Source organism: Felis catus (genome assembly GCF_018350175.1).
Source record: "Felis catus isolate Fca126 chromosome X unlocalized genomic scaffold, F.catus_Fca126_mat1.0 chrX_random_Un_scaffold_71, whole genome shotgun sequence".
Taxonomy (NCBI): Eukaryota; Metazoa; Chordata; class Mammalia; order Carnivora; family Felidae; genus Felis; species Felis catus.
Genome location: NW_025408528.1, coordinates 15,957 through 88,045, shown reverse-complemented (window position 1 = coordinate 88,045; position 72,089 = coordinate 15,957). Strand labels below are relative to the sequence as shown.

Sequence of the window (72,089 nt, the reverse complement as noted above, 5' to 3'; positions counted from 1 at the left end):
TCATAATATTATCTTCTAATTGTATTTTTGTGGTGTTGACTGTCATTTCTCCTTTCTTATTTGTGATTTCATTTATTTGAGTCCTTTCTGTCTTCTTTGTGAAGAGTCTGCCTAGGAGGTTTTCAAGTTGATTACTGCTTTCAATGATCCAGCCCCTGGTTTCATTGATTTGGTCTAGTGTCTTTTTGGTTTCTATATTCCTTATTTCTGCCCTAAACTCTATTATTTCCTTCCTTCTGCTGCTCTTTTTCTCATTCCTTTAGGTGTAAGTTAGGATTCTTTGAGAGTTTTCTTGCTCTTTAAGGTAGGCTTGTATTGCTATATACTTCCATCATAGACTGCTTTTGCCGCATTCCAAAGGGTTTTACCAGTGTATTTTCATTTTCATTTGTTTCAGTGTATTTTCTCATTGATTTCCTGTTTGACCCATTCATTTAGTAGCATGTTACTTAACCTCCCTTTATTTGTGGCCTTCCCGCCCTCCCCCCCCCGCCCTCTTTTTGTGGTTGACTTCAAGTTTCCTAGCTTTGTGGTTAGAAAAGATGCTTGGTCTGATCTCTGTCGTTGGGTACCTCTTGAGGCCTGATTTGTGACCTAGAATGTGATCAATTCTGGAGAACGCCCCAGGTATGCTTGAAAAGAATGTGTACTCTGCCATTTTAGTATGGAGTGTTCTGAATATATCTGTTAAACCCTTCTGGTCCAGTGTGTCATTCAAAGCCATTGTTTCCTTGTTGACTTTCTGTTTATAGGTTCTGTCCATTGATGTGAGTGATGTGTTAAAGTCCTCTACTATCATCATATTATTATAAATGTGTTCCTTTACGGTTGTTGCTAAATGTTTTGTATACTTGGTGATCGCATGTTGGGTGCATCAATATTTACAATCATTGGATCTTCTTGTTTGGCTGTCCCCTTTAGTATGAGATCGTGTCTGTCTTCATCTCTTGTTATAGCTGTATGTATGTATGTATGTATGTATGTATGTATGTATTTTAATTTAAGTCTTAGTTGACATACAGTGCATTCTCGGGTTTAGGAGTAGAATTCGGTGATTCATCCTTTACATACAACACCCAGTGCTCATCACAACAAGTGCTCTCCTTAATACTCGTCCTCCATCTAGCCCAGCGCTGACCCATCTCCCTCCATCAACTTTCACTTTTTTTTTCTCTAACATTAAGAGACTCATGTGGTTTGTTACCACGCTTCTCTTTTCCTGGCTCCTTCCTTAGTTTTCATGTGTTTTGTTTCTTAACTTCCACATGAGTGAAATCATATATGTGTCTTTCTCTGATTGACATATTTCACGTAGCATAATACATTCGAGCTCCATCCACATCGTTGCAAATGGCAAGATTTCATTCTTCTTGAAGCTGAGTTATATTTCATTGTATATACGTATGTATGTATATATGAACATACACATATGTCCATATGCATATACATACGTATACATACACACACACACCACAACTTCTTTACACCTTCATCAGTTGATGGATACTTGGGCTTTCTCCATAGTTGGGCTACTGTTGATAATTCTGCTATAAATATTGGGTGCATGCAATGTCACTATTAGGTATTTACCCAAAGGGTACCAAAATAGAGTCTCGGTTTTAAAGTTTATTTTGCCTGATATAAGTATGGCTACTGGCTTTCTTTTGACATTATTGGCATGATAAATATTTCTTCATTCCCTCACTTCAAATCTGCAGGAGACTTGGGGCGCCTGGGTGGCTCAGTCGGTTAAGGGGCCGACTTCGGCTCAGGTCATGATCTCGCGGTCCCTGAGGTCGAGCCCCGCGTCGGGCTCTGTGCTGACAGCTCAGAGCCTGGAGCCTGTTTCAGATTCTGTGTCTCCCTCTCTCTGACCCTCCCCCGTTCATGCTCTGTCTCTCTCTGTCTCAAAAATAAATAAACATTAAAAAAAAATTAAAAAATAACAAATCTGCAGGAGACTTAAGTCCAAATAAGGCTTTGTAGGCAGCATCTAGATAGACATTGTTTTTTGTTTGCTTGTTTGTTTGTTTGTTTTGTCCATTCTGACGCCCTATCCAATGTCTTTGGATTGGAGCATTTAGTCCATTTATAGTCAGAGTGATTATTGATAGGTATATATTTAGTCCCATTCTACTAGTTGTTTTGTCATTGTTTCTTGATGTTTTCTCTGATCCTTTCTTGTCTGTAACACTTTTAGTCTTTGCTTTCCACTCAAGAGCCCGATTTAAATATTCTTTTCTTTTGACTGGTGGTACATTTCTTTACTTATTTTTAATATTTCTTCTTTTTAAAATTTAAGCCCAAGTTAGTTACCTTATAGAGGAATACAGTTTCAGCCGTAGAATTTAGTGATCCATCAAGTACAAAATATACCCAATACTCATCCCAAGGTCCACCCCTAATGCCCATCACCCATTTAGCCCATACCCCTATTCAGTAACCCTCCAGGAACCCTGAGATTCTTCCCTCTATTTAACAGTCTCTTATCATTTGACTCCCTCTCTGTGTGTATCTTATTTTTGCTTTCCTTGCACTATGTTCATCAGTTTCATTAAATTCGACAGATGAGAGAAATCATAGGATGTGTGTCGTTCTCTGACATATTTTGCTTAGCTTAATAAAGTCCGGTTCCATCCACGTTGTTGCAAAGAGCGAGATTTCATTCTTTTTGGTCGCCGAGTAATAGTCCATTGTATGAATATACCATATCTTCTTTATCCATTCATCTGTCAGTGGTCATTTGGGCTCTTTGCATAACTTAGCTATTGTTGAGAATGCTGCTATAACTATTGGAGTACACGTGCCACTTCGAGTCAGCGTTAGTGTATCTTTTGGATAAATACCTAGTAGTGCAATTGCTGGGTCCTAGTGTAGTTCTATTTTTTTTTTTTTTGTGACGAATCTCCATACTATTGTCCAGAATGGCTACACCACTTTGCATTCCCACCAGCATTGCAAAAGGGTTCCCTTTCCCTGCATCCTTGCCAACATCTGTCGTTTCCGGAGATGTTAATTTTAGCCATTCTGATAGGTGTGAGGGGATATCTCATTGTGGGTTTGATTTGTATTTCAGTGATGACCAGTGAGATTGAGCATCTTTTCATGTGTGACCGATCTGGATGTCATCTTTCTTAAAGTGTCTCTTCATGTCTTTTGCCCATTTCTTCACTGGATTATTTGGTTTCTGGGTGTTGAGTGTGATCAGTTTTTTATAGATTTTGGATACTAACCCTTTATCTGATATGTCACCTGCAAATATCTTCTCCCATTTCATTCAGTTGCCTTTTAGTTTGGCTGATTTTGTCCCCTGCTGTGCAGAAGCTTTTTATCTTCAGGACCCAATAGTTCATTGTGGTTTTTATTGCCCTTGCTTCTGGAGACATGACAAGCGAGAAGTTGCTGCGGCCAGGATCAAGGAGGTACATTGCCTGTTATCTCCTCTAGGATTTTGATGGTTCCTGACTTACATTTAGATACTTCATCCATTTTGAGGTGTGTGTGTGTGTGTGTGTGTGTGTGTGTGTGTGTGTGTGTGTGTATCGTTTAAGGACAGTGTCCAGGTTCATCATTCTCACTGTCCAGTATTCCTAGTACCATTTGCTGAAGAGACTCTGATTCCATTGGATATTCTTTCTGTGTTAACAAAGATTACTCACCATATGTTTGAGGGTATATTTCTGGGTTCCATATTCTGTTCCATTGACGTCTGTCTCCGTTTCTGTGCCTGTACATACTGTCTTGATGAATGCAGCTTTCTAATACACCATACATCCAAAATAGTCATGTTTCCACCTTTGTTTTCTTTTTCAACATGACTTTGGCTTTTGGTATCTTTTCTGGATCCTTACACATTTTAGGGTTGTTTGTTCTAGCTCTGTGGAGAAAGCTCGTGTTATTTTGATAGGGATTGCATTGAGTGTGTCGATTGCTTTGGTAGTATTGACATCTTAACAATGTTTGTTCTTCTAATACGTGAGCATGGAATGTTTTCCATTTCTTTGGGTTTCTTCAATTTTTCTCATAGACGATTTATAGTTGGTTGCTTACATCCCCATTGGGAGAGAGTCTGAGCTAGGGTTAGGGTTCGGTCCAGGACGTTGCCAGGGCCAAAGCAACTCCAGTCTCGTGATCTCCCTAGAGGAATGAAGTAAGGGACCAGGAGACAGCGGGGGTCAAGTGTTTGATTAGGTTTCAAGATCGGGTTAGGATTCGGTTGAGGTTTCCGGTTAGGGGTAGGGTTTGGGTTAGGACCCAAGAGGCTCCAGGTACTGAACCCACAGCAGGGCAGTGGTCACCCGAATGGGCTAAGTTGAGGGCACAGGGGACAGGGCCGGTAAGGTTCAGTCTTTGGCTTCCTGGCCACGCAAATCTATGGGCCACTGGTCGGGTAGGCCTCAGGAATTCTCTCAGACAACTGCAGCCGGGCCTGCAGAATGACATTGTGAGGTTCCAGGCACCATGCCGAGGGACACTGCCCCGCTTCTGGAACCCCAGGCACGTGGTGTTGCCAGACCATGGGATTGGGTCCACAAGGGGAGAGAGACTTAGCTACGGTTAGTGTTTGGACCAGGGACGTAGCCAGGATCGAAGTGACTCCAGTCTCGAGATCTCCCTCGAGAGATGAAGTGAGGGCTCATGTGAAGGTGAGGTTAAAATGAAGGGATAGGGTTCAAGGCCAGCTTAGGATTCGGAGGAGGGTCCGGTTAAGGGTAGGGTTGGGGTTACGTCCCAGGAGGCCCCAGGTGCTGAAGCCAGAACACTTCAGCGGTCTCCCCGAAGGACTGAGTTCAGGGCACAAGGGAGAGTGCCAGGCAGGATCAGACTCTGTTCTTCCAAGGCCACACAACTCTATGAGCGCCTGGTCGGGGAAGACTCAGGAATCCTCTCTGGCAGCTGCAACAGGCATGGGAAACGTATGGTGAGCTTCCAGATACCATACCAAGTGACCATGCAACCCTTCAGGTCCCAAGGCATGTGGTGTTGTCAGACGTAGGGATTGGGTCCCCACGGGGAGAGAGCCTTAGCTAGGATTAGGGTTTGGAACAGGGACGTTGCCAGGGCCGAATCTCTCAAGGCCTGAAATGAGGGCCCATGCAATGGGGCTGCTCAAGTAGAGGGTTAGGTTTCGAGGATTGCTGAGATTTCGGTGGAGGGTTTTGACACAGGGTAGGTTTAGGGTGAAGTTTAGATCCCAGGAGGCTGCGACTCCAGTCTTGTGATCTCCTTCGAGGGATGAAGTGAGGGCCCATGCCAGAAGGCGTCTCAATTGCAGGTTTAGGGATCGAGGCAGGCTTAGGTTTAAGTGGAGGGTCTCGGTTCAGGGAAGGGTTAGGGTTAGGGTAAGCTCCCAGGAGCTCCAGGCGCCGAACCCACAGCAAGGTCATGGTCTCCCCGAAGGACTGAGTTGAGGGCACAAGGGACGGTGCCGGTCAGGATCCGTCTTTGGCTGCCAAGGCCACACACGTCGATTGGGCCCCTGGTTGAGGAGGCCTCCAGAATCCTCTCGGGCAGCTGCAGCCGGGCCTGGGAAACGACATGGTGAGCTTCCAGGTTCCTTGCCGAGTCAGCCTGCACCTCTTCTGGACCCCAGGTGCGTGATGTTGTCAGATGTTGGAATTGGGTCCCCATGAGGAGAGAGCCTTAGCTAGGGTTAGGGTTCGGTCCAGGGACGTCACCAGGGCCGAAGCGACTCCAATCTCGTGATCTCCCTCGAGGGCTGAAGTGAGGGCCCATGCCAGAAGGCGGCTCAATTGCAGGGTTAGGGTTAGAGGCATGCTTAGGTTCGGTGGAGGGTCCCGGTTCGGGGTAGGGTTAGGGTTAGGGTTAGGATTAGCCCAGGATCTCCATGCGCCGAACCCACAGCAGGGTCATGGTCTCCGCGAAGGGCTGAGTTGAGGGCACAAGGGACGGTGCCGGTCAGGATCCGTCTTTGGCTGCCAAGGCCACACACGTCGATCGGCCCCTGGTCGAGGAGGCCTCCGGAATCCTCTCGGGAGCTGCAGCCAGGCCTGAGAAACGACATGGTGAGCTTCCAAGTTCCATACCACGTCAGCCTGCACCGCTTCTGGACCCCAGGCACGTGGTGTTGTCAGACGATGGAATTGGGTCCCCATGGGGAGAGAGCCTTAGCTAGGGTTAGAGTTCGGTCCAGGGACGTCGCCAGGGCCGAAGTGACTGCGGTCTCGTGATCTCCCTCGAGGTCTGAAGTGAGGGCCCATGCCAGAAGGTGGCTCAATTGCAGTGTTAGGGTTTGAGGCAGGCTTAGGTTTCGGTGGAGGGTCCCGGATCGGGGTAGGGTTAGAGTTAGGGTTAGGTCCCAGGAGGCTCCAGGTGCCGAACCCACAGCAGGGCAGTGGTCTCCCCAAAGGGCTGAGTTGAGGGCACAAGGGACGGTGCCGCTAACGATCCGTTTTTGGCTGCCAAGGCCACACACGTCGATCTGCCCCTGGTCGAGGAGGCCTCTGGAATCCTCTCGGGCAGCTGCAGCCGGGCCTGCAAAACGTCATGGTGAGCTTCCAGGTTCCATGCCGAGTCAGCCTGCACTGCTTCTGGACCCCAGGCGCGTGGTGTTGTCAGACATTGAAATTGGGTCCCCATGGGGAGAGAGCCTTAGCTAGTGTTAGGGTTCGGTCCAGGGACGTCGCCAGGGCCAAAGCGACTCCGGTCTTGTGATCGGCCTCGAGGGCTGAAGTGAGAGCCCATGCCAGAAGGCAGCTCAATTGCAGGGTTAGGGTTCGAGGCAGGCTTAGGTTTTGGTGGAGGGTCCCGGTTCAGGGTAGGGTTAGGGTTAGGGTTAGGTCCCAGGAGGCTCCAGGCGCCGATCCCACAGCAGGGCAGTGGTCTCCCTGAAGGGCTAAGTTGAGGGCACAAGGGACGGTGCTGGTCAGGATCCCCTTTTTGATGCCAAGGCCACACACGTCGATTGGCCCCTGGGGTCGAGGAGGCCTCCGGAATCCTCTTGGGCAGCTGCAGCCGGGCCTGGGAAACGACATGGTGAGCTTCCAGGTTCCTTGCCGAGTCAGACTGCACCGCTTCTGGTCCCCAGGCGCGTGGTGTTGTCAGACCTTGGAATTGGGTCCCCATGGGGTGAGAGCCTTAGCTAGGGTTAGGGTTCGGTCCAGGGACGTCGCCAGGGCCGACACGACTCCAGTCTCGTGATCGCCCTCGAGGGCTGAAGTGAGGGCCCATGCCAGAAGGCGGCTCAATTGCAGGATTAGGGATCGAGGCAGGCTTAGGTTTTCCTGGAGAGTCCCGGATCTGGGTAGGGTTAGGGTTAGGGTTGGGTACCAGGAGGCTCCAGGCGCCGAACCCACAGCAGGGCAGTGGTCTCCCCGAAGGGCTGAGTTGAGGGCACAAGGGACGGTGCCGTTCAGGATCCCTCTTTGGCTGCCAAGGCCACACACATAGATCAGCCCCTGGTCGAGGAGGCCTCCGGAATCCTCTTGGGCAAGCTGAAGCCGGGCCTGGGAAACGACATGGTGAGCTTCCAGGTTCCATGCCGAGTCAGCCTGCACCGCTTCTGGACCCCAGGCGCGTGATGCTGTCAGACGTTTGAATTGGGTCCCCAGGGGAGAGAGCCTTAGCTAGGGTTAGGGTTCGGTCCAGGGACGTCGCCAGGTCCGAAGCGACTCCGGTCTCGTGATGTCCCTCTAGGGCTGAAGTGAGGGCCCATGCCAGAAGGCGGCTCAATATGCAGGATTAGGGATCGAGGCAGGCTTAGGTTTCGGTGGAGGGTCCCACTTCGAGATAGGGATAGGGATAGGGTTAGGGTTAGGTCCCAGGAGGTTCCAGGCGCCGAACCCACAGCAGGGCAGTGGTCTCCCCGAAGGGCTGAGTTGAGGGCACAAGGGACGGTGCCGGTCAGTATCCCTCTTTGGCTGCCAAGGCCACACATGTCGTTCTTCCCGTGGTCGAGGAGGCCTCCGGTATCCGCTCGGGAGCTGCAGCCGGGCCTGGGAAACGACATGGTGAGCTTCCAGGTTCCATGCCGAGTCAGCCTGCACTGCTTCTGGACCCCAGGCGCTTGATGCTGTCAGACCTTGGAATTGGGTCCCCATGAGGAGAGAGCCTTAGCTAGGGTTGGGGTTCTCGTGATCTCCCTCGAGGGCTGAAGTGACGGCCCATGCCAAGAGGCGGCTCAATTGCAGGATTAGGGATCGAGGCAGGCTTAGGTTTCGGTGGAGGGTCCCGGATCGGGTAGGGTTAGGGTTAGGGTTAGGTCCCTGCAGGCTCCAGGCGCCCAACCCACAGCAGGGCAGTGGTCTCCCCGAAGGGCTGAGTTGAGGGGACAGGGGACGGTGCAGGTCAGGATCCGTCTTTGGCGGCCAAGGACACACACGTCGATAAGCCCCTGGTCGAAGAGGCCTCCGGAATCCTCTCGGGCAGCTGCAGCCGGGCCTGGGAAACGACATGGTGAGCTTTCAGGTTCCATGCCGAGTCAACCTGCACTGTTTCAGGACCCCAGGCGCGGGGTGTTGTCAGACGTTGGAATTGGGTCCCCATGGGGAGAGAGCCTTAGCTAGGTTTAGGGTTCGGTCCCGGGAGGTCGCCAGGGCCGAAACGACTCCGGTCTCGTGATATCCCTTGAGGACTGAAGTGAGGGCCATGCCAGAAGGCGGCTCAAATGCAGGGTTAGGGTTCGAGGCAGGCATAGGTTTCGGTGGAGGGTCCATATCCGGGGTATTGTTAGGGTTAGGTACCAGGAGGCTCCAGGCGCCGAACCCACAGCAGGGCAGTGGTCTCCCCGAAGGGCTGAGTTGAGGGCACAAGGGACTGTGCCGTTCAGGATCAGTTTTTGGCTGCCAAGTCCAGACACTTCGATTGGCCCCTCCTGGAGGAGGCGTCCAGAATCCTCTCGCGCAGTTGCAGCCGGGCCTGGGAAACGACATGGTGAGCTTCCAGGTTCCATGCTAGTCAGCCTGCACTGCTTCTGGACCCCAGGAGCGTGGTGTTGTCAGACGTTGGAATTGTGTCCCCACGGGGAGAGAGCCTTAGCTAGGGTTCGAGTTCGGTCCAGGGACGTCGCCAGGGCCGAAGCGACTCCGGTCTTGTGATCTCCCTCGAGGGCTGAGGTCAGGGCCCATGTGTGAAGGCGGCTCAAGTGCAAGGTTAGGTTTTGAAGCAGGGTTAGGTTTCAGTGGAGGGTCCCGGTTAGTTGTCTGGTTAGGGTTAGGGTTAGGTCCCTGGAAGCTCCTGACGCCAAACCCACAGCAGGGGAGTGGTCTCTACGAAGGGCTGATTTGAGGACAAAAGCAATGGTGAAGGTCAGGATCAGTCTTTTGCTGCCAAGGCCACACACGTCGATGGGCCCCTGGTCGAGGAAGCCTCTGGAATCCTCTCGGGCAGCTGCAGCCTGGCCTGTGAAACGACATGCTGAGCTTCCAGGTTCCATGCCAAGTGAACCTGCACCGCTTCTGTACCCCAGGCATGTGGTGTTGTCAGACGGTGGAATTGGGTCCCCATGGGGAGCATCCCTTACCTAGGGTTAGGGTTTTGTCCGTGTACGTCGCCTTGCCCTAAGCGACTATGGTCACGTGTTCTCCTTCGAGGGCTGAGGTGAGTGTCCATGCAACAAGGTGGCTCAAGTACAGGGTAGGTTTCGCGGCAGGGTTTGGTTTGGGTGGATGGTCCCGGTTAGGGGTTAGGTTACGGTTAGGGTAAGGTCCCAGGAGGCTCCAGGCACTGAACCCACAGCAGGGCAGTGATCTCCCGCAGGGATGAGTTGAGGGCACAAGGGACGGTGACGGTCAGGATCAGTATTTGGCTTCCATGGCCACACACGTCAATGGGCCCCTGGTCGAGGAGGCATCGGAAACCTCTGAGGCAGCTGCAGCCCAGCCTGGAAAATGACACGGTAGGCTTCCAGGTTCCAAGCCGGGTGTGCCGCACCTCTTTTGGACCCCAGGCACGTGGTCTTGTCAGACGGTGGAATTGGGTTCCCATGGGCAGAGTGCCTGAGCTAGGGTGAGGTTTTGGTCCAGGGACGTCGCCAGGGCTGAAGCGACTCTGGTCTCGTGATCTCCCTCCAGGGCTGAAGTGAGGGCCCACGGGACAAGGCCGCACAAGTACAGTGTTAGTTTTCGAGACAGCCTTATGTTTTGGTGGAGGGTCCCGGTTAGGGGTACGGTTAGGATTAGGGTTAGGACAGAAGAGGCTCCAGACGCCAAACCCACAGCAGGGCATGGTCTCCCCGCAGGGCTGAGATGAGGGGAGATGGGACGGCCACACACATCGATGTGCCCCTCATCGAGGAGGGCTCTGGAATCCTCTCAAGCAGCTTCAGCCCGCCATGGGAAATGACTAGCTGAGCGTCCAGGTTCCATGCCGAGTGAGCCTGCACCGCTTCTGCACCCCAGGGGCGTGGTGTTGTCAGATGGTGTAATTGGGTCCCCATGGGGAGAGAGCCTTAGCTAGGGTTAGGTTCGGTCCTGGGACGTTGCAAGGGCCAAAGCGAATCTGGTCTCATAATCTCCCATGAGGCCTGAAGTGAGGGCCCATGCGACAAGGCGGCTCAAGTGCAGGGTTAGGTTTCCAGGCAGGCTTAGGTTTTGGTGGAGGGTCCCGGTTTGGGCTAGGATTAGGGTTAGCGTTAGGCTCCAGAGGTCTCCAGGCACTGAACCGACAGCAGGGCAATGGTCTCCCCGAAGGGCTGAGTTGAGGGCACAAGGGACGGTGCCGTTCAGGATCAGTCTTTGGCTGCCAAGGCCACACACGTTGATGGGCCCCTGGTCGAGGAGGCCTCCGGGATCCTCTCCGGCAGATGCAGCCCGGCCTGTGAAACGGCATGGTGCGCTTCTAGGTTCCATGCCGTGTGAGCCTGTACCGCTTCTGGACCCCAGGCGTGTGCTGCTGTCAGACGTTGGAATTGGGTCCCCATGGGGAGAGAGCCTTAGCTAGGGTTAGGGTTCGGTCCAGGGACGTCGCCAGGGCCGAAGCGACTCAGGTCTCGTGATCTCCCTCCAGGGCTGAAGTGAGGGCCCATGCGACAAGGTGGCTCAATTGCAGGGTTAGGGTTCGAGGCAGGCTTAGGTTTCGGTGGATGGTTCCATTAGGGGTATGGTTAGGGGTAGGGTTAGGTCCCAGGAGGCTCCAGCCGCCGATCCCACAGCAGGGCAGTGGTCTCCCCGAAGGGCTGAGTTGAGCGCACAATGGACGGTGACGTTCAGGATCCGTCTTTGGCTGCCAAGTCCACACACGTTGATGGGCTTCTGTTTGAGGGGGCCTCTGAATCCTTTCTGGCAGCTGCCACCCATCCTGGGAAATGACATGTTGAGCTTCCAGGTTCCATGCAGTTTGAGCCTGCTCTGCTACTGTACCCCAGGTAAGTGGTGTTGTCAGATGGAAGAATTGGGTCCCCAGGAGAGATAGTCTTAGGTAAGGTTAGGATATGGTTCAGGGACGTCGCCAGGGCCGATGCGACTCAGGTCTCGTGATCTCCCTCCAGGGCTGAATTGAGGGACAATGGGACAAGGCGGCTCAAGTGCAGTGTTAGGATCGAGGCAGGCTTAGGTTTCGGTGGAGGGTCCCGGTTCGGGCTAGGATTAGGGTTAGGGTTAGGTCCCAGGAGTCTCCAGGCTCCGAACCCACAGGAGGGCATTGGTCTCCCCGAAGGGCATAATTGAGGTCACAAGGGATGGTGCCACTCAGATCAGTCTTTAGCTGCCAAGGCCCCACACGTCGATGGGCCCCTGGTTGAGGAGGCTTCCGGAATCCTCTGGGGCAGCTGCAGCCTGGCCTGGGAAATGACATGCTGCGCTTCCACGTTCCATGCCATGTGAGCCTGAACCGCTTCTGGACCCGAGACGCATGGTTTGTTCAGAGGTTGGAATTGGATCCCCATGGGGAGAGAGCCTTAGCTAGGATTAGGGTTCGGTCCAGGGACGTTTCCAGCGCCGAAGCGACTCAGGTCTCGTGGTCTCCCTCCAGGGCTGACGTGAAAGCCCATGCGAGAAGGCGGCTCAAGTGCAGGGTTAGGGTTCAGGGCAGCCTTAGGTTTTGGTGGAGGCTCCCAGTTAAGGGTCATGTTAGGGTTAGGGTTAGGTCCCAAGAGGCTCCAGGCGCCGAACCCACAGCAGGGCTGTGGTCTCCCCGAAGGGCTGAGTTGAGGGCACAAGTTAGTTTGCCGGTCAGGTTCAGTCGTTGCCTGTCACGGCCACACACGTCGATGGGCTCCTAGTCGAGGAGGCCTCCGGAATCCTCTCGGGCAGCTGCAGCCGGGCCTTGGAAAAGACATGGTGAGCTTCCAGGTTCCATGCTGAGTGAGCCTGCACCTCTTGTGTACCCTAGGCCCATGGTGTTTTTAGACTTTGGTATTGGGTCCACATGGGGAGAGTGCCTTAGCTAGGTTTAGGGTTCGGTCCAGGGACATCGCCAGTGCCGAAAGCACTCCATTCTCGTGACCTACCTCGAATGCTGAAGTGAGGGCCCATGCGACCAGGTGACACAAGTGTAGGGTTAGGGTTCGAGGAACGCTTAGGTTTCATTGGAGGTTCCCAGATCGAGGTAGTTTTAGGGTTAGGGATATGTCCCAGTAGGTTCCAGGCGCCAAACCCACAGCAGGGCAGTGGTCTCCCCGAAGGGCTGAGTTAAGGGCACAAGTGAGGGTGCCGGTCAGATTCAGTCTTTGGGTGACAAGGCCACACACATCGACAGGCCCTGGTTGGGGAGGCCTCCGGAATCATCTCGGGCAGCTTCAGCCGAGCCTGGGAAACTACATGGTGAACTTCCAGATTCCATGCCGAGTGAGTCTGCACCGCTTGTGTACCCCAGGCGCGTGGTGTTGTCAGACGTTGGTATTGGGTCCCCATGGGGAGAGATCCTCAGCTAGGGTTAGGGTTCAGGCCAGGGACATTGCCAGCCCAAAGCGACTACGCTCTTGTTATGTCCCTTGAGGGCTGAAGTGAGGGCCCATGCGACGGGGCATCTAAAGTTTAGGGTTTGGTTACAAGGCCGGCTTAGTTTTCGGTGGAGGCAACCGGTTTGAGGTAGGGTTAGGGTTAGGGTTAGTTTTCAGGAGGCTCCATGCGCTGAACCCATAACAGTCCAGTGGTCTCCCCGAAGGGCTGAGTTGAGGGCACACGGGAGACTACCGGTCAGGATCAGTCTTTGGCTGCCAAGGCCACACACGTCGATGGGCCCCTTGTTGGGGAGGCCTCAGGAATCCTCTCAGGCAGCTGCAGCCGGGCATGGGAAACGAAATGGACAGCTTCCAGGTTCCATGCCCAGTTAGCCTGTACCGCTTGTGGACCCCAGCCACGTGGTGTTGTCACATTTTGGTATTGGGTCCCCATGGGGAGAGTGCCTTAGCTAGGGTTAGGTTTCTTTCCAGGGACGTCACCAGGGTCGAAGTGACTCCGGTCTCATATTCTTCCTCGAGGCCTGAAGTGAGGGCCCATGCAATGGGGCGGCTCAAGTGTAGGGTTAGGGATCGAGGCCCGCTTAGTTTTCAGAGCAGGGTCCTGGTTTTGGGTAAGGTTAGGTTTAGGTCCCAGGAGACTCCAGGCGCTGAACCCACAGTAGGGCAGTGGTCTCCCCGAAGGGCTGAGTTGAGCACACAAGGGAGCATGCAGGTCAGTATCAGTCTTTGGCTGCCAAGGCCACACACGTCGATCAGCCCCTGGTCGAGGAGGCCTCCGGAATCCTCTGGGTCAGCTGCAGCCCGGCTTGGGAAACGACATGCTGAGCTTCCAGGTTCCATGCCTTGTGAGCCTGCACCGCTTCTGGACCCCAGGCATGTGGTGTTGTCAGACGTTGGAATTGGGTCCCCATGGGGAGAGTGCCTTAGCTAGGGTTAGGTTTCGGTCCAGGGATGTCGCCGGGGCCGAAGCGACTCAGGTCTCGTGATCTCCCTCGAGGGCTGAAGTGAGGGCCTATGACATGGAGTTGCTCAAGTGTAGGGTAGGGTTCTAGGCCCCCTTTAGTTTCGTTGGAGGGTCCCCTTTTGTGGTCGGGTTAGGGTCTGAGATGAGGGTACAGGGAGGGTGCTGATCAAGACCAGTCTTTGGCTTCCTATTTCACACAAATCTATGGCCCCCTGTAGGGTAAGCCTCAGGAATCCTCTCGGGCAGCTGCAGTCGGGCCTGGGAAATGACATGGTGAGGTTCCACATTCCTTTCCGAGTGACCCTTTACTGCTTCTGGACCCCAGCCACGTGGTGTTGTCAGAGGTTTATGGTTCGGTCCAGGGAAGTCGACAGGGTCGAAGTGACATCAGTGTTTTGAATTCCATGGAAGGCTGAAATGAGGGCACATGCTCCGACATGGATCTGTTGTAAAGTTAGTGTGATATATAGGGTTAGGTGTAGGGTGAGTGTTCTAGTTAGGGTTACCATTAGGTTTAGGGTTAGCTCCCTGGAGGCTCTGGGTTGTTACCCCAGAGCATAGCAGGTGTATCTCCAAAGGGCTGAGTGGAGTCACAAGGGTGTGTGCCGGTCAAGATTATTCTATTGGTTCCAAGGCTAGACATATGTATGTGCCACCCTTACTGTAGGCTTCAGGAATCCTCCCGTGCAGCTGCCGTCTTGCTTTGGAAATGACATGGTGATATTCCATGTTCCATGTCGAGTATTTCTTCATCAATTCTGGAACCCATGTGCATGCTGTTATTAGAAAATATACAAATGTGTATTTTCTGATGGAATGATATCTCCCTTGATGTCTTTGTGGTGTTAAAGTACCCTTCTATGATTGTATGAGTATCAATTCTTTACTTTAGGTTTTCAGTGTTTTGTGTATTGGATTCTCTCAGGTTGAGCACATATATGTTTACAATTGTTGTATCTTTCGTTGGATTATTCCTTTTATCATTATAATTTCCTTCTTTCTCTCTTCTTAGAGTTTTATTTTTAAATGTATTTGTTTGATATAGGTATGGCTACTGCTGTTTTCTTTTGATGATTTACTTCTGTAATTACTCTCTTGTAGGTAGAGAATAGATAGGTCCTATATTTCCTTCATTCTCTCACCCAGTGCCTTTTATTATGAGGAGAGAGAGCTAGGGTATGGGAGGGCTGGTTGGGGGAAATGGGGGTAGAGAGAGAGCAAGAGAGAGAATGAGACTCAGTATGTATCTTAAGTAAGTTCCATGCTCAGTGCAGAGCCCAATTAGGACTCAATCCGATGACCCTGGCATCATAGCCTGATCCAAAGTCAAGAGTCGAAATCTCAAGTGATTGAGCCATCCAGGCTCCCCTATCTGTCACCCTGTGCCTTTGATTGGAGCATTTATCCTGTTTCCTTTCAAAGTAATTGATAGACATATACTTGTCCTTTTATTACTTGATGATTGTTGTTTCTGAATCTTTCTGATCCTTTCTTCTCTTTCTCTTTTTTATGGTTTGCTGGGTTTCTTTAGTACCACAGTTGATATTGCTTGTCTTTATAGTCTGCATATGTATTGGTGGTGTTTGATTTGTGGTTATTATTAGGTTTGTACCTAACCACTTGTGCATATAGAAGTCTATATTTAGTTGATAGTTGTTTAAGTTTGAACCAGTTCTTTACTCCTCTCCTCCCCGTGTTGTAGATATGTAGTGTCATATTTCAAAACCTTTCATATCGCGAATACTTTGGCTGATGTTTTATAGATGTACTCATTTTTTATTGCTTTTGCGTTTCGCACGTTAATAGTGTCACTTTAGGTGTTTCTTTTCCACTTAAAGAGTCCGCTTTAACATTTCTTTCAGGGGTGGTTTGTTGGTTGTGAACTCGCTGAGTATTTATTTGGGAACCTCTTCATCTCTCCTTCCATCTGAATGATAGTGTTGTGGATAGACTCTCTGGCTGCAGATGTTATCCATTCAGCACCTTTACCATACCGTGCTGCTCACTTAAGGTTTCAAAGTTTCTTCTGAAAAACATCCAGTGATAACCTTATGGGGCTTCTCTTGTAGGTAATTTTCATCTTTTGGTTTTTCTGCTATTAAATTTTTTCTTTATCACGACATTTTGCATTTTAATTCCTATATGACTTGATGTGGATCTGCTTCTGTTGAATATTTTGGGGGTTCTTTGTGCCTCCTACTTCTGCATCTGTTTCATTCCCCACATTAAGGCAGTTTTCATCTATTGTGTCTTCAAATAAATTTTCTGGTTCCATTTCTCAGAGTTTGGAGAATGAGAAATAGGGCAGAAGAGCCCTATTGAAGGTTCTCTGATGAGTCACTGGTTTTGCATGCGTGGAGGGTAGATTTGGGATTCAAATGAACAACCTACCTTTAATTTAAAAGAACTAGAAAAAAACAACAATCTACCAATGTCCAATGTTCTCAAAAGGGAGGAAGTAATGCATATGAGAGTGGAAACCAATGAAACTGAGACCATGAAATCAATAGAAAATATGAAGAAGGCCAACAGTGGGTGTTCTGAAGAGTGAAACAAAAATTTCAAGATTATACGTATACTATGCTAAGACAGAGAGAGGACCCAACTCAAAATAATTATAAATAAAAGGGCAGACATTACACCTGATACCAAAGAAACATAAAGGAGACAAAGAGGCGACCATGGCTAAATTAGATGCCAGCAAACCGCCTACATAGAAGAAATGGATAGGTTCTTAGAAACACACAACCTACCAAGACTGTATCAGGAAGAAATAGAAGGTTTGCACAGACCCATTAAAGGAAGACTGCGTCAATACAAGAAGATAACCAAAGTAAGTAAATTGAATCAGTAATCGAAATTCTCTCAGGGAAGAAAAGCCCAGGACCAGGTAGATTCACTGGTGAATGTGACCAAACGTTTGTAGAAGAAATAACAGCAGTCCTCTCACTGATTCAAAAGGAATGAACACCATAAACTCATTTCATGCGACTGGAATTACCCTGGTAGGAAGCCAGAAAAGGATACTACCTGAACAGAAAACTATAGGCCAGTATTCCCATGATGAATATAGATGAATAATTCCCAGTGATATACAGGCAAACCAAATTAACCATCGCATAAAAAGGATCATTGACCGTGATGTAGGGTTTTTCCCTGTAAAGGAAGGATGTTTCAGAAATGAAAATCAATAAATATGACCCCTCACATAATTGAATGAAAGAAAAATCGTCCAAAAACCAGACTCAACTATAAATAGCAAACGGAGGATTACTAGAAGGGAGGTGGGCAGGGGGATGGGTTAAATGGGTGATCGGCTAAGGAGGGCGCTAGTAGTGAGGAACACTGGATGTTGTATGTAAGTGATGGATGACTACATTGTACTCCTGAAACTAACATTACACTGTATGTTAACCAACTAGAATTTAAATAAAAACTTGAAAAAATATATACTAAAGAAATACATAAATAAATTTAAAGTAAACAAAATAAATACATTTTTAAAATTTTTCTTAATGTTTATTTACTTTTGACAGAGACAGAGAGACAGAGAGAAAGAGAGAGACAGAGAGAGAGAGGGGGGGCATGATCAGGGGAGGGGTAGTGAGAGTGTGAGACACAGAATCCGAAGCAGGCTCCAGGCTCTGAGCTGTCAGCACAGAGCCTGATGCAGGGCTCAAACCCATAGACCGTGAGATCATGACGTGAATCAAGTCGGACGCTCAACCAACTGAGCCACCCAGGCGCCCCATACATTTTAAAAATTAAAAAGAAAACTGCTGTGACTATGTCAATAGATACACAAAAAATGTTCTGAGAAAATTTGGTATCCATTTATGCTAAAAAACTCTTTAAAAATTCCCCGTAGAGGGAACATATCTCAACATAAGAAAGGCCATGTATGTGAATCCCATATCTAACATCATACTCTATAGTGAAATTGTGAAAGATTGTCCTCTAAGATCAGGAACAAGACAAGGATGCCCTAGATATGTGAAGGGGATTGGGTAATGCAGGCTTCTGGTTATGGAATAATAAATTACAGATAGAGGATATAGCATAGGGAACATTGAGAATGGTACTGGAATAGTGATGCATGGTGACAGATTGTAGCTACACCTGTGTTAGCGTATCAGAATGTATACACTTGTCCAATCACTATGTTGTTCATCTGAAACTAATGTAACATACTGTATCAGCTATTCCCAAATAACATGATTTTTTAAAAAGGTAAAAGAATGAAATAAAGTTCAGTGTAAAAGAACTTGTTAATATCTAATCAAGAAATACATTAAAGTTCCAAACTAGAAAGTCACCTTGTCACATTCTGTAGCTTTCCTATACACTAACCAAATTATCTAAGAAGAAAAGAAAACAATCCATTTACAATAGCATCAAAAACAATAAACTGTATAGGAATAATTTAGCCAAGGAAGTGAAAGATCTCTCTACAGAAAACTATAACACCCATGTACTGAAATGGAAGAAATTCAATTTGGATGAAAGAAACAGGAGAACACACAAATCAGTGAAAAGCCATCTCACGTCTGTCTTTAAGAGGAATTAATATAGATACAATGTCCATATTACCCAAAGCCATCTAGAGATTCAGTGCAATCTTTATCAAGACTCCAATGCAATTTTTATGCAATTAGAAAAACATATCCTAAAATGTATTTGGAACCACAAAAAGACCCCAAGTAGCCAACGCAAGAAAGAACAAAATAGGAGGCATCACACTTCTCGATTTCTAGCTGCATTCTAACACAAAGAAATCAATTATGTCACTGGCATAAGCACACACACAAGACAATGGAACGGAAATTGAGAGCCCAAACTAAACCCTTGCATGAACAGTCAACTAGTATTTGACAAGGGAGTCAAGAATACATAGTGGAGAAGGGTATTCTCTTGAATAACTGGGGCTGGGAAAATTGGATATACACGTGCATAAGAATAAAGCTTAGCACCTTATGTTATACCACTCCAAGAATTAACTTGAAATGGATTAAAGATGTAAATGAATAGTACGGAAACCAAATTCTTCCTCATCGTTTCAGCTCTTACTATGCCAAGACGGAGCTGTTGAGGTGGTGAAGGGCTGGGTGGAGAGTAGTCCTGGACATAGAAGACTGTGTGTGTGGAACAGACTTTCTTTAGTAGTCTGGAATTATCCCTCTGATTCTTTAAGACTAGCCACTTCCTTCCCCACATTTGCAGACACAGCTAGTACCATGCTGCCAGCAATGCACTGCTTTGCCTCCTCCAACTCTTAGAAATTCTAGGTGGGACCCAGTGGGAAGGGTGGAGTTTAGAAGCACTGATGCTGCCCTGTTGACACCAGGTGGAGAGGAAGGAGACAGGTGCCATTCGGCTTCATTGGGGTTCAGGTATGTTAGTGTTGGTGTTGGTGTTGAATTTTTCACCTTTTACCCTAACACATCTCAAAAGTTTAATTTCTGTCCTGCAGGTCCACGTGGTTTCCAGGATATTTCCTCCTTTCCCAGAAGTGCCCTCCATGTCATACCCCGTGGGCTGACATTTATCACCACCCATGGGCTTTGGACCACCCCCACCTTCTCCAAACTGGGGTCCTCTGGGACCTCACCTTCCTCCTCCACCATGTGGAAAGATGATATGACTAGTATGAGTTGACTTATAAAACACGTTGTGTCTTTTACTTGTTATGTGTTTGGAGGAGATGCATTGATGGCACCACAGGGCTTTCAGGTCAGCCTGAGTGAGGACGTTGTAAGGTTCTTCAAGTTTCTCAGGACATGCATGAAATGGGCAGTCATTTCCACATAGTGAGCTGGGCAACACGTGTCTCTGATAGAGAAGGAAAGAGGCCTTATACGTGCTGAGAGACATAGCATTCCTTGGGATGTAGCTTGTACAGAGACCATGTGCTGGGCTCTCTGAGGGATGAAACACACCCCTAACATACTTTCTAGCGAGTTGAGACCTGAGCTGCTCACAGCTGCTTGTTTAGTTACAAAAACACCTGAACCAGGGCCCTGTGAACCTTCCTCAAGGGACAGGATCAGATCTCCCTCTTGTCCTCAAGGGTCACCCGAGGCACGTGGAAAACGCTCTGTCCCTGGTAAGGGACCCGAGAGTGTGAATGAGTTGAATATAATGAAACATGTTCAGGATGGTTTGTTTTTCTTCCACACAGTCTATGCAAGTCAGAATCAACCTCCATCCGCCTCCATCCTTTATGAGACCTAAGACGTGATGCAGCTCCAATGGGAAATATCAGTTGTGTCTCTACCAAGGATGCAGAAAAAGACAAGGTAAATTCTGTTGCCAGTTTCAGTTGCAATACTTTCTGGAAACTTTTATCTGGCCTTGTTTGTTTTTTGTTTTTTTGTGGTTTTTGTTGTTGTTGTTGTTGTTGTTGTTGTTTTTGGCCTTCTGGTGTCTTTACCGTTTGATTTATGTCCTCACAAGCCTCCAGGCTTCTCCAATGTAACATCATCATGTTAGCTAGTGCCTCTGGACGCCACAAGTGCATAGAGGCTGAGGACCACGTGGCTCTCACTTAGTGTTTGTGGAAATAACTTGAGGAGGATGACACTTCACTGCACCCTCAAGTCTTCTGGAGCGTCTGACTCCTTCCACACCTTCTTTACACGGGATTATCCTGATTATTTTCATTTTTTCCTATTTCAGTGTAGGCCATGAATGTGTTCAGAATGTCTGCTATGAGCCTCATGACTGGAATTGATAAAAACTCTTTCCAACATTATATTGTGTGCTTTGTGCAGTGCTGAGTGTTCTTAGAAAAATTTCAGAATTCATTACTGGTCCTTCTGTGTTGGCAAATGTACGATAGAGAATTTCTCCAGTTGTCCCCCAGGTGGAAATACTCTGAATTTTCAGAAGCGGCATGTGTAATAAAAAATGTACGTGGAACTGCAGAGAATCAGTGATTACTTGCAGGGCCAGTACCTCACAGAGTTCTCCAGTTGTGTTTATAGGAGTAGGTTCTCTTGTGTCCCGGGAGCAGTTGTAATTGGTACTTTGTCTCATGATTCCTTATGGGAGTTTTTCACCTGAAATTGAGACATGTTTGTGTTCATTCTTTTAGGTAGAATTTCTACCTCCCTTTTACAATGGCAAAAAATAGCTCTGCAACTCATGTTGTATTTAAAAGCTGAATTACCTGTGAATTAAGATAAACATACTTGAGACCAATGAATATGCACAGGTAATGTGTTTCCCTCAGAAAACTCATATCCAGGCCCCAATGCTGGACTCCAGGAATCCCCATCTCCTCAGAGGTCTTTGTGGCCTTGCACAGAAGATGTGTTTGTAAGGGAGGGAAGCAGAGTGAGGACAGGCATGGGATCGCAGGTAGAGCTTTGACCTTGGGGTGGCCCTGGATCTCTGTGTGGTTCTGGTCATTTCTTTCATTCCTTCATGTTCTGTCTGTTCTCAATGTGCAAAGAAAAAGTCTGCAGATCTAGTGGAAGAGGACACCAGAGAGATCCTGGACACAGATGCCTGCCTCTCTGGAATACTTTCCTTTATTAGACTGGCATTACTGCCATCAATCTTCTAGAACAGGACTCCTTGGCTTTCTGCATTTTTAAACATGGGCAGTGACGTGTGGTGACAGTCGTTTTTCCTTGTGGCATCTGGTGCTTTCAGGCTATAGGTGGGACCTCATGGAAGGGTAGAGTTTTCTGACACTGATGCTCTGTTCTACTAGAACCCATGAATGAGCAAGGGGCCAGGTGCTGACACCTGCTTCATTGTGTTTCAGCTACTGTGGGTGTTCTGCTTCTGTCTGTCACACCAACACACCTGTCACTTCTGTTCTGTAGGTCCCTATGGATGCAAGAGGACCTCCTTCTTTCCCAGGTCCACCCTGCACAGATACAATTTATCACTGTTCATGGGCTCTATGGGCTACCTCCAGCTCCTTGATGGTGGGACAGGACCCACCACCTCCACCTCGACTATTTGTGAGATGAACTGTGCCGTATTAGTTGACATGTTCAGCATGTTCAGCTTCTATGTTGTTGAGTCTTTGAGAAGACGTAGAGATGGCCTCACACGCTTTGTAATGCAAGGGTGCTGCTGGATGAGGACACTGTTAAGATTCCTCAAGTTTCTCAGGACATACATATGTTGGGCTGTGTCATTTCCATTACTGAGCTGGGCTGCATATATCCTTTGTGGAGAAGGAAAGAGTCTTTTAATAGAAAAGCAGGCATATCAGTTCTGCAGATGTGCCCAGCACACAGTCCATGTCCCTGGCTCTGTGAGAGATGAGGCAAACCCTTACCATCAGGGGCTTCAACTGTCCTAATGGGGAGAGAGTCACATGCGTTAAATTACATGGAGCTTCTGGTCTACAATAATGGCAGCTCCAGTAATGGGTCCTCAAGTACAAGAGACGGAGACATGAAACTCATGGAAATGAATTGGAGACTGTGCATGAGAAGGGAGAGCTGAGATGGTACAGAGAGGAGGGTGTTGGACTCAGTGAGATGGAGTTGGAGGCCATTTGTGGCAGGGCCCACAACCTGGGCAGGGATTGTGAGCGCAGAGTGGCATCCACACAGAGCTGCTGTATGGGTTCAAGGATAGTTCATGCAGGTATCATCTCTGAAATGTCATTGTGGCCAAAGTGCACCTAGTTCATTATCTAAATAAAGACTGTTGTTTCTCTTGGAGGTTCTCCTGAAGGTTCTGGATCCTTGTGAAAGAATGCCCTGGAGATTTGTAGTTTTCCTTGGTTCTTATGGGATGCTTGTCTGCCTAAGTTTGTGTGCCTCTGTGAGACTAAATGTGATGAAAGGTTGTAGATTAGCTGTGTGGCTTCCTTGGCCTTCAGCCTGAATCAGACTCTTAGCAGGGAAATCAGGGTTGACCAGGAAACGCCCCTGCTGGAATCTTGTCACCGCACCCCTGAACCTACTGTCATGACCCTGCATGAAGGTGTACATCTCTGAAACTTCCCTCACAATTTCCAGAGGCACTGCCTGTGATCCTGCTGTCTCAGCCCTAATGCCAGCTCTCAGTGGGGCCATCTCAGAGCCTCAGCATTGTAATCTGAGAAGCAGGAACAATGTTGGTCTCTGAGGTCAGTGCGATGAAGAGGTGGTTAAGCACATAAGGAATTTGTAAAATGTATGGGATGAGTGGGCATTCACCCTTCTCAGGGTGGAAATGAATGTATCTGCACACAGAAGATCATCAACAGATGTTCATTCAGTTTCATGAAACTAAGGGTATAATGCCTGAGGTTGGGAGATTGGCAATTCCTGTTTCAAAAGATACAACAAAGACCCCTGTGTTTTTTCTATTAAAATTCAGGTCCTACTTTACAAAGAAGGAAAAGATAAGTATGAGAATGTGTATATTCAGGCATCTACATCTAAGATCTGAGGTAGACATTCAAATGCAGCCACACAAATATGTGCTCATCCAAGGCCACAGATGTATTGTAGAAGACAAAATGCATAGAGGAGAACAGAAGATCCCTTTGCAATAAGTCAAAATCACTTTGACGTAGAGGACAATCCGTTTGAAATTTGGAGAGGACACTGAACCATTACAAACCAGCTATGGTTATTATATATTTAGAGATGGTGTCTAATCTGCCCCTTGGTCTGAATGCTTTCCCTGCCCACCCTGTCCACTCCACTTTGTCCTTCCTAATGTCCCCTAATACACTTGTCACAGTTGTGTTTCCGTGTCAGCGTCAGCTTCCAGGAAAATCAACACTCATTCCCCATCAAGCGTACACTTTGGGGTTCCTGTATATGCAGTCAGCCAACACATAGTATGTACAGGATTGGTGGAAGAAGACAGATCATTCTTTGGGGTTGTAATGCCTGGAAGGGACCTATAGTTCCATCTGAGGAGTTGGATACATCCTTTAGGGAGATCTGGTGGTGGTTGTTATATCTGTAGATAGATACTCATGAGCACATGGCGTGCGTGCTAGTTGATGGGGTTCGTGCTGATGAGGAGGGCAGGTATCTGTCTCCAGGAAAGGGTCTCTTCCGATGGTGAGGAATGGATTCAGGAGACCGGTAAGGAGGCCCTGCATTAACTCAGCTCTTGTGCCCTTGTGCACCTTACCAGCTTCCCCCAATAGCACCAATCTAGGTGGCCTCAAGGGGGCAAATGGCGCAGCTTTTGTGGTGAGTCCCACATGATGTCCCACAAAGTTTCCCCTGTTGCCTTATTGAGGAATCAGGAGGGCAGAGCTCCATGGTCTGAGATAGGTTCCTTGGACACCACCCAGGAGAGTTGTGGGTAAGCATATGGCTCCTTCTACATCGGCCAAGCCTATCCACTTTGCCCCAGGCACCCCAAAACCTCTGAGCCCCTTTTTCCTCCCAGCTTAGGGAAGCAGCCAGCCCTCCAGAAGCTTTTGGGTCATGGATTAGCCACCAAGGGTAAATGTCTGGCTGTCCACATGCTGCCAGCATTGCTCTAGCAAATGTCAACATGAGCAGCTGCTGTACAGGGGATTCTCCTCCATTGTGATCAGGGCCTGGGACAAAACAAGACATGAGAGAGGGAGAGACAGGAGTGCCCTGTGCTCCTGGACAGGGCTGCATGCACAAAGCAGATATCCTGAAGCCTGGGGAGAGGTGGAGAAAGAGACAGGCAGGGAGAGAGACATTGAATTTGTGATAGGGGAATTGGGCAAGTCCTAGAGAGTGAAAGGAAGAAATAGAGAGAGATGTGGTTAGAGATAAAGAGAGACAAAGAGGAAGTACAAGGAGAAAGTAGAGACCTGGTCCAGGAATGTGGATGGGGTGAGATGGGCCAGGGGAGAGGGGATGTATGAAGTGTCTCTGAGTGCTGGGGCAGAAATGGCAGGTATCATGGGCATCAGTGTTGTGTGACTCCAAGACTCCAACATCCCTGGGGCCAAGCTTTGCAGAGGCTATTGCATTTGAAAAGATGGGTATCCCTCATTTCTCCTGGAATTGTGGGGGCACAGCCTCATGTTCTGTCATGGAGAGGGATGTCTTGAGGGAGAGTGTGCTGCTCTTTGGCAGGTAAACACTAGAGCCGCCCTGTGGGGAGGGAACCCGGACCCATCTCCCTCACTGCCCCAGGCCCTGTTGGATTTCCCCGCCGCTCCCTACCAGCTGGTCTTCCTCATGTTCTGAACCCAGGCATCAGGCATTGTGTTGCCCCCAGGTCCGGCAGTCTGGACCTGGCAGAGTTGAACTGCTGATATTGATAAAAAGTATTTGACAAGAAGGTCCATATTCTCCCTCTGGAGCTAGCGGTGTGCATCAAGATCGTGGGTTTTTATCCTCCTGTCCACTGCCAAACTGAGGATGCCAGATGGTAGGTGAACTTTTTAAAACACCATAGTCTTCTCTTACATCAAATTCAAAGACATTTTCTTGTCCCAGCTTTCTTTTAATTTTGAAGAGATGGCAATTAGTAATTGAAGGCATAATGAATGGTCCTATAGGAATTTGACCTATATGACTGATGGACATTATTTCATACATCTGTATCCCTAAAGCACATTTCATTGGAAATATTAGCCAAGGATACATACAGTAAATTCATAACAGATGTGTAGCTCCCTGTAAGTTGCATTCTGACCCTGCCACATATGTGTCATCAAAGATATTATTAGTGACTATTCATATAAGCTCTCTACATCAAGATGGTGATGTTAGAGAATCTAGTATAAATGGAATTTCACAGATTCTAAATTAGGAATGATTTTTTTAAATTTATAATGTTTCTGTTTTTCTTTTCTGGAGAGAGCCTGAGGGAGGGAGGGAGGGGGGAGAGAGCAGGAGACATGGAATCTGGGGCAAGCTCCAGGCTCTGAGCTGTCAGGACAGAACCTGACGCAGGGCTCAATCCCATGGACTGCAAGGTCATGACCTGAGGGGAAGTCGGATGCTTAACTCACTAAGCCACCCAAGCGCCCCAGGAATGATAGTTCATTGGCAAAAAAAAAAAAAAAAAAAAAAAAAAAAAAGATAATAAAGATAGCGTAAAGGATGTCAACTTTTCATTGAAATATTCTTCACACATTTGTTGTATTAGTTTTAGGCATACATTGTAGTCATTCCATATGTCTATAAATTATGTTGTACTTCAGCACAAGTGTAGCTATCCTGTGAAAGCATGCAACAATATTATTACAGGATTGACTCTATTCCATTGGCTGTCTCTTGTATCCCTGGGACTCATTCGTTCCATAGCTGGAAGCAGTTATCTCTCTCTCAAAGGTGTCAATTCTTTATCTAACCTAAATACTCTGGTGGTAAACACAATTACTTGCTCAGCATGTGTAAATTGGCGGTCTATTTTGCTGTGGACATTGCTTAAAACATTACAAATGATGTCATTATGTTAATAAATTCTGTTTCATTCTTCACTCAAAAAAAAAGGAGAAGGAAAAGATTTCTTTGTGTCCCAGGCCCTGTCACTAAGACCCTTCCCATTGTGGAGAACAGGCGGAGTTGCCCAGAGCACCTTCAGTCCCTCAGCTGAGCGACCAGTGCCTTCAACATTGCAGGAATTCCCAGGGTAGCCAGCAGAGAGAGCTCAAGCACCACAGACCCGGAGGGGCGGGCTCCTCTGCCTAGGCAGTGATGGCCAGCAGAGGGCGCACCATCGGCTTTTCTGACCCAGGGCACTTCAGAGCAGGAAGGGCTGCTGCTGCTCCCAGAGGACACAGGGCCTCTACTGCTGTCTCAGGACAGAGAGCAGAGCTGTGTTTCCAGCGGGTTCTGCCACCCGCCCCAGGGGAGACCTTGGGAGCTTTGCAGCAACTTGGCATCTCCTGCAGTCGCCAGAGAGAAGCTGCCTTGTTGTACTGAGTGCTGAGGAGGGGGCCCTGGGTGGCTTCCCTGGGCATGATGGTTGCTAAACAGCATAGGCCCTTGCATTTTCTGGGTTGTTCCCGTGTTTCCTTCCTCAACTTCCTGGACAGTATTTGAACAAGTCGTATTTTACTAAAGGACTCGTGGATTGCGGGGTTCCACGACTTCACCTCATAGATGCAGTCAATGGTTTGTTCCAGATTCAGGCTTGTTTCCGGTAAGAAACGCTGACAGAAATTCAGAAGAACGGGAGCTGCATTCCATTAGGACTTGAATACACGAAATGTTCGTCTCAGGACCTTCTAGAAGAATGAGCTGGGACCCACTTTCCGAGTCCTGCTGGAACCAGTGACCGAGGTAAGGGCACAAACTGTCCCCCACATCATGCATGCTTTTTTTAAAAAAATTTATGGTTATTTTTCCAACCTAATGAAGTGATTGAAAACTACAGAAAACCTGGTAGGTAGGTGTCTTAACCTGATGTTATCTATTACTTTAAATTGCACTTAGGAAACCTACAGTGTAATATTAGTTTCAGGCGTACAATATAGAGCAACACTTCCATGCATCACCTGGTGCTCATCCCAGGTGCACTTCTTAATCCCCAGCAGCTGTTTCATCCATTCCCCCACCTCACTGTGGAACCCCTCAGTTTGTTTTCTAGTTAAGAGTGTTTGTCACTGTCTCCTCCCCCCCCCCCCTTGTTTTGTTTCATTTTCATGTGTTAGTGAAATCATCTGGTATTTGTGTTTCTCTGACAGGCTTATTTCACCCAGCATAACATTCTCTCACTCCATCCACCTCGTGGAAAATGACAAGATTTCATGTTTTTATGGCTGAATAATATTACATTCCATATACTACATCTCAGTTTATTCATCAGTTGATGGATGCTTGGTCAGTTTCCGTAATTTGGCTTTTGTAGAAAATGCTGCTGTAAACTCATGGTGCATGTATCCCTTTGAAGAATTGTTTTTGTATTCTTTCTGTAAATACCTCGTAGTGAAATTGCTGGATCGTAACATGGTTCTATTTCCATTTTTTTTTTTTTTTGACGAATCTCCATGATGTTTTCCAGAGTGGCTGCACCAATTTGCATTCCTTCCCACAATGCAAGAGGGCTTCTCTTTCCCCACATCCTTGCCAACACCTGCTGTTTCATCATTCATTGATTTTAGTCTATTCTCACAGATGTGACGTGTTATCTCATTGTACTTTTGAATTGTATTTCCCTGAAGATGAGTAATGCTGAGCATCTTTTCATGTGTCTCTTGGCTATGTTTATGTCACCTTGGGAAAATGTCCATTCATGTCATCTGCCCATTTTTCATTGGATTTCTCATTTTTTGAGTGCTGTATAACTTTATATATTTTGGACAGTAACCCTTTATCAGATGTCATTTACAAATATTATTCTGTAGGTGTTTTAGTTTTGTTGATTATTTCCTTTGTGACAGAAGCTTTTTATTTTTATAAAGTCCCATTATTTTTGCTTGTGTTTCCCTTACCTCAGGAGATATATCTACAAAGATGTTTGTACAGCCAATGTCAAATAAGATACTGCCTGTGTTAGGTATCCTCTGGGATTTTTATGGTTTCAGGTTTCACACATAGTTCTTTATTCATGTTGGATTTATTTTTGTGTATGTTGTAAGAAAGTGGTCCGTTTGTGTTTTTGTTTTGTTTTGCAGGTTGCTGTCTAGTTTTTCCAAAACCACATGTTGAGGAGACTTTTTTTAAGTTTATGTATTTATTTTTGAGAGAGAGAGAGAGACAGAGAGAGAGAGAGAGAGAACATGCAGAAGAGGGGCAGAGAGAAATGGAGAGAGAGAATCCCACGCATGCTCTGCACTGCCCTGAGATCATGATCGGAGCTGAATCCACAGTCACACGCTGTGGAGCCACACATGTATCCCAAGAGTATCTTTTTTTCCCCCATTGGATATCCTTTCCTGCTTTGTTGAGAATTAATTGACCATATATGTATGAGTTCATGCCTGGGTTTCCATTCTATTGGTCTCTGCGTCTGTGTTTTTGTTGTGGGTGGTGGTGGTTGCCAGTACCATACTGTTCTGTTCAGTACAGCTTTGTAATATAACCTAAAGTCTAGAAGCGTGATGTCTCCAGCTTTAGTTTTGGTCTTCAATTTCTTTTGGCTGTTTGGGGTCTTTGCCACTCCATACATATTTTGGGACTATTTGTTCTAGTTCTGTGACAAATGTTTTGTTTGTGTGATAGGGATTTCATTACATGTGTAGATTGTTTTGTGGAGTGTAGACCTTTTAACAGTATTTTGTTCTTCCTATCCGTGAACATGAAATGTATTTCCTTTTCTTTGTGTCCTCTTCCATTTCTTTCATCAGTGTTTCACAGCCTTTAGAGTACAGATCTTTTACCTCTTTGGTTAGGTTTATTCCAGGTATCTTGGGGTATTTGGTGCACCTGTCAATGGGATTGATCCCTTACTTTCTCTTTCTGTTAATTCATTATTTGTCTACAGAAATGCAATAGATTTATGTACATTGATTTCTGTATATTTTGATTTGTCGAATTCATATATCAATTCTAACAATTTTGGGGGGAGTCTTTCATGTTTTCTATAGAGAGCATCATGTCATTTCCAAATAGTGAAAGTTCTATTTCTTCCTTGCCAATTTGGATGCCTCTTATTTCTTTTTGTTGTCTTATTGCTGTGGCTAAAACTTACAGTACTATGTGGGATAACAGTGGTGAGAGGGATCATCCCTGTCTTGTCCCCGACCTTGGAAGAAAAACTTTCAATTTTTCCCCATTGAGGATGAGATGAGCTGTGGGTTTTTCATAGATGACCTTTATTATGTGCAGGTAGGTTGAGTACCAATATACTTGCTAGGGGTTTTTATCGTGAATGGATGTGACATTTTGTCAAATCGTTTTCCTGCATGTCTTGAAAGCATCATATTGTTCTTATCCTTTCTTCTATTACTGTGGTGCATCATGTTGATTGATCTGTGAATGTGGAACCACCCTTGCAGTCCGGGAATATATCCCACTTGATTATGGTAAATGATTCTATTAATGTATTATTGACTTCAATTTGAAGGTATTTTGATGTGAATTTATGCATACATATTCATCGGGATATTGGTCTGTAGTTTTATTTAAAATGTTTTTAACATATTTAAAGCATTTATTTACTTAGAGACATAGAGTCCATAAAAGTGAGGGAGGGGCAGAGAGACAGGGAGAGGGAGAATCCTGGCCATGCTCCACACTGTCAGCACAGGGTCCAACGTGGGACTCGAACCCATGCGCTGCAAGATAATGTCCTAATCCAAAATTAAGATTTGGACACTAAACCCACCGAGCCACACAGGAGCCCTGGCAGTTTTCATTTTTAGTGGAGGCTTTAACTGGTTTTGGTATCAGGGTAATGATGGCCTCATAAGATGAATTTGTAAGTTTTCCTTCTTTTTTTAATTTTTTGTAATAATTCGAGAAGAATACATATTATCTCTTCCTTAAATGGATGGTAGAATTCATTAGTGAAGCCATCTGGCCCTGAACTCTTGTGTTGGGGGGAAATTTTTTTATTACTGATTTGATTTCTTTCTGTTTTCAGAGTTTATGTATCTTCCCGTTTCAGTTTTGGTAGTTTGTGTGTTTCTAGGAATTGTTCCATTTTTCTCAGAGTGTCCAATTTGTTGCATATAGATTTTCATAATATTATCTTCTAACTGTATTTTTGTGGCGTTGACTGTTATTTCTCCTGTGTTATTTGTGATTTTATTTACTTGAGTCCTTTCCTTCTTCTTTGTGAAAACTCTGCCTAGGAGGTTTTCATGTTGATTACTGTTTTCAAGGAACCAGCCCCTGGTTTCATTGATTTGGTCTAGTGTCTTTTTGGTTTCTATATTCCTTATTTCTGCCTTAATCTCTATTATTTCCTTCCTTCGGCTGTTCTTCTCATTCCTTTAGTTATAAGTTAGGATTGTTTGGGATTTTTCTTGCTCTTTATGGTAGGCTTGTACTGCTATATACTTCCATCATAGACTGCTTCTGCCTCATTCCAAATATTTTTACCAGTGTATTTTCATTTTCATTAGTTTCAGTGTATTTTCTCATTGATTTCCTGTTTGACCCATTCATTTGGTAGCATGTTATTTAACCTCCCTTTATTTGTGGCCTTTCCCCCTTAGTGTGTGTGTGTGTGTGTGTGTGTGTGTGTGTGTGTGTGCGCGCACGTGCACGTGTGGTTAACTTCAAGTTTCTTAGCTTTGTGGTCAGAAAAAAATGCTTGGTCTGATCTCTGTCTTTGGGTACCTGTTGAGGCCTGCTTTGTGACCTAGAATGTGATCAATTATGGAGAATGCCCCATGTGCACTTGAAAAGAATGTGTACTCTGTCATTTTAGTATGGAGTGTTCTGAATATATCTGTTAAACCCATCTGGTCCAGTGTGTGATTCAAAGCCATTGTTTCCTTGTTGATTTTCTGTTTACAGGTTCTGTCCATCGATGTGAGTTATGTGTTAAAATCCTCTAATATCGTTATATTATTATAAATGAGTTCTTTTATGGTTGTTGTTAAATGTTTTATATACTTGGTGGTTGCATGTTGGGGGCATCAAAATTTACAATCATTGGATCTTCTTGTTTGGTTGTCCCCTTTAGTATGAGATAGTGTTCGTCTTCATCTCTTGTTACAGCTTTATTTATTTTTTAAATTTAAGTCTTAGTTGACATACAGTGCATTCTCGGATTCGTGAGTAGAATTCAGTGATTCATCCCTTACATACAACACCCAGTGCTCATCACAACAAGTGCTCTTCTTAATACAGGTCCCCCATCTAGCCCAGAGCTGACCCATCTCCCTCCATGAACCTTCACTTTTTTTTCTCTATCATTAAGAGACACATGTGGTTTGTTACCACTCTTCTCTTTTCCTGCCCCCTTCCCATGTTTTCATCTGTTTTGTTTCTTCAATTCCACATGAGTGAAATCATATATTTGTCTTTCTCTGATTGACATATTTCACTTAGCATAACACATTCTAGATCCATCCACATCGTTGCAAATGGCAGGATTTCATTCTTTTTGAAGCTGAGACATATTTGATTGTATATACATATGTATGTATGTATGTATGAATACACACACACACACACACACACACACACACACGCGTATACATGAATACACAGACACACACATACACAGACCCCACAACTTCTTTATACCTTCATCACTTGATGGATACTTGGGCTTTCTCCATAATTTAGCTACTGTTGATAAAGCTGCTATAAATATTGGGTGCATGCAATTTTACTACTAGGTATTGACCTAAAGGGTACCAAACTACAGTCTCGATTTTAAAGTTTTTTTGCCCGATATAAGTATTGGTACTGGGTTTCTTTTGATATTATTGGCATGATAAATGTTTTTTCATTCCCTCAATTCTCAATGTAAATCTGCAGGTGACTTAAGTCCAAATAAGGCTTTGTAGGCAGCACCTAGATAGGCCTTGTTTTTTTGTTTGTTTGTTTGTTTTATTTTTCTCTCTTTTTTTTTTTTTTTTGTCCATTCTGTCCCCCATCCAATGTCTTTTGATTGGAGCATTTAGTCGATTTACATTAGAGTAATTATTGATAGGTATATATTTAGTGCCCTACTAGTTGTTTTACCATTGTATCTTGATGTTTTCTCTGATCCTTTCTTGTCTGTAACAATTTTGGTCTTTCATTTCCACTAAAAGAGCCCGATTTATATATTCTTTTCTTTTGACTGGTAGTATATTTCTTTACTTATTTTTAATATTTTTTTCATTTTTAAAATTTAAACCCAAGTTAGTTACCTTATAGTGGAATACAGTTTCAGGATTAGAATTTAGTGATCTGTCAATTACAAAGATATATCCAGTACTCATCCCAAGTGCTGTCTCTAATGCCCATCACCCATTTAGCCCATACCCCTATTCAGTAACCCTCCAGGAACCCTGAGCTTCTTCCCTCTATTTAACGGTGTCTTATCGTTTGACTCCATCTCTGTTTGTATCTTATTTTTGCTTTCCTTTCACTACGTTTTTCAGTGTTATGAATTCTCTCCTCTGTGGAATTTAATATGATGTGTGTCTTTTTCTAGCAGTTATTGGGTGGACTCTTTAGGGTTTTCTATATACAGTGTCATGTAATCTGCAAATCGTTTCATTTCGTTTGTCTGCTGGCTGTGGCTAGGACTTCCAGTAATTTGTGTACTAGAAGTGGTAAGAGTAAACATCTTTGTCTTCTTCATGACCTTACAGGAAAAGCTCTCAGATTTTCCCCATTAAGGTTGATTATAACTGCAGGGTTTTCATAGACAACCTTTATGACGTTAATGTATGTTTCCTGTAAACCTACTTTAGGGGGTTACATGCATGAACGGATTTTGTACTTTGGCAAATGTTCCTTTCCGCATGTATTGAAATGACTGTATGCTTCTTTTCTTTTAACGTGTATTAATTTTGAGAGAGGCAGAGCGTGAGCAGGGGAGGGGCAGAGAGGGAGGGAGACATAGAATTCGAAGGAGGCTCTTGGATCTGAGCTTTCAGCACAGAGTCTGACGCGGGACATGAACTCAGGAATCATGAAGTCATGACCCGAGCTGATTTCAGACTGTTAAAGGATGAGCCACCCAGATGCCCCGATCATCTGGTTCTTATCCTTTCTCCTGTTGATGTATTGTATCACATTGATTGATTTGCGAATATTGAACCACCTTTGTGGCTTGGGAATAAATCCCACTTAATTGTGGGATATATTTACAGTTGTTATATCTTCTTTTTGGATTGTACCATTTACTGTTATAGACTGTCCTCCTCTGTCTCGTGTTATGTACTTTTCTCAAGTGTATTTTTTTCTGATACAAGTGTTGTTACTCCAGCTTTCTTTTGACATTCATTTGTATGATGTTTATCCTATCATTCTTGAGGTGTAAAGTGGGTCACTTGTAGGCATCTGAATCTGTTTTGTTTTTTCATCCATTCTTACTCCCTACATCTCTAGATTGGAGCATTCACTCCATTTCCCTCAAAAATGATTGATATGTATATATGTATTGTCATTTTATTGCCTGTTTTGTTGTGGTTTCTATTGATTTTCTCTGATCCTTTCCTGCCTTTCTTTCATGTATTGCTTATTTTCTTTAGTGATATATTTTTATTTCTTTATCTCTATTCTTAGCGTATTTATGACTGGTTTTAGGATATGGCTACTGTTAGGTGTTTATAGAACCTCTTCTGCATTTAGCAGTTTGTATTAAGTTGATGGTCATTTACCTTTGAACCCATTACTTTCTCCTCCCTAGGTTTTTGGCAGATGTTATTATATTTCAAATCCATTTCTCTGAGTACTTTAACTGATGTTTTTTTCCAGAAATGTTCATTTTTTACTTGAATTGTGTCTTCTACTTCTATACTGTCACTGTTTGTCTCCCCTTTCCACTCAAAGAATCCCTCTTAATATTTCTTGCAGGACTGGTTTAGTGGTACAAACTCCTTTAGTTTTTGTTTGGGGAAGTCTGTGTCTGCTTCATCCTGAAAGATAGCCTTGCTGAATAGAGTATTCTTGGCTGCTGATTTTTCCATTCAGCACTTTGAATATGTGATGTCACTCACTTCTGGCTTGCCAAGTTTCTGTTCAGAAATATGTAGCAAGCCTTATGGGTCTTCCCTTCTAAGTTAAGGACTGTTTTGCTGCTTTTACAAGTTTTTCTTCATTCTCACCCTAATTTGCAAGTTTGCTTACAATAGGTTTGTGTGTTGGCCTGATTTTGATGGGAGTTCTCTAGTCTCCTGGATGTGGATGTTTGTTTCCCTCCCCCAATTAGGGAAGTTTTCAGCTATTGTTTCCTCAAATAAATTTTCTTCCCCGTGTTCTCTTCCTTCTGGACACCTACAATATGAATATTATTATATTTCCTGTAGTCACTGAGTTCCCTTAGTCTCATCTCACGTTGCAGAATTCTGTTCTCTCTCTTTGGTTCAGTGTGACTAATTTCCATCACTCAGTCTTCGAGGTCACTAGTTTCTTCGGCTGCTTCTTCCATCCCTCTGTTGTTTCCAGCAAGCATGTTTCTCCTTGATTGTGTCCTCAGTGTCTAACTATGTTATATCTTACCTCTGTCAGGGGTCTCACTCTTCTACTCATTCCACAACTCCAGTGAGTATCCTTATGATCATTGCTTTAAATTCTGTATCAGGTATGTTACTTATATCTCTTTGGCTTAGATCTCTGGCTGTGGCTTTGACTAGGTCTTTCACTGTAGATAAACATCTCTGTGTATCCATTTTGTCTGGCTCTCTGGCTCTATTTCCCTGTGTTAAGAAAGTCAGCTGTGCCTTCTGATCTTGAAATTAATGCCGTTATGAAAAGGGGGTCCTGGAGTCCTCAGCAGTGCACGTCTCCGTTTATAGGCCCTGCACCTTCAGGAGGATATCGTATGGGTATTGCTCACTCCCTGCTGTTGTGTCTGGGTTACTTTTCCTTTCAGTACAGGGGTCTGCACTGATTGTGTGCCTATTGTGGGCTCTGCTTGCTCTCAGTGGTGTCAGTGGGACCCAGGCAGGCCAGCTGAGTCAAGAATCAGCAGGAATACATGTGTCTCCTGTGGCCTAAGCATTGTGTCGAATGCCATGTTTACGTTGCCTCTCTACACAAGCAGGGACCTGGCTATCACTCATCCTCCTGGATCACCCAGTGCTGGGTCAGCTGACCTCCAAATACCAGGATCTAAACTCAAGGGAATTCAGCCCCCCTGGGTTTTAATGCCCAAGGTTGTGGAGATTAGTCTTCCCTGTGTCGCTCCCTGGTGTGAGGGCTCACTTTTTCTGCCCCTTCTGCAGGCAGACAGCCTCCACCTTTCTAACCTTTCTGATGCAGCTTCTCTCTATTTAGGTGTGGAGTTTCTTCTGCCAGTCGTTGGATCCCTCTCTGGTTCATGGACTTGGATGTTCTGCAGTTGAGAACATGGGACTGGGTGAGCTCAGGGTCTGCTTACTCTGCTATTATTAATTTTTTAAATGTCTTATTATTTTGGATTTTTGAGACACGGGCTGACTCATATCACCAGTGCAGTTCAGGATTAGAAAGGAACGTTCCCACATTTGCTTCTAGTATTTTGTGCTTTGAAACTCTCTTTAATGAGGTATAATTTACATATAACAAAGAGCCTCAATTTAAAGGGTATAATTTGATGAGACTTGATCTCATGGATACAGCACCATGAAGTCCTATGGTTGCTCTCTAAACCTTAAATCATGATCCCTTTGTGTCTAGAGCTAATGTTGCTTTTGGAGTAAGGACTTTTTTTTTTTTTTTTAACGTTTTCAGATATGGGCCAGGTGTCTGAATGCCTGCACTAGGGTACCTACCTCCTTTTCGGATAGACTGTATTCCCGTAAGTATTGCCGTCGCTCTACCTTTGGACTTTATCCTGCCTTGTATCTTTCAGTCTGTTCACTTAATTTTGTTGGAGTACTTTAATGCTGAGGGATGCATAGTTGGATTGATTTTCACTAAATCGTACGAGCTGCAGTTCCAATCGTGACAGAAAGCACGTGTGTCCTGTGTTAGGTACTCAAGAGCAAGGCAGATACCCTGGGCACTTGAGCTGAGTATGTCACTCGGTGTTTTGCCAGCCCTCTTCCCTTCCGTGGGAGACAAGGGTCTCGTTTTGGTCACAGAGAAATGTAGGTGAAGTCAGCAGAGAAGGGTCCCTTCTCTTCTCTTCCGTTTGTCTCTCAAACTCCCTGTCACTACCTTCTGCCTGGCCCTTTCCCTGACTCAATCCCCCAGGCCCACTGGTCCATTCCAGCCAAGATAAGGGTGTCCTCCAGCTGCTGGCCTCGGCTCTGCCATCACTCAGTGAGGAAACTACAGGAGGATTATGTAGTTCATGGGTCTGATCAAGAAATCTCTGCTCCTTAGAGTCCTCCTACACGTGGTGCTGTTTGTGGAGACCTGGCATCCTGGGCGTGGGTCTGACCCTCACTCCTCTCTACAGTCTTCTCCACCATTAGCTCTCAGCCATTTCCTAAGGACAGATACTTGTCTGACCCCAAGGCACCATGGAGTCAGGGAATATTTCTAAAATAATTGAGCATAAGCACCCCATCCATCTAGATATAGGTAGTTCCCATCACCCCGGAAAACTCCCTCAGGTTCCCCTGAGCTGAGTTGTTAACAGTCTTAGTTTAATGAACTCCCGTGACCATCTGTTTTGGAGGATCATTGTGTGGAGATATCTTAATGGAAACTGTGAGAGGTGTGAGGGGACACTTCCCAGAGATTTTGCAGATGCTTTCTGCACTGAATGTCTTCTTTTTCTCTTGTTCTTGGAAACAAATGTTATCCCTGTTTTCACAGATACCACAGCTGAGGCTCTGTGTAGGTCCCACTGAGAACTGGTATTAGGGCTGAGACAGCAGGAACACAGGCAAAGCGTCATAATATTGTGAGAGAAGTTTGAGGAGATGCAAGGCTGCAGTCAGGGTGATGACAGGGGTCCAGTAGTGGTGGCATCTGGCCAGCCCTGAATTGTAGGATGACTCAGCTGATCTAGACTCTATCCACTTTTAGTCTCACTGAGGGATATGAACTTGGGCATACAGCATTTTCATTAGACCAAGTTAAACTCCCCATATCTCCAGGGCTCTTTTCCCCCCCACAAATACCAGAAGCTTCAGGAAAATCCAGGGAGACAACAATCTTTTTAGATGATTACCTGTGTGCACTTTGGCAACACACTGACATTTTGGAGACGAACGGTGCATTGTGCACCGAGAGCGATCCCACATAGCAGCTCCGTATGGACCTCACACTCCCTGCTCAGGCTGTGGCCAGGAATGACCTCCAACTGCATCTCACTGACCCCAACACCCTCCCCTCTGCACCTCCTCAAGCTCTGCTTACTGTGCTCAACTTCCCTTCTATTCCTGTATGATTCAAGGTTCCCCCGTTTTTGCCCTGGATCCTTCACTGGTGTTTCCATTTTGGTGATTACAAGGTCTGAACCATTTAATGAATGTCCCTCTTTCACACAGGACACTTGATGCTCTAAAAGTTAGAGAACCCAACACATTGTGTCTCCAACATACGCCCCAGTACTGCGGCTATGTCTGCTTTTGTGTAAAAAATCCTCTTTCATTTGACAAGAGAAACGTATAGCTCACTGTATTACATGGACATGACACTGCCCATTGTATGTATGTCCTGAGAAACTTGAGATATGCTACAGTGTCCTCAGGCAGTTTGTAGTTGGATTGCCAAGACTCACAACCGTCTCTACATCATTGCCACAAAGTCAATCATGAGGAAGATGAATATACACTCAGCCAGTTCAGGTCATCTTAACAAATAGAGTAGGTGGAGGAGGGGGATGTGGCCTATAGCCCATGACTGGTGGTGAAGGGTGGTCCACGGGGCACAGCCTGCAAGGCAATCCTGGGAAAGGACCAGGACTCTTGCATACAAAATAGCCTGTGGAAAAGAAATGAGAGGTATGTTCATAGGACAGAACAGAGCACCAACACCAGCAAAAAGCAGAAACCCAAAGCAGCAGTGCGCATATCCTACTAGCTTCCCCACCACCAGGCTCCAAGAGGGCAACATCAGCGCCAAAATCTCTACCCACACTTTGGGTTCGGGAATGGATGTGATTGGGATCAACTAGTGTCCCCACGTGTCTGGAAACATAGAAACAGCAAGGGCCCTTTTTCTCCAAGATTTATAGACTGAATACCAAATTAAAAAGGTAGCATATTCCAGCTAGGAAGACATCTGTGTCCAGGATCACTCTCCCCCCTTCATCCCCCTCACCACAAGGGCTGTTTATTGTGTATATGAAGAACTACAGAATGAGAAGGAATGACAATACCAGTGTCCACACATGGAATCATATCCCTCATGGCTCAAAGCTCTGCCTCTAAGCCCCTGCCTGTGCCCAATCTACTTCTGTCCCGACAATGGGGTCTCCTCCTCTCTGGAAGTGCTATCCATGGGCACAGAGACACATGGGGAGATGGGGATCCTGAGGACCTGCAGAGGACCTGGGAAAGTGTGCTCTTAGAGAAACAGGTAACCTATACCTGTTAGTTGGGTTCAGCTAAGTTATTTTACTTCGGAGGGACTTCTCAGCTTAAGTGCAGTACACTTTGCAGGGTAATTGTGTCCTCTGGAAAAATGAGCTGAAATTCTAAAAGACAAAATTAACACAAATGCACTTTGATGTCTGGTGTAAGTTTCCATGTTTTAGCTGTACCTGTGACACAGGACACGAGAGAATGTGCTCATGTGAACACAAGTGAAGGACACCGTGGGGACTTGCCACACAGGTAATTTTGGATTTTTTCTCTTCACAACTTAAGTTCCAGTGCATGTTTTCCATGACCGATATGCCACCTCTTATAGTTCAGAGATTTGTGCCCAGGGCACACCTGAAGGGACTCTGGACAGCATGTTTACCAAAATGCTGATGGGTATGAAATTTACATTCTAAAGGACACATACAAAAATATAAGTTGGAGTGAAGGCAGTTCGCATTTTCAAATTGTAACGATACCCACAGATTTTTCTGAGCACGTTAAAATCCTCAATAGAAGGAAACAGGAGAGGAAGACACAGCAAGAGCAAAGATTCCACATTGAGGAGATCCACAAAGAATGAGGCAAGGTAGGAGACTTCCAAGTGGAGTGTGGTGTCATCCTCCTTGATTTATTCCAGGAACACATTAGAAAAGCCCTATGGCCCCCACCTTTAGGCATGCTTAGCGGCTCAAGTTACCACAAACAGATGCCAGCTGGGAAACAGGGAAGCCCGTAGACTCGGCAGTAAATGTTTTGCATTTGGGGGGGAAAAAAACAGCAGACAGACCATACGACACACAAACCAGAGACAATGGCAGGAGAGTGTCCTGTACAGGCGGTCCGTAAAGACTTAGAACTGAAAATGGCCACAGCATTTACTTTGTGTTTCTCGGCAGTTTTGGCAGAGCCAGTGTCGATGTCACTCTTGGTTGTGACACCTACTTCTGGACCTGCAAAAAATCCTGGAAGGGATGGAGGTTTATTCTGATTTGAGTCCACTGTTTGGAGATCAAAAACAAAAGACCCTCCCCTGATACTTCCGACAACTTAAACTCTTTGCCCCAGTGAGATCCCAAATTACATGCACAGGGTGTCCCACATGCCTCCAGTGATCCCCAAGAAGAACTTGAAGAACCATCCCTTATAACTTAATGAAGACTCCTAAAAGCCCTGACTCAGATGTATTCATCACTCATCGAACAACTATGGATGGCTGGGGGCACAACTAAATGGACATACATTACGTTGTGCCTCATGCCTCACAGATCCCAGCACGTGGACTGTGTACAGGGCATTTCTGCTGAAGCGCTATGTCTGATTTTCTGCATACGGCCCCATTCCTTCTCTATAAGAGACACCTGTACCAACCCATGGTGGGGGAAAAGACGAAGATGAGATCCTGAGCAACTTGAGGATTGTGGTGACACATTCCCCTTGCATCACAATGGTCTGTGGTACCGCTTCTGCACCTTGGCCCAGGACCTAACAGCAACAAAATAAGGTGAGTGTGTTTTACAAGTCAACTCCTAGTGCTCAGATCATCTTACCAAGTGTTGCAGGTGGAGGGGTTCCGGGTGGCCTCAGGGCCACTAAGGTTCAGGAGGTGGACGTGCCTAATAGTCCATGGGGTGGGGCGTCTCCAGGGTAGGGCATGCAGAATCGTCCAGTTAACGGAGGAGGTCCCCAGGATCCAGACTGCCCTGCAGAACAGAAGTGACAGCTACATCCATATGCCAGACAAGAGAACCAATACCAAAAGCAGCTGTAACCCAGAGAAGAGTGTGTCAGCACCTGCCACCTTCTCTGCCACCAGGATCCAAGAGAGTAGCATCAGTACCTGAAAACTCTGTCCCTGCCACTGGATAGCACCTACAGCTTGGGGTAGTAGATGCAAGAGGTTAACCTACTGCCACCACACATCACTGCCCACGTCTGTGGAAGAAAATGGCAACGGTCCTGTCCTAACGGGTTAACAGAAGTAATTACAGATTAATGAAGTAGCATTCTCCAGACAGGCAGCCATCGATGTCCAGGTTCACCCTGCATCCCTCCTCTATGCCAACTCCAGATGCTCTGCTTTTGCTATATTAAGAACACAAAAAAATGAGTGGGAATAAATGGCTCATATTCTGCTCATGGAATCACAGCCACTCCTGGCAAAATATTCTGCAGCCGGACCCTCACTGTGCCTCCTCTGCTCCTCTCCCTGAGAAAGGAGTCTTCCCTCTTGAAGTGTTGTCAAAGGCCTCAGAGACCTCTGGGCAGTGGAGGATGCCTGGAATCTTGCAGGGGAAGGAGAGTCTTCTGTGAAGAACGAGTTACTTGTGGTGAATGTCTACAAAGCTCAGATGTGTTCATCTTAATTCATAGGGAATTCTGACTTTAAGCATACGACAGGACACAGAGTCATTATGTGCAATGGAAAAAAAGAGGGAGAATTTCACATAACAGATTTCATGCAAGTGTTTTGGTATAAACCTGGTATGTGTCATGAGACTATATCAGCTCTAACAGTGACTGGGGACACAACCAGCAACTGCTCATAGAAACACAATTGAAGGACACAGTGTTCAAATTGTTTTTACCTAAGGTATAGCTGGAGGATTCCAGACAAGTCATTTACCGACAAAGACGGTAAGGTGATGAGTGATGCTATTGGCTTTCTCTGTGACCACTCTAAATGGCACAGGGCACATAATAGAAAGTTGGAGTCATGATGTCGTTTCTAACAGGTTCATCTCCTAGCCAGAATCAAGAAAGGAAGACACAGCAGCCACACTGTTCCCACAGAGGTGAGGTCTGGAAAGGATCACCCAGGCCGGGAGACATCTGTTTGGAGTGTGCAGTCATCCTCCTCTCATTATTTCCTGAAACTCACGGAAAAACCTTAAGGTACTCAGTCTCTAAGCGCTTTTGGCTTCTAAACTTACCACAGAAAGCTGACAGACTAAAAATTGAGAAGCAACAAACAGACATATCACACAACACGCAAAACGAGACAAGGCCGGGAGAGCATACTGTACATAAAGATGAGGGTTTCCCAAAAGAGTTACAACTGAGCATGGCCCCGGCATTTACCTTGCCCTTGTCTGCATTCTTGGTACAGCCAGAGCCGCTGTAACTCACAGAGGTTTCAGCAGTTTCTTGATCTACTAAAGACCCTAGAAGGGACAGAGGTTTATTCTGCTTTCAGAGGACTGTGCATAATGAAAACAATCCCTCAACTCATTCCTCAAATATCTTAAACTTTTCCCTACAGTCAGGTCCCTCACCAGAGGCAGAGGGTATCCCAAATGCCTCAGGTGACCCCCAAGGTTAAGGGGGAGAACCATCCCCTCACCTTGATAAAGACCTCACGGTGCCCTAGTTCATGTTGTTTCATAATTAATCACATAACTGTGGACAGGTCAGGCGCAAATAGCAATTTAGAATTCACCAGTAAAACAGTTTTCTCAGTATACATCATGGGAAATCACGATTTCATTACAGATCAGGAATTAGTCTGAGGATGCTTGGATTCAGCATCCGACTCTTAATTTTGGCTCAGGTCACGATCTCACAACTTGTGAATTCAAGATCAGCGTTGGGTTCCTCACTGACAGTGTGACGCCTGCTTGGCATTCTGTCTATGCGTCTCTCAAAATAAATAAACTTAACAAAAAAGAATAACATTGAGAACACTGGTTTGGTGTATAGCCTCAATGAGTCCTCAAGAAGGGTGCATTTCTTCAGGCAAATTGTTCAATCTCCCAGCTTATCTACAAGCTGCCTTCCACATGAGAGCAGTTAGTATATAAGGAAAGACTAATTTGACACTATTGAGAAAAGGAAAACTGTCAGAAGTTAGCAGTGAAGCTGCAGAGTTGCACTGATACCATCAGAGGACTAAGCTAAGCTTTATGGAACTTGAGTGGACGGATGTAGGGCTACAGTTCCCAAAACAAACCAAAAGAAAGACTTTTCAAACTAGTGAATAAATGACCTTCTCCTCAAATAAACTAAAGTCTTCACATTGTGTCCGGGTGGGAAGAAAGTTTCCAGGCTCTTCAGACAGGGGGATGCTAGAGGAGGTGGGAGGGTCACCGTCAGAGGAGGGGCATGAGCTCCACCAGTCACAGGGACAAGTGCCTCATTGTCTGCGGCACCAGAGGAGAACACCCTTCTGTCACCCCTTCAGACCACCTGCCGTCCTTAGTGCGTGTGATTCTTTCCAGACCACACAGGAACAGGCTGCACAGCAGAAATTGGACTGCAGCACATCACAACGTGCTCCTTACCTTGCCTTGGAGGGTTCTTGCAGTGATTGGTTTCTGCCTCGTGTATCCCTCAGGCAGCCTCTTTGCTTCCATCCCTTCCAGTCTTGGATACAGAAAAATAATGGACTTCTATAAGAGTTGCAACACCACGTCGTCTACTAGACAACTAACAGTGCAGGCGTCATCCCTGGAAACACCCATAAAAACGCAAGTCAAATGACCACACCTGTATTTCAAGTAAGCGACCTCCCTGCCCTGCTCCGCCATCTCCCTGTCCCAGATCTGAGTCTTGATCTGGGGGAGAAAAAACACATCCACCTTCAGTCGGAAGGTGGTGCCACACTGTGCACCAAAGAAAGAGGAGGAAACAAGAAAACACTTACCTAGTTGTCCTGAGCATTCTTCTCGTGAACTGCAAGCGGAAAAAGCCAACAAGGAAAAGCCCGTGGTTAGGGATTCCAAGGGCCACTACACTCACCCGCGTGAGGTGCTAAGGGTTCAGTATGTCAGGCAGAACTCAGGTTACCTGGTATCTAAAGGTGAGCTCTGCCTGCTGCAGCTGTTCCCGTGTTTGTTCAATTTGTTGCCTGTGAGTTACAATTGCTCTTGTCAGATAAGGCCCAATATTGGGTATGATTTTAAATAAGCTGCCCACGTTCCCACCAACCTCATATCTGTCCCCTGATACAATTTATTCTTACACATGAAACACTTTGCCCATGATTATCAATGTACAGTAGGATCAAAGCTATTGTCACATCCTTTCCTTACTCATTATCCCATGCCTGTAGGGTTCAGAGTTCATAGAATTCCTTCCCATTTTCAATCTTTCTCTAACTCATCATGTGACAAGTGTCTTTTATCATAAAGATCTATTCTTCTATAACTTATATCCTCACCATGTTTCCCAGGGTTGCAAAGACGAGGGCCATGAAATGGCACTACCACGTTGATGGGTATGATTCATTGTACGACACACTGCTTTCCTACAGATGACGACAATTGACACCACCCCCGAGGAATGTTAGCATGGACAAAGTTTCCACACAGTCTGGTCACTACTTGAGATCTGCAAATGTTTAGAAACTTAATTATTTTATTCTTTCTAAAACTTACCTTTTTTATCTGTTAATACTCTATGCATATGTTGACTTTAAACTTTTCAAAAAGATTAAAAACCAAAAAAAAACAGCGGTTTCATGAGCTCCTGGTAATTACTAGCTGAACTCACTTGTACTTGTTTATTTCTTCTGTAGCTATTTTCTTTTTTTTCCCTAATGTCTATTTATTTTTGAGACAGAGAGAGAGAGAGCACATGCATGAGCGGGGGAGGGACAGAGAGAGATGTAACAGAATCTGAAACAGGCTCCAGGCTCTGGCCTGTCAGCACAGAGCCTGACACGGGGCTCGAACTCCCGGACTGTGAAATTATGACCTGAGCTGAAGTTGGACGCTTAAACGACTGAGCCACCCGGGCGCCCCTTCTGTAGCTACTTTCAAATTTTACCTGCAGCTGCTAGCTGATTCTTCTTTGCCGCCAGTTCACAGTGTCATTTTCAGCTTCCTAAGATGGGAAAGTTACATACACAGTCAGGACCAAGGTCCAGAGGTTCTCCCTTTTTACCTCCCAGCACTCTTGAAGGCCTATGCAAATATCCCTTCCCCCACTTCTCCCATAAATGCACACACTGACAACCCAATCAGAGAAATGAAGTGAACACCCCATTTAAGTTCAAGAAAATTCAACTTCTGTCTGCTGCCACGTCTCTACTATTGGAACTGTCTTTCTAGTTCTCGTTTCCTCTCCTTTATCATAAAGTCATCAAATAACATTGTACTTTGTGCCTTCCCAGAGTTGGTCTTTTGTTTGATATGGCGAAGACTCATTTCATCAGTGAGTGAAAAACCGTATCTGACCAACTGTACCCATTAGGATGAATCAAGGGATCATCACTAGTCTTACACCTCCATGGGGAGCCCTGATTCTCAGTCCAAAAGTTGTACCATGACACAGGCAATCACCTGAAAGACGACCTTCCAGAATATGGTTTCACTAACATTGCAGCTCACTCCCAGACATCGCTAGCGTTCAGGACTGCAACCCCTGCCTCCACCTTGAAAAGGCCAATCTTAGAACAACCTCATCTCCTGACGTACAACCTGATATGAACTGTCACACAGTCTGGGTTTACTTCCAGGAAAGAGATTTCAGGTGGAAAACTCTCAACTTCATGGAGCCAAATCTACTTTAACAAGACTCATTCCATTGATAGTGAAGGCAGCAGAAGGCAATGCTTGGCAAGGCTGGGTTGCTGTGTTGCCCTCAGACCATTTTCTTTGTGGTGTTGACTGAGATGGTTTCAACTTGACACTTGATGTACTCAAGAATCACATGCAAAATTGAAAATCTCTTAGCAAATGACACAAAAGCACTAGACAGAGAAAGGCACATGCATTTCCTTCTGGCCTCTCAGGCAGTCCTTGGGCAAATGCTTGCTGGAGTGGTTGTAATGTAGTGGCTCTGTTGTAAGGGGTTGAAGATAGAGAGGTGGTCAGGGTGCTGTACCCACTCACAGAAAGAGCTTACGAGTTAACAAAAACAAGATGCCAGTGAGACAGAGCAAGCCCTAACCCCAGCTGTGGGAAGGACGAACATAAAGGTGAGTCTCCAGGGAAGAGAAGACTTCCCTTTCCAACACGAGTGAGGGACTCTAAAGGCCCCCATCTCCTCCTGAGAACAAAAGGAAATACTGTACAAAGGAGGAAACATGTGACTGAATGCACCAAGTATCTGACAACCCCACAAAGACACACAAGACCAAGATGGAGAAGAAGGAAGCCCAGGACAAAGCCAGCCTGGCAGTTGGACCCAAACTCCCTAGGACTCATCATTGATGTGGGGTGCATACACTTGAATGGCAAAGAAGCTGAACAACTTTATGGGCACAGACTTAGAAGTAAAGAAGTGTACTTCAGGGGAGGCCAGCAAAGATGAGCCCTAGTGAAGCTGCGGGCTTTGGCCAAGACTCAGAAGAGTTACACTTGAAAAATCAGGGGACAGGAAACGACTTTCTTAGGGATTGGGCCTGCAGTGAGCAATCTCACTGGCAGAATGGATGCAGGGATCCAGTACTGCTGGTACCCCTACCCACTTTCCAGAAAGCAACTTCCATTGTTTCTGCAGCAAGAGAATTCAATTTTTTCCCCACACATTTTTGACCCATGTCTGGTCCTGAACAAAAATGACCTAATTGCTGGGTGACAAAACAGTGTGATGCGATTGAAACCTATAGGACAGTGTAGGTGGATCCAGAGTGGATCCAGGTATTAACGTTATTAATGATGGCACCTTCCCTCTGCCGCCCCCAAAACATGACACAATGTGTGGCAAGCACTTAGGAGAAAGGAAAATGCAGGTTACATTACAGAAAGCAAGGTAGGAAGGGAAGGTCCAATTCTACTGAATGCATTGGGCAAAAATACTCTGGACCCAGTTCCAAAAGAAATACAATTATCTCTACTGGCTGCCATGTTCTCCCATACAATACGGTCCTTGTGACAGTTCTCACATGAACATCTTACTTTTCTAAAATTTTTTTAACGTTTATTCATTTTTTGATAGAGACAGAGTGCGAGTTGGGTAGGGCCAGAGGAAGATATAGAATCCAAAACAAGCTCCAGGCTCTGAACTGTCAACACAGAGCCCGACATGGGGCTTGAACTCATGGACCGTGAGATCATGACCTGAGCCGAATTTGGACGTTCCACCGACTGAGCCACCCAAGCGCCCCCATCTTACTTTTTTGTAGGCACTTTTCTTTGTTCATAGAATTCTTCTAGGTTATGTGCTTTCTCCTTCAGCTGTTTGACTTTTGCTTCCTTTGTGGCTTTCACAGACCTCAATGCATTACACTTGTCTTCCAGGGCGTTTTTATTTTCTGGAAAAAAAAAAAAAGGTGTTTGCTTGATAAACATGCACATGACCTGAGTCTTGATTTTGGTGAGACACAAAAAGCGCAAGAACCATGAAGGCATGAAAGTATTCTTTCCCTTACCAATGCAAAGTCATTGCCATCATATGGGGATTTCTCCCCAACAGAAAATATAACTTCCAGTTGACAGTTATTGGACCTCAAGGCTCTTAGCTCTACATCCTCGAATTCAACATTGGCACCTTGTGGTTAAGACAGATATGAGGAAAGACTTTCACGGAAAACTGATCACACAACAATTTGTACCTCACACAGCAAGATCGTGCATTGCAATCAACAAACACTTTAGAGGCATGAATATAACTAGAAGACAAAGATGATGGAAAATAGTTCATGTCTAACAACTCATGGCTTTCTTAGTGGTGTATGTATGTATGTATGCATGCCTGTTTATCCCCCATTCACGTTGAAAATTTACTATTCAGCATTCAGAGAGAAAGAGACTATTGAGCACCTGGGTGGCTCAGTCAGTTGAGCATTAGATTCTTGATTTTGTGTCAGGTCATGATTGTAGGATCATGTGATCCAGACCTGTGTTGGGCTCCACACTGAGTGTGAATCCTGCTTAAGATTCTCTCTCTTTCCCTCTCCCCCACTTGCATGCCCCCTCACTAAAATTAAAAAAAAAATCATAAAGCATAATTTAAACATATTTTTTAAAGGGAAAGGATTATACACTTTGGCTATCACCCTTTCTCTCTCAACTATATTTGGGTATTTTCTACATATCTTGGAGGGCAGAGTTGAATGATGTGATAATTACCGAGTTGTGAAAATAAAAGATAACTGCTAGTCCTTGAAATAGCAAATCTCATCTTGGCAGTCCTAGTAAAATTCCAGCTCATTGGTCAGAAAGAGTTTTGGCTCCCAGAGGCCCACTGTCTACTGTGGTAAATGGCAGGCAAATATGCTGTGCTCACTTCACCCAATGAACAAAAACCCTCCAAAGCCAAATTACGGTAAAACTCAGCAGCCAACTCTTAACCACTTCCTGATTCTTCACATTTTCTTCTCTCTCTCTGAGTTTGCAAGGTAGCAAGTGCACTTTGAACGGTGTCATTTAAAATTTCACTAAAGTGGGTGCCTGCGAGGCTCATTCAGTTAAGCATCTGACTTCAGCTCAGGTCGTCATCTCATGGTTTGTGAGTTTGAGCCCTGTGTCGGACTGTGTGCTGACAGCTCAGAGCCTGAGGCCTGCTTTGGATTCTGTGTCTCCCTCTCTCTCTGCCCCTGTCTCTCTCTCTCTAAAATAAATAAACATAAATAATTTTATGTTTACTTGTACTCAACAAGTACAAAAAGATAGAGATCATACCGTGCACAGTTTCAGACCCCAATGCTATGAAACTCTAAATCAACCACAAGAAAAAATTTGGAAAGATAACAAATACTTGTAGACTGAAGAACATCCTATGGAACAATGAATAGTGGAATGCAAGCTGCTGCAGCCACTCTGGAAAACAGTACGGAGGCTCCTCAAAAAGCTAAAAAGAGAACTATCCTACGACACAGCAATTGCAATACAAGGCATTTATCTAAGGGATACAGGCGTGCTGTTTTGAAGGGACACATGCACCCCCATGATTATAGCACCACGATCAACAATAGCCAAAGTATGGAAAAAGCCCAAATGTCCATTGATGAATGAATGGATACAGAAGATGTGGGGTGTGTGTGTGTGTGTGTGTGTGTGTGTGTGTGTGATGGAGTATTACTCAGCAATCAAAAAGAATGAAATCTTGCCATTTGTAACTACATGGTTGGAACTAGAGGGTATTCTGCTAAGTGAAATTAGTAGTCAGAGAAAGACAAATATCATATGACTTCACTCATAGGAGGTCTTTGAGACACAAAACAGATGAACATATAATGGAAGGGAAACAAAAATAAAAACAGGGAGGTGTACAAAAGAAGAGCACACATAAATATGGAGAACAAACATGGGGTTACTGGAGGGGTTGTGGGGGGGGAATGGACTAAATGGGTAAGGGGCACTAAGGAATCTACTCATGAAATAACTGTTGCACTATACGGTAACTAATTTGGATGTAAATTGTAAATAATAAAAATGAAAATTAAAAAAAAAAAGAATGAATGGGTGAACCAAGAAGTTAAAGGGAAAATTAAAAAGTACATGGAAGCCAATAAAACTGATAACACCACAGTCCAAAACCTCTGGGATGCAGCAAAGGTAGTCGTAAGAGGAAGTTTAGCAATCCAGGCCTTCCTAAAGAGGGAAGAAAAGTCTCAGATACACAACGTAAGCATATACCTTAAAGTAATGGAAAAAAGATCATCAAATAAAATCCAAATCCAGCAGAAGACAAGAAATGATAAAGATTACAGCAAAAATCAATGCTTTCAAAACTGAAAACAAAAACAAAAACAACCCCCACACACACACACAAACAGGAGAAGAGATCAATGACACCAGAAGCTAGTTCTTTGAAATAATTAATAAAATTGATAAACCACCAGCCAGTTGGATCAAAAAGAATAAGGAAAGGACCCAAATAAATAAAATCAAGAATGAAAGAGGAGAGATCGCAACCAACACAGGAGAAATACAAACAAGAATAAGAGAATATTATCAGCAATTATATACCAATAAAATGGACAATCTGGAAGAAATGGACAAATTCCTAGAAATATACAAACTATGAAAACTGAAAGAGGAAGAAATAGAAAATTTGAACAGACCCATAACCAGTAAAGAATTGAATTAGTAATCAAAAATCTCCCAAAAAAACAAGAGCCCAGGGCCAGATGGCTCTCCAGGGGAATTCTACCAAACATTTAAGGAAGACTTAACACCTATTCTCTTGAAGCTGTCCCAAAAATAGAAATGGAAGGAAACATCCAAACTCTTCCTATGAGTCGGCATTACCTGGATTCCAAAACTAGACAAAGATCCCACTAAAAAGTAGAAGTATAGACCAATTTTCATGATGAACATGGATGCAAAAATCTTCCACAAGATATTAGCCAACCAGATCCAATGATACATTTAAACTTTATTCACCACGACCAAGTGGGATTTAACCTGGAATGCAAGGCTGGATGGATATCCACAAAATAATCAATGTAATTCATCACATCAATAAAAGAAGGGACAAGAACCACATGATGCACTCAATAGATGCAGAGAAAGCATTTGACAAAATACAGCATCCTTTCTTGATAAAAGGGTTCCACCAAAAAACTGTTAAATGATCCATGAATTCAGCAAAGTGGCAGGGTATAAAATTAATGCACAGAAATTAGTTTCATTCTTATACACAAACAAAGAAGCAACAGAAAGAGAAATCACAGAATCCATCCCGTTTACAATTGCACCAAAACCCATAAAATACCTAGGAATAAATCTAACCAAAGAGGTGAAAAATCTATACACTGAAATCTATAGAAAGATTATGAAAGAAATTTAAGATGACAAACACACAAAAACGAAAATCATTCCATGCACCTGGATAGGAAGAACAACTATTGTTAAAATGTCAATAGTACCCAAAGCAATCTACATATTCAACGCAATGCCTATCGAAATAACACCAGCATTCTCCACAGAGTTACAACAAACAATCCTTCAATTTGTATGGAACCAGAAAAGACCCCGAATAGCCAAAGCAATCTTGAAAAAGAAAACCTAAGTAGGAGGTATCACAACCCTGGACTTCCAGCTGTATTACAAAGCTGTAATCATCAAGACAGTACGGTCCTGGCACAAGAACAGACACTCAGATCAATGGAACAGAACAGGAACACAGAATTGGACCCACAGATGTATGGCCAACTAATTTTTGACCAAAAGAAAGAAGATCCAATGGAATAAAGACAGTCTCCTCAGCAAGTGTGCTGGGAAAACTGGACAGTGATATGCAGACGAATGAGCCTGGACCACTTTCTCACACAAAAAGACACTCAAAACGGATGTAAGACCTAAATGTAAGATAGGCAGCCATCAAAATCCTCAAGGGGAAAGCAGGCAAAAACCTCTTAATGTTGGCGTCCACATCTTCTTACCCAACACATCTCCAGAGGCAAGGAAAACAAAAGCAACACTGAAGTATTAGGACCTCATCAAAATAAAAAGCTTCTGCACAGAGAAGGAAACAATCAGCAAAACTAAAAGGCAACCAACAGAATGGGAGAAGATATTTGCAAACGACATATGAGATAAAGGATTAGTATTCAAAATCTATAAAGAACATACCAAACTCAACACCCAAAAAACAAGTAATCCAGTGAAGAAATGGGCAAAGACACGAGCAAACACTCCTCCAAGGAAGACATCCAGATGGCCAACCGACACATGAAAAAATGCTCAAAATCACTCATCATCAGGAAAATACAAATTAAAACCACAATCACCCCTGTGAGAATGGCTAACATTAACAACGCAGGCAACAACAGATGTTGGCGAGGAAATGGAGAAAGAGGAACTCTTGCACTGCTGGTGCACGGGCTTGCACTGCTGGTGAAGCCACTCTGGAAAACAGTATGTAGGTTCCTCAAAAAATGAAAAAGAAGACTGTTCAACAACCCAGCAGGTGCACTAGTAGGTATTTATGCAAGGGATACAGATATGCTACTTTGAAGGGACAAGTGAACCCCAAAGTTTATAGAAGTACTATCAATAGCTAAAGTATGGAAAAAGCCCAAATGTCCATCGATGGATGAATGGATAAAGACGTGGTATATATACATACATACATACATACATACATACATACATACATAGTATGTATATGTGTGTGTGTGCGTGTGTGTGTATACACTACATACATACACACACCATGGTATATTACTTAGCCATCAAAAAGTATAAAATCTTGCCATTTGAAACTACATGGATGGAGAGCCTCCTGGGACCTAACACTAACCGTAAACATAACCCTAAACATAACCCTCAACCTACCCTATCTAGCACATGAAAAGTAAACCAGATGCACAGCCGCACATGTGCCCTCACTTCAGCCCTCCATAGAATTAACAACATTGGTGTCGCTTCGGCCTTAGCAATTCCCTGTACAGAACTCTTACCCTAGCTAAGTGTCTATCCCCATGGGGACCCAATTCAAAAGTCTGACAACAGCACACACACGGGTTCGAGAATCGGTGCAACAATACTCGGCATGGAACATGGAACATCACCATATCTTTTGCAAAGTGTGATTGCAGCTGCACGACAGGATTCTAGAGGCCTATTCCAAGGGAGGCCCAAACATCTCTCTGGCCTTGGAACCTATGAAGTGATACTCACTGGCACGCTCCTTTATGTACTCCATTCATCCGTTCGGAGAGACAACTGCACTGTTGTGGGTTCAGTGCCTGGAGCCTCCTGGGACCTAAAACTAACCCTAACCGTAACCCTAAACATAACCTTCAACTTACACCTAACCCTATCTCTCATTGAACCCTATACTTGACCCCCACCTTTTCTAGGGCCCTCAACACAGCCCTCGATGGAGATCATGAGACTGGAGTCGCTTCAGCCCTGTCGACTTCCTTGGACTGAACCCTAATCCTACCTAAAGCTTTCTCCCCATGGGGACCCAATTCTAAAATCTGAAAACAGCACCCACAAGGGTTCGAGAATCGGTGGAAAATACTCAGCATGGAACGTGGAACATAACCATGTCATTTCAAAAGCACAGCTGCAGTTGCACAAGAGGATTCCTGAGGCCTAACCAAAGGGTGGCCCATACATTTTCCTGGCCTTGGAACCCAAAGACTAATCCTAACAGGCACCCTCCCTTGTATCCTACACTCAGCCCTTCGGGGAGACAATTGTTCTGTTGTGCGTTCAGTGCCTGGAGCTTGCTGGGTTAGGACCTAACCCTAACCCTAATCATAACCCTAATCGTAAACTTCAACCTACACCTAACCCTATCTCTAACCCAAACACTACACTTGACCCGCACACTCGCATGGGCACTCAATTCAGCCCTGCAGCGAGATCACGAGACTGGAGTCTCTTCGGCCATAGCCACACCGCTGGAATGAACTCTAACCCTAGCTATGGCTCTGTATGCATTGGGACCCAATTCCAATGTCTGACAACAGCTCTCACACTGGTTTAAGAATTGGTCCAGAAATAGTTGGCATGGAACTTGGAACATCACCATGTCACTTCCAAAGGGTGACTGCAGCTGCAGGGGAGGAATCCTGAGGCCTACCCAAAGGGTGGCCCATACATTTGTTTGGTCTTGGAACCCAAATACGAAGACTGACGGGCACCCTCCCTTGTGTACTACACTCAGCTCTTCAGGTTGACACCTGCTCTGTTTGGGGTCAGTGTCTGGAGTCTCATGGGACCTAAACCTAACAGTAACCCTAACCATAAATATCACCCTACACTGAACCCTATCTATCTCATTAAGTCTACACCAGACCCACAGCTGCGCATGTGCCCTGACTTCAGAGCTCCATGGAATTCACAACACTGGAGTTGCTTTGGCCCTGGTGACATTCCTGGACCAAACCCTAAACCTATCTAAGTGTCTCTCCCATGGGGAACCAAGTCCAAAATCTGACAATAGCACACACAAGGGTTCGAAAACAGGTGTAGAAATACTTGGCATGGAATATATATCATCACCATGTTATTTCCAAACCATAACCCTAACTGTACCCCTAACAATTACCCTCACCCTACACCTACCCCTATATCTAACCCTACCCTACATTGAACCACACCCTCGCATGTGCCCTCAATTCAGCCCTCGAGGGAGATCACAAAACCAGAGTTGCTTCGGGCCTGGCGACTTCCCTGGACCAAACCCTAACACTAGCTAAGGCTCGGGGACCCAATTCCAAAGTCTGACAACAGTACGCACGCGGGCTCGAGAATCAGTGAAGAAATACTTGGCATGGAACGTGGAACATCACCATGTCATTTCCAAAACGCGACTGCAGCTGCACGAGAGGCTTCCTGAGTCCTACACGAAGGGTGACACATACATTTCTCTGGCCTTGGAAGTCAAAGGCTAATCCTGACCGACACCCTCTCTTGGGTACTCCACTCAGCCCCTCCGGTTAACACCAGCTCTGCTGTGGGATCAGTGTCTGGAGTCTTCTGGGACCTAAACCTAACCCTAATCCTAAACATAATTCTTACCCTACACCTAACCCTATCAACCTCGATAAGCTACACCAGACCCATAGCCACGCACATACCCCCACTTCAGCCCCCCATGGAATTCACAACACTGCTATGGCTTCTGCCATGGTGACTCCCCTGGACCGAAACCTAACCCTAACTGAGGCTCTGTCCCCATGGGGACCCAATTGCAAAGTCTGACAAGAGCACGCACATGGGTTCGAGTATCGGTGCAGAAATACTCGACGGGGAACGTGGAACATCACTATGTCATTTTCAAAGAGGAACTGCAGCGGAACGAGAGGATTCCTGAGACCTATATGAAGCTTGCCCAATATTTGTTTGGCAATGGAAACCAAACACTAATCCTGACTGGCACCTTCCTTTGTGTTCTCCACTCAGCCCATCGGGGAGACAACTGCTCTGCGGTGGGGTCAGTGCCTAGAGACTCCTGGGACCTAACCCTAGCCCTAACGTAACCCTAAACATAACCCTCACCCTACACCTAACCCTAACATTAACCCAAATCCTACACTTGACCCGAACTGTCGCATGGGCCCTCAATTCAGTCCTCGAGGGAGATCACGAAACTGGAGTCGATTCGCTCCTGCTGACTTCCCTGGACCTAACACAAACCCTAGGTAAGGCTCTCTCCCCGTCGGGACCCAATTCCAAGTCTGACAACAGCATGCACACGGTTTCGAGAATCTGTACAGAAATACTCGACATGGAATGTGGAACATCACCATCTCATTTCAAAAGCGCGACTGCAGCTGCATGAGACGAATCCTGAGGCCTACCCAAAGGGTGACCCTTACATTTGTCTGGCCTTGGAACCCAAAGACTAGTCCTGATTGACACCCTCCCTTGGGGACACCACTCACCCCTTTGTTGAGATAACACCACTGTTGTGGGTTCAGTGCCTAGAGCCTCCTGAGACCTGACCCTAACCCTAATCATAACCCTAACCATAACCTTCACCCTACACCTAACCCTATCTAGTACACTAACTCTAAACCAGATTCACAGCCGCGCATGTGCCCTCAATTCAGCGCTCCATGGAATTCAAAACACTGGTGTCGCTTCGGACTTGGCGACTTCCCTATACTGAACCCTGACCCTAGCTAAGTGTCTATCCCCAGGGGGACTCATTTACAAAGTCTGACATCAGCACATACATGGGATCAAGAATCGGTGCATAAATACTAGGCATGAAACGTGGAACATCACCATGTCATATGCAAAGCACGACAGCAGCTGCACGAGAAGAATCCTGAGGCCTACCCAAAGGGTGGGCCATATGTTTGTCTGGCTTTGGTACCCAAAGATTAATGCGAACGAAAACCCTCCCTTCTGTACTGCACTCAGGCCTTCAGGAAGACAACTGCTTTGCTGTAGAGTCACTGCCTTCACTCACCTCGGACCTAACACTAACGGTGAACCGAAACATAACCCTCACCCTAAGCCTAACCGTATCTAGCACACTAACCCTATAGCAGACTCACAGCCACACATCAGCCCTCCATTGAATTCACAACAGTGGTGTTGTTTCAGCCTGGCGACAACCCTGGATGGAACCATACTCTAGCTAAGGCTCTTACCCATGGGCACCCAAAACCAAAGTCTGACAACACCACACACCTGGGGTCCAGAAGCAGTGCAGGATCATTCCAGATAGAACCTGGAACCTCAGCATGTCGTTTCTCAGGCCCGGCTGCAGCTTTCTGAAATGATTGCTGAGGCCTACACAACCAATGGCCCATACAGTTGTCTGGAAATGGAACGGAAATACTAAAAATGACCGGCATCCTCCCATGTGCCCTCAACTCAGCCCTTCAGGGAGACAACTGCACTGCTGTGGACTCAGAGCCAGGAGCATCCTGGGACCTAACCCTACCCCTAACCAGAACCCTCAACCGAAACCTAATGCTACACTTGACCCGCACCGTCACATGGGCCCTCACTTCCGCCCTCGAGGGAGATCACGAGACTTGAGTCACTTTGCATCTGGGGACATCCCTGGACCAAACCCTAACCCTAGCTAGGGCTCTCTCCCCATTGGGACCCACCAAAGTCTCGCAACGCCACGTGCTTGGGGTCCAGAAGCGATGTAGGATCATTCAGCATAGAAACTGGAACATCACCAAGTCATTTCCAAGGCCTGAGTACAGGTGCACAAGAGAATTCCTGAGTCCTAACTGACGAGTGATCCATAGAATTGTATGGCCTGGGACCCAAAGACTAATCCTGAGCGGCACCCTCCCTTGTGCCCTCAACTCAGCCTTGCAGGGAGACATCTGCACTGCTGTGGGTTCAGCGCAGGGAGAATCCTGGGACCTAACCCTAACCCTAACCAGAACCCTCAAGAGAAACCTAACGGTATCTCGAACCCAAACCCATGACTCACACCATTGCAAGGACCCTCAATTCAGCCCTCGAGGGAGATCACGAGACTGGAGTTGCTTCGGCCCTGGTGTTGTCTCTGGACCGAACCTTATCCCTAGATAAGGCTCTCTCCCCATAAGGACCCAATACCAAAGTGACAACACCACGCGCCTATGGTCCAGAAGCGGTGCAGGATCACTCAGCATAGAATCTGGAACATCACCATGTCATTTCCAAGGCCCGGTGGCAGCTGTTCAAGAGTATTCCTGAGGAATATCCGAACACTGTCCCACAGACGTTGTCTGGCCTTGGAATCCAAAGACTCATCCTAAGGGCACCCTCCCTTGTGCCCTCAATTCAGCCCTTTGGGGAGTCAACTGCACTGCTGTGGCTTCAGCTCCTGGAGCCTGTTGGGACCTAACGCTAACCAGAACTCTCAACCAAAACCTAATCCTATCTCGAAAACTAACCCTACAGTGGAGCTGCACCGTCGCATGGGCCCTCACTTCAGCCCTCGAGGGAGATCACAAGACTGGAGTTGCTTTGGCCCTGGCGATATCGCCAGACCGAAACCTATCACAAGCTAAGATTCTTTCCCAATGGGGACCCCATACCAAAGTCTGGCAACACCAAGCGCCTGGGGTGCAGAAATGGTGCAGGATCACTCAACAAATAATCTGGATCATCACCATGTCGTTTCCAAAACCCGACTGCAGCTATCTGAGAGGAATCCTGACGCCTACCCAACCAGTGGCCCATAGAGATATCTGGCATAGGAACCCAAAGACTAATCCTGACCAGCACCCTCACTTGAGCCCTCAACTCAGCCCGTTGGGTAGACAACCACACTGCTGTAGGTTCAGTGCCTGGAGCCTCTTGGGACCTAACCGTAACCCTAACCCCAACCAGAACCGCCAACCAAAACCTAACCCAGTCTCGAACCCTAACCATACACTTGACCCGTACCATCACCCAGGCCCTCACTTCAGCCCTCGAGGAAGATCACGAGACGGGAGTTGCTTCAGCTCTGGTGACGTCCCTGGACCAAACCCTAACCCTAGCTAAGGCTCTCTTTCCATGGGACCGAATACCAAAATCTGACAACACCATGCGCCTGGGGTCCAGAAGCGGTGCAGGATCACTCCACATAGAACCTGGAACATCACCATGTCATTTCCAAGGTTGGGCTTCAGGTACTCAAAAGTATTCCTGAGGCCTAACCGACCAGTGGCCCATAGAGTTGTCTGGCCTTGGAACCCAAAGACAAACCCTGACCGGCACCCTCCCTTGTGCCCTCAACTCAGCCCTTCGGGGAGACAAGTGCACTGCTATGTGTTTAGCGCCTTGAACCTCCTGGGAACAAAATCCGAACCCTACTTCTAACCCTCATCAGAAACCTCAACTGAAACCGAGCCTGAAACTCGAACCCAAACCCTACAATTGCTCCGTATCGTCATATTGGCCCTCACTTCAGACCTCGAGGGAGATGACGAGACTGGTTTCGCTTGGAGCTGGAAATGTCACTGGACAGAACCCTAACCTTAGATAAGGCTCTCTCGATATTAGACCCAATAACAACGTATGACAACACCACATGCCTGGGGAACAAAAGCGGTGCAGCATAACTCCGCATAGGACATGTAATATACTATGTTCTTTTGAAGGACCGGTTGAAGATCCAGAGAGATTTCCAGAGGCCTACCCGACTAGTGGCCCATACAGTTGTCTAGCCTTGGAACTCAAAGACTAATCCTAATCGGCACCATCCATTGTTCCTTCAAATTAGACTTTCGGGGAAACAACTGCACTGCTCTGTTTCAGCGCCTAGTGTCTCCTGGAACGTAACCCTAAACCTATGCCTAAACCTAAACAGAACCCTCAACCGAATCCTAACACTATCTCAACCCTAAACCTACAGTTGAAAAGCACCATCGCATGGGTCCTCAATTCAGTCCTAGAGGGAGATCATGAAACTAGAGTCGCTTATGCCCTGGCGACGTCCCTGTAACAAACCATAACCCTACTTAAGGCTCTCTACCCATGCGGACCCAATAACAAAGTCTGACAACACCACGCCCTGGGGTCCAGAAGTGGTGCAGGATCACTCGGCTTAGAACCTGGAACATACCCATGTCATTTCCAAAACGTGGCTGCAGCTGCCCGAGAATATTCCTGAGGCCTACCAGACCACTCTCCCATACAGTTGTCTAGATTGGAACCAAAAGACTAATCGTGACAGGCAACCGACCTTGGAATCTCACCTCAGCCCTTTGGGGAGACAATTGCAATGCCGTGGGTTCAGCCCCTGCAATGTCCTAGGGCCTAATCCTAACTACTAACCCTACCCCTAACCCAAACCCAAACCTTAATCCTAGCCCTAAATCCTATCCCTAACCCAAACCATGGCACTAATATACATTAACACCATCCGCAACAATAATACAAACACTAAACCGAAACGCTGAACCCTAAACCCCAAATCTGAAACCAAATCCTAACTGTAACCATAAACTTAAACTCTATACCTGAACACTAACCTCTAACCCTAATCCCCAAACCATAAATACTAAACACTAACCCTAACCAAACACTGACCCTGACCATAACCCTAAAACCTAACCACTAGCATGTAACCACGAAAACCTAACCCCTACCCCAAAACCTAAAACCTAAACTCTAAACAATAAAACCTAAATCCTAATCCCTATCCCCTGACCCTGACACTACCCTGACCGTGACCCTAACCCTGAAGCTAATGCTGATACTAACACCTAAGCCCTACCCTAACCCTAAGCTACACCCCAACCCTAGCCCCTAAACCCTAAATCTAACCTTCACCATAATCCTAACCCTTTAAATCTAACCATCTAATCTAACCCTAACCCTAACCCCGAACCGCTAACCCTAACCCCTAACCCTAACCCCATGGACAGTCCTTCATCACCAGTCATGGGCTATGAACCACCCCCCCCCCATCCTCCACCTCCTCTATTTGGGTAGATAAACTGAAGTGGTTAGGGATTTCTAAAGCATATTCATCTACTTCGTGAAACTTCACTTTGTGGGAAAAATGTAGAGAGGGATGTTAGGGCTTGGCAATTCAACTGCAAAACTGCCTGAGGACTTTGTAACATATCTCAAGTTTCTCAGGACATATGTTCAACGGACTGTATCATTTCCCCGTAATGAGGTCAGCTTTAGGTTTCTCCTGTCAACAGGAAAGAAGATTTTTACACAAAGACAGATGTATCGGGCGTACTGGTGCATATTTTATAGACACAATGTTTTGAGTTCTGTGAAGGATGAGATGCACCCCTAAGTGTAGGTGACTTAGGTGTCCTGTGTGAAATGGGGCACATGCATTAAATGACATAGACCTTGTGGTCACCATGTTGAAAGCACCAGTGGAGGAGTGGGGGAAACTTGAATCACACAGGAATAGAAATTTGAGAAATTAGAGGACAGTAAGCAGAGTTTGAGGAAGTGCAGAGGGGAGGGGACTGGGTTCAGTGAGATGCAGTTGCAGCCAATTCCTGACCACAGCCTGAGCAGGGAGCATGAGTTCCACACGGAGCTACTATGTGGGATCACTCTCAGTGCACAATGCAAGGTTCCTCTCCAAAATGTCATATTTGTCAAAGTGCACCCAGGTGATCATCTAAAAAGGTTGTTGTCTCCCTGCGTTGTCTGAAGGTTCTGGATATTTATGGGTGAAAAAAATGCCCTGGATATATAGAAAATTTAACTTGGTCTTAAGGAAATGCTTGTCTGCATAAGTTCATATCCTTCAGTGAGACTAAAAGTGAAGACAGGATCTAGATCAGCTGAGTGCCTGCATTGGCCTTTAGCCTGGGTAAACCTACAATTCAGGGATGCCCAGATGCCACCCCTGCTGGATCTCTGACATAACCTGACTACGACTTTGCATCTATCTCCTTAAACTTCTCTCACAATATCCCAAGGGTTTCCCTGTGTTCCTGCTATCTCAGCCAGAATACCAATTCTCAGTGGGACCTACACAGAGCCCGAGATGGGTTATCTGTGCAAGAGGGGTAATATTTGTTTCTAAGGACATAATGAAAAGAAGACATTGAATACAGAATGCATCTGCACAATGTCTGGGAAATATCCACTCACCCTTCTCCCAGTTTCAATTAAGATATCTCCAACAAATGATCATCAAAAAAAGATGGTCACAGAAGTTCATTAAACTAAGACGGTTAACGCCTCAGCCCAGGGATTGGGGATCGCCACTTTAAAGAAGACAACGGCACACTTATTGTATTAAGATTCAGGCCCTGCCAGACAAAGAAAGAAAAAGATAATTACGAGAATGTGTATATCAGAGTTCTACATCTGAGATCTGAAGACAATCATATTCCATTACATATAGACTCGCAGATGCATCCACACTAAAGTGTTCATCTGAGGCCACAGATTAAGTACCGAAGAGGGAATGCATGTAGGAAAACATAAGACCATAGGGAAATAACCCCAAATCTCGTAAATCTCACTGCCTTATACGACAACTATTTTGAAATTTGAAGAGGACTGTGTGAGGTGACAGAGTATGGTGATTATATATCTTAAAAATGTGTCAGATCTGCCTGCATGCTTTCTCTGCTAACCCTGCGCTCTCCACTTTGTTTTTCTTAGTATCCCTTAATAGTACTTTCACTGTTCTGTCTCTGTTTCAGTGTTTGCTTCTAGGAGGACCTACTCTCACCCCCCATCGACTATACACAGTGTGGTTCCTATACACACAGGTAACAAACTAGCAGAAATTGCAGTGATGTAGGATAGTAGCAAGATCGCCCTTTTTGCAGAGGAGCCCGAGAGAGTTTTCTGGGGTGATGGTAACTTCCTATATCTAGATGCATGGGGTGCTTCTGCTCATTTATTTTAGAAACATTCACTGACTCCTGGTGCTTGGGTCAGATAGACAGGTACCTGACCCTAGCATATGGCTGATTTCTAATGGTGGGTAAGGATCAGGGACCAGCAGTGACTGTGGGAGATGAGTGAGGAGGCCACACATGGAGTCAGATCCTCCCTCAGGATGCCATGTCTCCACGGACAGCAACCTTGTGCAGGAGGTCTCTGAGGATCACATATTTCTTGATCAGTCCTGTGAAATGCATAATCCTACTCCAGATTTCTCACTGAGGGATGGACAGGGCAGAGGCCAGCAGCTGGAGGACACCCTGATCATGGCTGGAGTGGAACCGTGGGCCTGGGAGATTGAGCCAGAGAAAGGGAAAGGCAGAAGATAGTGGCAAGGATTTTGAGAGATAAAGGGAAGAGGAGAGAAGGCAATGTTTTCTACTGACTTCACCCACATTTCTGTGTGAACAAAAGGAGATTCTTGTCTCGCAGGGAAGGGAAGAGGGCCGGCAAAAAGACAGGGTGACATTCTCAGCTCAAGTGCTCAGGATATCTGCCTTGCTCTTGAATACATATCATAGGAAGCCTGTGCATTCTGTCATAAGTGGAACTGCAGCTCATACCATTTAGTGAAAATTAAAGCGATGATGAAGACCTCATCATTAAAGTATTGCAACGAGAGTATGTGAACATACAGAGAGATACAATAGAAGCAAAAGTCCAAAGGTAAACCGATTGCAAAACTTATGGGAATATAGACTATCGGAAAAGGAGATACCTCAATGCCAGTTTTCAGACACTTGCGCAATATGTGAAAACGTGGGGGAAAAAAAGTAGTCCTTACTTCAAAAGCAACATTAGCATTAGACACAAAGGGATCATGATGGAAGGTTTAGGGAGAAACCATATGATTTCATGGTGCTGTACCCATGGTCCTGTACCCTCAATCTCATCAAAGTATACCCTTTAACTTGAGGTTTGTTATATGTAATTATACCTCATTAAAGAGAGTTTCAAAACATAAAATAATAGAAGCAAATGTGGGAAAGTTCCTTTCCAATCCTGAAGTACATGTGTGATATGAGTCTGTCTTCCCATGTCTCAAAAATCCAAACTAATAAGACATTTAAAAAATTAATAATAGCAAAGTAAGAGGACCCTGAGCTCACCCTGTCCCATGTTTTCAACTGCATAACATCCACATCCAAGTCCATGAACCAAAGAGCAATCCAAAGACTGGCAGAACAAACTCCACACCGAAGTAGAGAGAAGCTGCATCAGAAAGGTTAGGAATGTCAGAAAGGTGGAGGCTGTCTGCCTGCAGAAGGGGCAGAAAAAGTGAGCCCCACACCAGGGAGGTCATACAGGGAAGACTAATCTCCATAACATTGGGCATTAGAACTTAGAGGGGCTGAATGCCTTTGTGTTCATATACAGGAGCTTTGGAGGTCAAATGACCCAGCACTGGGAGATCCAGGAGGATTAGTGATAGCCAGATCCCTGCGTGTGTAGAGAGGCAATGTAAACATGGCATGTTGCACAATGCTGAGGGAACAGGAGACAGATGTATTCATGCTGATTCCGGAGTGTGTTGGAGGACTTCTCCAACAACGAGGGAGCTCACAGGCACCATTCTTCTCCCCCAGCCTCCCAGAATAAGCATAGAAGCACCCACAAGAGGGTGAGGCTGCACAGACACTTGCTAACTAACCCATTAGCAGTGTGCCAGTCCCAAGGGTTCACTAGGGGACTCACCAAACCAAGCCTGCTGGTCTCAGGCCAAACATTTTTCAAACCACAAGGGCACCCTGTCTGACAAGCTGCATGCATAGCTGCCACAACATGCTGTGCACATCTGCACCTCACCCAGCTGTACATATCCAGGCACCCTCATCTGTCTCACTAAGCCACATGTCCCCAGGCACAGACATGCTCTGTGCATATCCTCAAGCCCCTAGCTTCCACCGCTGGTCCACAGCCCCCAGCCAACAAAGGACATCGGGAAATCTGGCATAGGACTTGTAGCCCTGTGAAATTTTGCTAACACTCCTGCCCTGTGCCCAAGTTATCCAGCGGGCATACCACCCCACAGCTGGCCTGCCTGGGTCCCACTAAAACCAATGAGACGAAGCACAGCCCACAACAGCATGCAATCAGTGCAGACACCTGCACTAAAAGGAAAAGTAACCCAGACACAACAGCAGGCTGTGAACAGTACCCATACGATAGCCTCCTGAAGGTCCAGGTCCTATAAACGGAGACGTGCACTGCTGAGTTCTCCAGGACCTCTTCTTCATAACGTTATTAGTTTCAAGAGCAGAAGGTACAGCTGACTTTTTTAACACAGAGAAACAGAGACAGAGAGACAGACAAAATGGACACACAGAGATGTTTTTCCACAATGAAAGACCTAGTGAAAGTCACAGCCAGAGATCTAAGCCAAAGAGATGTAGGTAACATACCTGATACAGATTTGAAAGCAATGATCGTAAGGATACTCATTAGAGTTGTGAAATGAGTAGAAGAGTGAGACCCCTGACTAGAGATAAGAAATAGTACAGTAGACATTGAGGACACAATAAAGGAGAGACACGCTTGCTGGAACTAACAAAGGGACGGAAGAAGCAGAGGAGCAAACCAGTGACCTCGAAGACTGAGTAATGGAAATGAATCACATTGAACCAAAGAGAGAGAACAGAATTCTGCAACGTGAGATGAGACTAAGGGAACTCAGTGACTACAGCAAAGATAACAATATTGATATTGTAGGAGTCGCAGAAGAAAGAGAAAAGGGGGCAGAAAATTTATTTGTGGAAACAATAGCTGAAAAATGCCCTAATTGGGGGAGGAAACAAACGTCCACATCCGGGAGGCTAGAGAATTCACATCGAAATGAAGAAAATCAGGCCAACATCCAGACATATTGTAAGCAAACTTGCAAATTACAGTGACAATAAAGAAAAACTCTTAAATGCAGCAACACAAAGAGACCTTCACTTAGAAGGGAAGACCCATAAGGCTAGCTACCAGATTTCTGAACAGATACTTGGCAAGCGAGAAGCAAGTGACATCACATATTCAAAGTGCTGAATGGAAAAATTAGCAGCCAAGAATACTCTATCCAACAAGTCTATCATTCAGAATGGAAGGAGACACAGACTTTCCCAAACAAAAACTAAAGGTGTTTGTACCACTAAACCAGTCCTGCAAGAAATATGAAGAGGGACTCTTTGAGTGGAAAAGGGAGACCAACAGTGACAGTATGGAGGTAGAAGACACAAATCAAGTAAAACATGAATATTTTTGTAAAAAATAGTTAAGGAACTCAGAGATATGGATTTGAAATATAATAACATCTACCAAAAACCTAGGGAGGAGAAAATAATGGGTTCCAAGGTAAATGACCATCAGCTTAATACAAACTGCTAAACGCAGAAGAGGTTATATACATAACCCAGCAGTAACCATATATCAGAAACCAGTCACAAATATGCTAAGAATAAAGATAAATAAATTAAAATACTTCACTAAAGAAAATAAGCAAAACATGAAAGACAGACAAGAAAGGATCGGAGAAAATCATTAGAAACCACAAGAAAACAGGTAATATAATGGCAATACATACATACATACATACATACATACATACATACATACATAGCAATCATTTCTTTGAAGGTAAATGGAATGAACGCTCCAATCTAGAGACATAGGGTGTAAGAACAGATGAAAAAAAAAAAAACTAGAGTAACAATACTTGTATCAGAAAAAATACGCTTAAAGTACATAACAAGAGACAGAGGAGGACGTTATATAACAGTAAAGGGTACAGTCCAAAAGGAGATATAACAACTATAAATATATCCCACAATTAAGTGGGATTTATTCCCAAGTTGCAAGGGTGGTTCAGTATTTGCAAATCAATCAATGTGATACAATATATCAACAGGAGAAAGGACAAGAACCATATGATCGGGGCACCTGGGTGGCTCAATCCTTTAGCAGTCCGACATCAGCTCAGGTCATGACCCCATGCTTCGTGAGTTCAAGTCCCACATCGGACTCTGTGCTGAAAGCTCAGAGCCAAGAGCCTCCATCGAACTCTGTGTCTCCCACTCTCTTTCTGCCCCTTCCCTGCTCACACTCTGTCTCTCTCAAAATTAATAAACTTTAAAAGAAAAGAACCATACGGTCATTTCAATACATGAAGAAAAAGCATTTGACATACTACAACATCCATTCATGATTATAACCCCCTAAAGTAGGTTTACAGGGAACATACATCAATGCAATAAATGTTTTCTATGAAAACCCTGCAGCTATAATCAACCTTAATGGAGAAAATCTGAGAGCTTTTCCTATAAGGTCAGGGAAAACACAAGGATGTTTACTCTTACCACTTTTAATAAACATAGCATTGGAAGTCCAAGGTACAGCCAGCAGATAAATCAAACAAAACAAAACGAAACAAAACAACATAAAGTAAATTAAAGTAAAAGAAAAGAAAAGAAAAGAAAAGAAAAGAGAAAAGAAAAGAAAAGAAAAGAAAAGAAAAGAAAAGAAAAGAAAAGAAAAGAAAAGAAAAACTAATCCAAATCTGGAAGAAGTGAATCTTTCACACTTTGCAGATTACATGACACTATATATATGGAAAACCCTAAAGAGTCCACCCAATAACTGCTAGAAGTGATAAATGAATACAGCAATGTCACCGGATACAAAATCATTGTACAGAAATCTGTTGCATTTCTAGACAATAACGAAGCAGTAGAGAGAGAAATTAAGAAAACAGTCCCATTTACAGTTGTACACCAAATAATAAGGTATCTATGAATAAATCTATCCAAGCTGGTGAGCGACCTATACTCTGAAAATTATAAAACAGTGATGAAAGAAATACAAGATGACACAAAAAAATGGAAGGATATTCCATACTCATGGATCGGACGTACAAATTTCATGGAAATGTCTATACTTCTCACAGCAACTGACACAACTAATGCCATCGCCATCAAAATAGCAACAACATTTTTCATAGAACTAGAACGGTCCTAAAATTTGTACAGAACCACAAAAGACCCAAATCTTCAGAGTAAACAAACTTTATGTGAAGTGATAATTATGGATGGAACTATGCCTCTGGATCTTCTGCTCCAAAACACAGTAGTCAGCCTAAGCATTTGAACAAACGTTAGACATATCCCAACCAAGGATCATTCTACAAAATACATTCTACAAACGTACCCTCAAAACTTTGCAGATTATGAAAAATATGGAAAAATCTAAAAATCGCCATGGCCAAGTGAAGCCGAAGGAGACAGGATGACTGTCATGTGCCAGCTGGGATGAGTCTGGGACAGAAGAGTTTAAAACCGAAGCATTCTGAATACAAATACAAAGTTAGTTAATAGTACCATATCTCTTTGGGATATTGATTGTGATCATGTATCAACTTAGAGGACATCAATAGTCAGAAAACACTCTGATGTATGTGGAGACTCAATAATATCTTCCCAATTTTTCTGGTAACTAGAAACCCACCACGATTGAAAAGATTATTAGTAATCATGGTTTTATGTTTTCAACACCTAATATTATATGACTAGTTCTAGTCTTAGTTACTAGTGATGGCCATGTACCTATTCTTGTTGTTCTTACTATTGTGTAATTTAAATAATAGCATTCATGGTACAGAAAACTCAATGCATGATATACACTTCATAGAAACATCCACTTTACATATTTTAAGGTAATAACATATGTAGACACCACTGTATTATGTGGTATGTAAATTAAGTGTTTTTCGGATCTGGAATGAACATGTCATTAAATGGCTTTCCATAAAGGCGGTTATCCTAGATAATGAATGATACTCAGATTTTACAGGATGTACTTCACATCATGCCTGAACAGTGTCCAAAAAAGAAAACATACGTACACACGGCCAGATGGATCATTGTGACTGGCTCACTTATTGTAAAGAACCCTTGCTTTAATATTTTCACACATATTTTTTAGCATGAATACAAGAGAATGAAATATTTTCAAATCGAAGAGATGTTCAAAGGCTGGAAGAATGATAGGGTGTTCAAGGGGTTTCAGAAGGAAAAGATGTGACCATAAAGTGGCAGTCACAGGCAAGCAGGTTTCTCTCGTCCACCTTGACAGGTTTTCATGAGGGGATGTCCATCACAGCATGTGATCTGCAAAAGGGTAAGACCCAGAAGTACCAGAGGGAAAGACACGCTTTAGGAAGAGGTGACTTGGAAAGGGTGCTTCTGTGCCTAAGTGATGGCTCAGAAACCTGGCTGGGTGTCCCTCGGTCAAAGATTTCAGGGGGCCAGCAGTAACCTAGACTCACAAAGACCTTAGTAACATACATCAATATAATTTAGAGTCACAAAAATCTTAGAGCCACAGAGTTGATCTCCATCTATGATTAGGAGATGGTCACAGATTTACAGGATATGATCATCGGGCCAGCATACTTAGGGTTATATTTTTAATAAAAAAAATTGATGTGCAAAAATATGGGTTTGGAATGTAAAGAAAACTCACAGGACCATCATGGAGTTACTTACGTTAAGGCCTCATGTCACTAACCCTAAATTCATTCCTGTAGGAATGTAACCTTTAACCAGTCAGCAATGAAATTCCTAGTCATTGCTGGAAATTTACCTGATAGACCCCTGCCATTCCCTCAAGGAGGAAATCTCGCCTAAATAAGGTATTCCATGCCACTAAATTTGTTTTAAGTTTATTTATTTTGAGAGAGGGAGAGAGAAAGAGAGCACATGCAAGGGAGGGGCAGGAATAGAGGGAGAGAGAGAAGCCCATGACCACGAGGTCATGATCTGAGCCAGGATCAAGACTTGGACACTTAACCAAGCGATCCAGACCCCGAGAATGTGGAGTTTCAAAGGTTAGCAGGCTTGGCTGGGATACAGCCCTGAGGGCACTGGTCTAATCCTTGAGAGAAGGCAGCAAACTACTTACAGGCAGATGGTATGGAAACAGTGACCTGTACATCGCCTGGTGCAAACAGTGGGGCAATTATACACTCATCATGGAGAGCACCCCTGAGAGGCAGTGTTCACAACAAGGGGACAAAGGAGGTAGGACAGAGGAGGTGTGTGGGACCATTTTCCTCCTCTTCCCCACAGCATAAACACAGAGCCATCTGCTGGAAACAATGTCATCCCCACACTGGCTGCCTAAGATGCTTACACCAACCCCACATTCCTGTGCTCTGGTGAGACTGGACTTCTAGGTCAATCAGGCTTGCCTAAGTCCCAATGGAGGTGTCCCCTTCCCCAGAAGACCAGCGGAAGCTCATGACCACACCACCTCTCTTGACCAGACAGTTCTGCAGAGCTTCACTTCGAGTGGCAGTCATTTCAAGTCTCATTTAAGAAGCAGATCGGAGCTGACCTAGATAAAACTCAGCACATTCTGGCCAAAGACCATACATTGTCCATACAACTGGCCTGAAGGAAAGTGCAGCCAGAACACAAAACAGTGTACGCAACACACACCACAGACACTCCCTGATGTGTCAGGCCCTGGACACTAGATGACCTCCATTTCATAAAGCCATTCATCTCACAGGCAGCTAACATAATGAGCTTTTGTAACACAGAGAAGGCAAATACTCAGCCAAAATGCCAAGACAAGAAGAATGCATCCCAAATGAAAGAACAAGATAAGGTCATGGCTAGAGACATGGAAGGAACACTTCCAAACTCATTCTATGAGGCCAGCTTGGCCTTGAGTCCAAACTGGACAAAGACCCCACCAGAAAGGAAACTACAGACCAATTTCCCTGATGAACCTGGATGCAAAAATTCTCAACACAAAGTAGCGAACCGGATCCAACAATACATACAAATAATTATTCACCACAATGAATTGGATTTATTTCTGGGATGCACCACCAATTCAATATCTGCAAATCAACTGATGTGATACATCACATTGAGAAAAGAAAGGATAACAACCATATGATCCTCTCAATAGATGCAGAAAGAGCATTTGACACAATGCAGCATCCTTTCTTGATGAAAAAAAAGCACACATGAAAGGAAGGATAGAAAGATCTTGTCTGAATATCAGTATGTCCAGATACGAAAGTCCCACAACTAATACCTTCTTCAATGAGGAAAAACTGAGAGCTTTCCCCCTAAGGTCAGGAACACGACTGGGATGTCCACTTTCACCACTGTTATTCCACAAATTGTTGGAAGTCCTAACCTCAGCAAGCAGACAACAAAAAGAAATACAAGGCGTCCAAATTGGCAAGGAGGGTCAAACTTTCCCTCTTCGCAGACATGATGCTTTCCAAGGAAATCCAAAAGACTCCATGGAAAAACTGTTAGGACTGATACTGGAATTCAGGAAAGTCTCAGGATATAAAATCAATATACAGAAGTTGACTGCATTTCTATACACCAATAATGAGTCAGCAGAGAGAAATCAAGGATTGATGTACTTTACAACTGCACTGAAAACCATCAAACACCCAGGGTAAACATAACCAAAGAGGTAAAAGATCATTACACTTAAAACAATAGAGGGGCGCCTGGGTGGCTCAGTCGGTTAAGTGCCGACTTCAGTTCAGGACATGATCCCGCATTTGTGGGTCTGAGTCCCGTGATGGGCACTGTGCTGACAGCTCGGAGCCTGGAGCCTGCTTCAGAGTCTGTGTCTCCCTCTCTTTCTCTTTCTTCCCCTCCCCTGCTCATGTGCTCTCTCTTTCTCTCCCTCTCTCTCTCAAAAGTAAACAAAGATTAAAAAAAAAAATAAAGGAACAAACCATACAACATCTATGAAAGAAATGGAAGAAACACAAAGAAACGGAAAAACATTCCATGCTCATGGATGAGAAGAACAAATATTATTAAAATGTCAATACTACCCAAAGCAATCGACACATTCAATGCAATCCCTATCAAAATCACACCAGCATTCCTCACAGAACTAGAACAAACAACCCTCAAATTTGTAGGGAGCCAGAAAAGACCCCAAATCGCCAAAGTCATGTTGAAAAAGAAAACAAAGCTGGAGACATTAAAATCTGGACTTTATGGTGTATTAGAAAACCGCAATCATCAAGACAGTATGGTACGGGCACAAAAACGGACACAGACATCAATGGAACGGAATGGGGAACCCATAAATGGACCCTCAAACATATGGCCGAGTAATCTTTGATAACACTGGAAAGAATACCCAATGGAAAAACAAAAGTCTCTTCAGCAAATGGTACCGGGAAAACTGGACAGTGAGAAGTTTGGACCTGGACTGTGTTCTTAAACCACACACACATACACACACACACACCTCAAAATGGATGAAAGATATAAATGTAAGAAAGGGACCATCAAAATCCTAGAGGAGAAAACAAGCAATCTACCTCCTTGATCCTGGCCACAACAACTTCTTGCTTGCCATGTCTCCAAAGCAAGGGCAATAAAAACCAAAAAGAACTATTGGGACCTCAAGATAAAAAGCTTCTGCACAGCAGAGGACACAATCAGCAAAACTGAAAGGCCACTGAATGAAATGGGAGAAGATATTTGCAGGTGACATATCAGATAAAGGCTTAGTATCCAAAATCTATAAACAATTATCACACTCAACACCCAAAAACCAAATAATCCGGTGAAGAAATGGGCAAAAGACGTGAACAGACACTTTAAGAAAGATGACATCCAGATTGGTCACACATGAAAAGATGCTCAATCTCACTTGTCATCACTGAAATACAAATCGAAACCACAATGAGATATCCCCTCACACCTGTCAGAATGGCTAAAATTAACATCTCCGAAAAAGACAGATGTTGGCAAGGATGCAGAGAAAGGGAACGCTTTTGAAATGCTGGTGGGCATGCAAAGTGGTGTAGACACTCTGGAAATAGTATGGAGATTTGTCAGAAAAACTAAAAATAGAACTACACTAGGACCCAGCAATTGCACTACTACGTATTTATCCAAAGGATACACTAACACTGAGTCGAAGTGGCACATGCACTGCAATGTTTATAGCAACATGATCAACAATAACTAAATTATGCAAAGAGCCCAAATGACCATTGACAGATGAATGGATAAAGAAGATGTGGTATATTCATACAATGGAATATTACTCCGCGGTAAAAAAAGAATTAAATCTTGCTATTTGAAACAACATGGATGGAACCAGACTTGATTATGCTAAGCAAAATATGTCAGAGAAAGACACACATCATATGATTTCTCTCATCTGTCGAATTTAATACAACTGATGAACGTAGTGAAAGGAAAGCAAAAATAAGATACAAACAGAGAGGGAGTCGAACGATAAGAGACTCTGAAATACTGAGAAGAAACCCAGGGTTCCAGGAGGGTTACTGAATAGGGGTATGGGCTAAATGGGTGATGGGCATTACGGGCGCACTTGGGATGAGTATTGGGTATATTTTGTACTTGATGGATCACTAAATTCTACTGCTGAAACTGTATTCCACTATAAAGTAACTAACTTGGGCTTAAATTTAAAAAAAAGAAATATTAAAAAGAAGTAAAGAAATGTACTACCAGTCAAAAGAAAAGAATATTTAAATCGGGCTCTTTGAGAGGAAATCTAGGACTAAAAGTGTTACAGACAAGAAAGGATCAGAGAAAACATCAAGAAAGAATGGCAAAACAACTAGTAGAATGGCACTAAATATAT

At 45.1% G+C, this 72,089-nt stretch overlaps 1 long non-coding RNA gene across 4 annotated transcripts; it reads left to right on the top strand.

The window, feature by feature from the left end:
- The first annotated feature begins 18,590 nt into the window (after positions 1 to 18,590).
- LOC123383683 lies at positions 18,591 to 44,060 on the top strand. 4 transcript variants are annotated; one of them, XR_006593622.1, is made up of 6 exons: positions 18,591 to 20,119; positions 26,860 to 27,016; positions 35,570 to 35,651; positions 36,005 to 36,071; positions 38,914 to 39,006; positions 43,925 to 44,060. It is a non-coding gene; the product is annotated as an uncharacterized LOC123383683 (long non-coding RNA). The 4 variants fall into 4 exon arrangements; XR_006593624.1 differs by lacking the exon at positions 43,925 to 44,060 and adding an exon at positions 41,490 to 41,989; XR_006593623.1 differs by lacking the exons at positions 35,570 to 35,651; positions 36,005 to 36,071 and having other exon boundaries at positions 38,928 to 39,006.
- The last annotated feature ends 28,029 nt before the right edge of the window (positions 44,061 to 72,089 follow it).